General features: G+C 60.2%; 3 long non-coding RNA genes across 4 annotated transcripts in view; all 3 read left to right on the top strand.

Moving 5' to 3' along the window:
• Positions 1-2,677, top strand: part of LOC123478628 (uncharacterized) — a 5,186-nt gene extending 2,509 nt beyond the window's left edge. The window contains exons 1-3 of the long non-coding RNA XR_006653897.2: positions 1-753; positions 1,008-1,156; positions 1,269-2,677. The exon at positions 1-753 is cut by the window's left edge and continues 2,509 nt beyond it. This is a non-coding gene — a long non-coding RNA (uncharacterized lncRNA). The remainder of the gene's footprint in view (positions 754-1,007; positions 1,157-1,268) is intronic.
• A 27,224-nt stretch (positions 2,678-29,901) lies between these two features.
• On the top strand, positions 29,902-60,699 carry LOC139440810 (uncharacterized). Of its 2 annotated transcripts, XR_011651060.1 has the most exons (5): positions 29,902-31,515; positions 50,840-50,921; positions 53,092-53,167; positions 57,816-57,868; positions 58,485-60,699. It is a non-coding gene; the product is annotated as an uncharacterized lncRNA (long non-coding RNA). The 2 variants fall into 2 exon arrangements; XR_011651059.1 differs by having other exon boundaries at positions 50,840-53,167.
• LOC123478586 (uncharacterized) lies at positions 38,848-41,158 on the top strand. Its single transcript, XR_006653838.2, has 2 exons — positions 38,848-38,955; positions 39,078-41,158. It is a non-coding gene; the product is annotated as an uncharacterized lncRNA (long non-coding RNA).
• Positions 60,700-69,055: the final 8,356 nt, after the last annotated feature.

Below are 69,055 nucleotides of genomic sequence, written 5' to 3' on the forward strand. Positions count from 1 at the left end.
ATTTCTGATACAGGCAAACATGTGAGAGCGAGGCAGGAAGCTGTTCTGGGAGGGTACCAGACTTGGAGGTTGGGTTTCCTCCTACCTGTCCCTCCTCACCAGCTGTGCGGCCCCTGGCTGGTCACTTCAGCCCTTGGCCTTCCCATCTGAACAGTGGGGACCACAATGCCAACCGTCCTACGCAGGAGGAGCAAATGCAGAAGAGTGGGTCTGAACATACCCAAACACCCTGGCCCCGTGTGGCGAGGGCCTCACCGACACGGACACCCCTGACCTGGCATTTCTGCCTCTGGGGGAGCACCCTCAAGAGAGTGGCTCAGCCGCTCAGAGGCGCGTCAGCATGAAGACGGTCCAGGTGGTGTCACGCATAACAGCAAAACCTCTGAAGGGACTGTGTGTCCGCCAGCAGTGACAGGCGCTCTAACCCACTCATGGGATGGGCTGCTCCATGGCTGCTGGGGCTCCAGGCCTGAGATCACAGGCCATGCCCACTGGGTGGCCAGGCCTCAACCTGGGCCAGTGACAATGCTGGTTAAAATTATTTTAAAAATTAGCATTCACAAGCCTCTATTCATGATAGCCAAACCACCAGAAACAACCCGATTGTCTGCCAACAGAGAAGCAGGTGAAGTGAGCTAGACATAGGACGGGACATCATAAGTCAATGCCAAAGGCAGTACTGATGGACTCAGCCACGGGATGAATGTCAGCTCTTCAGGGCAGGAGTTCGCACTCGGACCCCACGTAATACAGGTAAAACTATGACAGGGATAGGGTTCGGATGGCAGGGCCCTGGGGCCTGGGCGGGGGACTGCCTGAGGGGTCATAGGGGACACGGGGATGGTGGATGCTTTCCTTCTTGATTGTGGCGGTGGTTACAGGGTGTGTACATCTGTCACAACTCACCATCACCAGGGAAAGGGACCTTACTACTTGGAAACTAGTCCTCAATACAGTTGATCTGAAAACGTAATTGGTGTTTAAATTTTATTTTTCAAATCCTGTAGAGAATAATATTTAATGACGTGAAGTGCTCACAACATACCAGAAAGATTCTGAAGTAGCCAAGGGCATGGTCACCCCCGCTCTATGTACATGATTCGGAGACTGCACCAGAAGAACTCCCAGCAAAATGTACCCAGTAATTATCTCATGGGTAAGTTTTTTCTTTTTTGTATTTTTCTGTATTTCCAGATTTTCTCCAGCAAACACTTTTCTTTTTATAAACAAATGAAATAAAGACAAACGTCTCTTTTCCTTTCTTCCAGCCAGCCAGAGACTCGCAGCTGGGCTCCAGGATGGGGTGGCCAGGACACCAGGTCCAGCAAGAGGGACCTGCCCAACAGGCGGCAGCAAGCAGTGGGGGTGGGCGGGGCACTGATATCTGGCCCTTAGGCCAGTTTCTGTGGTTTCTGTGTGGGGTCAGTCTTGGGCTGCTGTGCCCACTGGGCCAGCTTGGGGGTCCCGTTTAGAGTGACGGGACCCTGGGCTCCACGCACGCCTCCAGAGGATGCCAGCCTCCTGCCTGCCCCGGTCGAGGGATGGGGTGGGGGATCTTTCCCTGCCAGAGGAGACCCCCTTGGTGAGACTTGCAGGGACTGGGGGTCTTGGAGGATGGGGAGACCCCGTGACTTCTAAGCTACAGCACACCACGGCCCTATGAGGTTGGGGCCACTGTTACCACCACCCTCTCCAAATCTGGGGAAACAGAGAAGTGACTTTCTCAGAGCCACTCAGCTGGCAGCCACTGAAGCTCAGACTTGCCCCGGGAGCCAGGAGCGCGGAGCCCAAACAGCTCCTTAAGGCAGTGTGGGTGGGGGGCTCCTGGGCTGCGTCTTTCCTCCACCTGCCATCTGCTGCAGGTCCTGGCGCCACTCAGAACCTGCTGCACCCCCAGGGCGCCCATCCGCGGGGGGAGTGGTTACTCGGAGTGTGCTTCTCTGAGGGCAGGGCTCTGCGGGCGCCATGCACCATTCGGAGCTGCTGGGGGCCCCCCCGCATCGGACCCCTGCCTCTGGCCCCTCCCCTGCAGCCAGTAGGCTGCCGTGCAGGAGACCCGACAGGTATGGTCTCTTCCCTCCCTGACTGAGCAGATTCTACAACAGACTGTGGAAATTAAAAATAAGAGCTCCAAACTGTTAAAATACACTTTTTTAACCAAGACACAAATGGGAAAGATGAGGCGGCAGCAGGTTAAGGAGATTGGTGATGTGGGGCTTTCAGCACCAGCAGTTCCGTGATGGTGGGTGTGGTGCGTGTATGGTCCTCGCGAACAGGTGGCGCAGGCTTGGACCCGAGTGCCATGCTGCAGGCCAGGTGTGGCCACTTGGAACTGGCTTGCCACCCGAGGTGAGCCAATTGGGCGCTAGCCCCGCTCAGGTACTCGGGCGGGCCTCGCCAGCATTTCCATTTAAAGATAAGTCAGTGATGTACAAGAAGAAAACTGAAAAAATGTAACATAGTTGTGTGCCTGTTTATGTTGCTGCGCACAAACCGGGCTGCAGTGTGGACTTGCCACAGGCTTTGAAGTGAAGGGACTAAGAGGGAAATGCTCGCTTTCCCCCTCCCTCCCTCTGTACTCCCAAATTCTCTGTAACAGCGCATATTACTTGCATAATTAGAAGAGGTAAAATGCACTGATATTAAAAGTAGTCACTCTGTACCTGAGCCTTCACGTCAAATGACAACCGTGACAATCGAGAGCACTTTTGATTGAGTACCTGGTATCTGCTCAACTCTCCCACCATCCTGGCTCCTCAGAGGACCCCACAGGTGGGCGCTGTCCCCCTGCGCCCAGGAACCGAGGCCTGGACACGGCTGGCACAGGAACCCACGCGGCAGAGCTGGGGGCCGGGCATGGGTGCTTCTGACCTGGAACTGTTTTATTTCCATAACAACATCCCACCTCTTCAAAGTGCCCATTTTCCCTAAAAGCAATGATCTTTGATTAAAATATTTTTATCTTGTTTACATTGAATCTGGAATTATTTCTGTGAGCAGAATTTAGTAAACAATATATGTATAAATCATGTTTTTAAACTTTACGATCCTGTTAACCAATGGCCAAAGTAAGGTTCAGCTACGCAATTTTCAGGGCCCAGGGGAAAACGAAAAAGCAGGCCCGCTCGTTGGGGAAGGGTGATAAATTCTGAGACAGGGACAGCAGGGGCACGGGTGACGGAGGGCCAGAAGCACACGGATGCAAGCTTCCCGAAGAGGTGCGATCCCCGTGCGCCTTCTAGTCCCCAAAATAAACTGGAGGCAGCTCAGGAATGGAGGCCCAGTGAGGACGCCATGGGAGCAAGCAGGCAGGCCTCTCTTCCCAGGAAAGGGCCAGGCCTCCACAACGAGCTTCCCTCTGCAAGGAGGGACACTTATCACACTTGCTCATGGAATGTCACCCCTGGCACCCAGAGTCGTGGAGCTGCAGTGGCTTTGCTGGAGCGGGCGTGGCTGACCAGTGCCGCTCTTGGGAGAAAGGAGGTGAGCTGACGCCCGAGCTTTCTCCTGTGGAGACATAGAACCCTCGTCCCGCCCCCTCTGGGAGAGCACCCAATGGCAGGGGGACTGTCCCCCAGGCGAGGCCCACGGTGGGCACCGGGGACGCCAGCCTCGGCAGGTACGCTGAGCAGCATCCGAGGCTTCGGTCACCAGCTCCACATGCTGCTCCTGCCAGCCCTAGGCCTGGCCTGCCCGCCTCCATCTCTAGGTCCTCACGTCAGGTTCCAGGAGCTTCCAGGTGGATGAGCAGTCCCACCAGGCCCCCCCAGGGCTGCAGCCTCTTCCATGGGCCACATGTGGAAGTCCGGACCCCTGCAGGCGGGGGTCTCACCAGAGACATCACTGGAAGGGAAAATCCATTCCCACTCAGGCAGTTTCTCCAGCGCTCTGAGGCATCACCCCCCACTTCCCCCTACCCACTGCATCCCTCACCCTGGCCTCCCCAGCCCCCTTGCTCATTTTTCTTTAAAACACAAGCAGCCCCACCCTCCCAGCCTGAAACAGCCTCTGGAGTCAGGCCTGGGACCCGGTGTTTTCTCCATCAACATGTCTTGCAGGGAAGGGTAGACAGACCAACAGACACACTGACCAGTGTAGGGGCCTCCCAAGGCCAATGGGCAGCCAGATGCCCTGTGCCCCTCCACTCCTGTTCCAGAGCTGGAAGTGCCCTCACAGTCTCTGACCGGGCCTCGGCCAACACTCAGATCCCCCTGATGCTCCCAGGGGGCCCTGGGCACCAGGAGTCCCGCTGTCCCACTGTCAGGAACAGGAACCCAGGGTCTTCACTCCTCCTGTACCGAGTGGGTGAGACCAGAGGAAGCCCTGGGCCTGCCGCCCACCCTGGGGATCCACCCCGAGTGTCAGCCACCTTTCAGGGAGCATCTTGTGCCCACCTTGCCATGTGCCCCCAAAAACTGCTCAAGTGCTTTGGCATAAGCAATACCTCAGGCAGGTGCCAGAGGAGTGTGCCTCAGCAAGGGGCAGAGCCAGGGGACAGACAGGTCCCAGTGGGGTGGTGGTTTGCCCCTTAAGAAAAGACAAGCCCCAAAGCTTCTGGGTGGAATTCCCCGTCCTTGGGACGCCTGAGCGGCCGCCCTGGCTCCGCCGTCTGTCTTTCTCCGCTTCCCTCTCCCAGCCGCGCTCCCTCTTTGTTGCCAAGCTCAGACGTCGCCGCCGAAACCCAGCCCAGCGCCCGCGAAGCCCGGAAACTTCCAGCTCCGCTACTGTGCGGAAAGTTGGGGTCGCAAGGCCGGGGTGACCACGGCGCCCCGGCCCGAGCCGGGCCGGGCCTGGCGGTGCCCCGGGGCCGCGACCCCTCAAGGCCTAGCCCGGCCTGGCCGCCCCCGGACCTCGCGGGCCGGACGTGAACTTGACTATGCTGCTGCCACGAGCCGCAGGGAGCGGGACGATCTGGTAAGTGGCGCTCGCTCTCCAGCCCTCGCGCCCTCGCGCGGGGCACCGGCACGGCTGGTGGGGTCGGGCCCTGGCTGGGCTGGGGTGCGGGGCTCGGGCCAGGAGGGGGCGCCCTGGGGGTGAGCGCGCTGGCCTCCTCTGAACAAAGACTCGGGAAGTTCGGGAGGGCGTGTGCCCCACGTTCTCCCTCCCCTCGGGCTGCCGGGTCTGGGCGGCGGCCATCAGGGCTCTTAAAGGGGAACGAAGCTCGCTCTGGCTTTCTTCTTATCCCTTGTCCTGCGCGCCCCGCCCTCCCCGCCCCCCTTTGGCTGGAGGGAAGGATGGGGGCACCCGTCGGCTTTCCTGTGGTAACCATCCCAGGCCTCGGGGCATCACAAGAGGTTCAGGGCCTGCCAGGGCGAGGGGCCCCCACCTGCCCGGCCAGGTCCTCACCCACTGCCAGGGGAGTGGGTCCTGGGGGCTCCAGCAGCCTGCGTGGCTTCCCTGAAGAAGTCCTGGGTGACTCTCCTGAGTAGGACCCCTGGCGCCCACCACCCCATCACTCTGCCTGGGGCAAGTGTCCCAGGGAAGCCTCACCGCCACACCACCGCAGCTGGAGCTTGGGGACACAACATGGCGGCTGTGAGCAGCACCTGGGGCAGACAGACAGTCCAGCACCATGGGCCCTGTCCCTGGAGAGCAGTGGCAGGGACACCCTGTTGCCTCTGCCTACAGGCCCAGGCTCAGCCCACACCCCCAGCTGATTTCTTTACACCCACCTCCCTCTGCTCTGCACAGCCTGGTCCCTGGGGGATACCCGTGGGGTAGGGAAACCACCTGACCAGGGTGGGGAGAGAGCCTCGGAAGCTCCCAGAGTGCTTGCTGCCCTGGGCCTGGGCCTGGGCCTGGACCTGGGGATCTGAGTTTAACTGGATGGTCCCCAAACACAGCAGGGACTGCCTGGCTGGCAGCGGCTGGTTCCCCAACCTTCCAGAGTCCACCCCCAACCTCCTCCATGGCCCCTGCACTCAAAACCCTGCTCAGTGAGAGGCTGTAGGGTGGGGGAGGGAGTGCCACCCACAAGGTAGAGAGAGGGTGTGGGCCAGCCAGGGCCTGGGCAGGTCACCACCTCTGTACCTTGGCCACCTCAGCAAGGACCTCAAACAGGCAGTCCGCTGGGGCCAGGCGGGCCAGGCGGGCACGGTGGAGAGTTTGCTGGACGGTGGGAAGAGAGAGCCCAGTGCCTCAGGGAGCCCACGCGTCAGCTCCTACCGGGTGCTGCCGAGAGGGTGATGCCTAAGGTCTCAGAGCTTCTGACTCTGCAGGGCAAGGAAAACCAGGTTTGTGCACAAGAGGTTGAAACCGGGAAACACCACAAGGCCAAGGAAACACAAGGCCCAAGGGGGTCGAGCCCAGCCCGTGGCCCCCAGGCCACAGTGCCTCGTGCACATGAGTGGGTAGTGTTAAAAGAGAGGCAGGCTTCAGAGTGCCCCCACTCCAGCCCAAGCCTGAGAAGAAAGCGTCGTAGATGTGGGCACAGGGAGGGAGCAGAGTTTGCCCTCCTGTACCCACAATGCAGGTACGTTGGGTACATTGTTGGCTTCCGCACCCCGAGTCCTCCATGTGGCTGAGGCTGGCTTGCCTCTTTCAGGCCAGATCTGCTTACCTAAGCTGACCTGAAGTTAGAATCTCCCCAAATGAGGGGTCCCATTGCCCCGTCTGCAGAATCTCTGGGAAGCCCCCATGCCTGCTCCAGCTGTGCCCGGTGCTCGTGCGGGACAAAGGAAAGGTGGAATGCAGAAGGTGAACCTGAACTTAACCTTTCTTCGCCTCCCAGGAGGTAGAGATGCTGCAAGTCACAAAAGCTTGGGCGCTGTGCTGCAGGGCCACCGTGTAGGGAGCCAGGCCCGGGCCCCAGCCTCTTACTGTCTCCTGCCTGCAGGGTGGCCCCGGGACAGTGAGCTCCCCTCTCTGAGGTCTTGACTGCCTCACTCCAGTCCTGTGTGAACACTCAGTGTGGCATAGCACGCAGTAGGCACTCAGGAACGGCTAGCTGCTGCTCTTTCACTGCAGTCGAGGAGGGCCGTGGGCCCTGGCCTCTCTCATACATCACCTGCTTCTGGAGCGACTCAGGAATTGCTCCCTCGCATCTCACGCCAACTTGCAATGGCTTGCCTCTCCCCACTCTTGCGGTTCCTTTCTTATCCTAAAAGGAAGTCACTGAGCCTCTCCCCTTTGCCTGTAGCTCTGTGCCGAGCGCTGCAGATGGAGAGTTAAGTCTGACATAGGCCCTTCCGTGCGGAGCTGCCGGATGCCCTGTGACCTTATAACACCAGGATGAGGCTCTCCGAATTAATTTTCCATTTGGAGATGGTGTTTTCTGCACAGTGCTCCTGCTGCTGGGCATGCAGCCTCTGTTGAATGCCCCCAGAGATGAGCAGCTCACCACTGCTCTGACAGTGTTGCTGCAGAAGCTGTAGGAGGAAGCTTCCCAGAGATGCCTGAGTCTTCACTGGCAGGACCAGATGTGGGACAGGCTCACAGCAGCGGTGTCTGGTTTTATCTGCAAAAACACACACCTGACGAGAAGCTCCTGAAAACGTGACAAGGGGCCGATTTCAGACCCCAGGGAAAGGGCTGCGAGTGATCGAAGCATGTTTTTGCAAACCACCCTCGTTTCCCATTTTTGCCAATGGCGCATGTAGCAAGGAGAAGAGAGGGAATCTCCGAGTGGGAGATAAAACACGCCTGGTGCCAAAAGCTGGTGTTGCATTTAGGAAACTGGAAAGGAAGGTCCCAACATGCGGAGCCCGGGCTCTGGGCCTGGACCCGCTCCTTCATTTGCAGGGCCCAGTGCGAACTAAAAATGTGAGGCTCTTTTGATTCTAAATTAAAAGTGATCAAGAATTTCAAGACGGTTACAACAGAGCATTAAACCAAGCTCGGGTGCTTCCGAGTGCAGGGACTCGCCACAGCCAGACCCCGTGTGGCTGCCAGGTCCCAAAGCCAGCATGCTGGCCCTGTCCCTCACACGTGTCCGAGCCTTGTGCCCAGGCCCGGGAGCCCTGCAGGCAGCTCCACAGAGGAGGCATGACCATTCTTTTGCAAGGATTGTTTTGTCCCATTACTGATGTCATATGCTAATTTTAGAACATCTTCAATCCTCATAAAAGGAAGAAAAAACTGTCAGTCACCTGTGGAACCGCCCTCAGAAACAGCCAGCGGGAACCCTTCGCCCAGCCTCTATGAAAAGCATAATTTGAAACAAAAATGAGCATCTTAGCATCTGATTATATGTATCATTTTATCTTCTGCTGGTTCCACTCCATGCTTTATCACGACTTGTTCTGTACGTCAGAAGATACTGTTCTACGAGTTGCTTTTTAATGGCTACTTACTATTCCATTTAGTGGATTTCCTTAACTAGCTCCTTACTATTGGGCACAGGTTGTTTCCAGCGATTTCCTGTCCTCCCTGTCAGAAGCAACACTTTGAGGAATGTCTGTGTGCACATTTATGCTTATTTCCTGAGGGAAGGAAGGCTGTTCGGGACACCTTTAGGTTCCACAAGCTTCTTGGGTTGGTTCTGAATTCCACCTGGGCCAGGGGCTCAGCCCCCAGCCCCTCCCGCAGTGGCTGAAGGACTAGCCTGGCATCTTTTTTCTCTTGTTTTAATCCTCACCTGAGGACATGTTTCCTGATCTTAGAAAGAGGGAAGAGAAACATTGACGTGAAAGGGAAACATCAATCTGCAGCCTCTCCTTCAACGCCCTGACTGGGAATCGAACCCATAACCTTTCTGTTCAAGGGGTGTTGCTCCAACCAACTGAGCCACACTGGCCAGGGCTGCCTGACATCTTTTCAGTTTTAGAGAAAAACCCAAGCCTCCCTGGAGCTGACCTGATGGGAAATAGTGAGTCCTCACTGCACAGGCTGCTCTGGCCGGCCCTGTCCCAGAGCCCCGTGAGGGGCTGTGACCAGCCCCCTCTACGGACCAGTGGGCAGAGGCAGTGGCCCAGGACCTCCCGCCTGTCCTGCTGTGGGAAGGACACGTTCGTGATGATGAGGCAGACGATGGCCCCACGTCCCACTACACTATGGGCAGGATTTGGGGGTCAGGCTGTCTCAACCATCAGGCTGGGGATGGGTGAGATACTCCTTAGCATGGTGCCACTCACAGGGGACACCCCATAGCGGTGGTGAGGAGACCGGGGGGAGGAGAGGGAGAAGGGGTTGAGGTTAGGGTCCCCTTGGGAGAGGAGGGCTCTGCAGGGGATCTGGCCACTACCTGAAGGTTCCCGAGGGTGAGGGTGAGGGCTGCTGACCCCGCCCAGGGTCGCCCACTGCAGATGGGCAGCGTGGGTGGGGTCCAGAAGTGGAAGGCCAGGCCGAGCCCCGAGGTCTCCTTCAGAGGCCTCTGGCGTAGCGTGGGGAGGGGAGGTGGTCTGCCAGTTCCCTCCTGTCACCTCAGCACCGTTCACTGACGTGGTGGCTCCAAAGTGCAGGTTTATGATCACAGTCACAGGGGCCGGAAGTCTGACATGTCTCACGGCTAAAATCAGGGTGCTGGCTGACCCCTTCTGGAGGCTCCCGGGCGGAATCCTGTTCTGGCCCTTCCCAGCTTCCAGGGGCACCCGGGCCCCTCCCTCCATCCTCAGAGAGGCGAGGCGTGACTCCCTCTGGCCGCAGCTGGGACGCGGCTTCTAGTGGTAAGGAAGCTTTAGATTGGATGAGGAGATTAGATTAGATGAGATGAGATTAGATTAGATGGGATGAGATTAGATTAGATTGGGTGTGGTTAGATTGCATCCACCTGAGTAATCTGGGCGCCTCTCACAGCGCCAGGCCGGTAACTCCGTCCACCTGCGGAGAGAGCGAGGCCTGTTCTCAGGAACTTCCTGTCAGAGGCCCACAGCCCCACCCTCTGCTCATCTTAAGGGCAGAGGTTCTGGGAATTCAGGCAGGTTCTCTGCTCAACCAGAAGCTGCTCTTCCTCACCTTAACCCCACGGGGTAGGCACAGTGGGCACTGTTGCCCCCATTTTACATGTGGGCAAACTGAGGCCCAGAAAGGCTGGATAACTTGCTCAAAGCCACAGAAGGCAGGGCCTAGCCTTGGTGGTGGCTGGACTCTAAATCCAGGGCTCCATGGGGCAACCGCCTGCTTCTAGCAACGCCACACTTCCCGGCTCTCACTTGGCTGCAGCCCGTGACTCTTTCCAGAGGGGCGGTAGGCCTTCCGGCCCTGTTCCCAGAACAGGCCTGGTGATCCCGGGGACAGAGGGCCATGGGGCAGCCCTCGGCAGGGGCTTGCGTGAGTGTGGAGGGGTCTGGAACCCTCCCACCCCTGAGCTGGGCCTCACGGCAGCTTGCACACTGGGGCTGTGTGAAGGGGAGGGTGCAGGGCCCAGTCTGTCCCGGCTGGAGCGGGGTCCCTTCCCAGTCCCACACAGCACACTTGAGCAGCTCCGAATAAGAAAGCCAGGACAAGAGCGTTCTTGGGTTGGCCCTGGGTACACGCAGGCAGGCGAGGGTGTGCACCCCAAGGCTGGGCTCAGCAGGGGCAACGTTCGTGCTCCCTCCAAGCTATCCCCGGAGCCCCCATGCCCAGCAGGGGAGGCGTTAAGCTTCAGCGGGCACCCTGGCACGTTGCGCTGCCCAGAACATCCGGCTCTCCACCCCCGCCACTTCTCTCCCTTTTTGCCTTTTCCTCCTTAATTAATCATACGCTGCTGCCCAATTTAAATATGGAAATGTCCGGGCTGGGAGTCACAGTTCCCCGAGTGCCCATCGGCTGTCCAGGCTCCGGAGGCGGGAGCACCGTGGCACCCCCTCTCGGTGTGTGTGAAATTATGTGCACAAAGGCGGCTCCTTATCTGAGTGTGTGAACTAAATAAATAAATACGGGCCTTTGTTGGGGCTCCGGCTCCTGCACAGGACTGTTTTGACTAAACCGCCCGTGTTGTCTGTGCCTTTCTGGGACTCAGGAGACGACGGGAGGCAGGGGGAGGCCCTGTGGGCCGGCCGAGCATCTGGGCCTCTCCCTCCCCTGGCACTGCCGCACCCCTCCCCCCTGCCCGGGCTGGGCTCCCAGGCAGCCTGGCACGATGCCAGGCTCGCCGCCGCGCTTGGGCAGCAGGGTGGGGCGAGCGGCGGCAGCGCCGAGGACGTGGCCGGGCGCCCTGGGCTCATGCAGCACCCCAGCCTGGAGGCCGGGGCCCAGAAGGTGAGGGCACCCCGGCGGGTGCAGGGTGGGCGCAGGGTGGGCACTAGGCGGGCAGCAGGTGGTGGGGCGGGTCGGATAGGCCTGCAGGGGGAGAGTGGCTGCACGGAGCGGGCACAAAGCAGGGCAGTGCCAGGCCTGGCTGCTACCTCCCGGCTGGCCTCTCTCCCTCCCTCCCTCACTCCCCCCTCCCTCTGGACCAGCGGAGGGGAGGCCCAGGGAGCACGCAAGGGGCCCAGGCAGGAACGCAGGCACGGAGCTGTGGCCGTGGGCGGAGGAAGGCCCAGCGAGGCGGGGCCCAGGGCTGTCAAGGAGAAAAACATCCCAAGGCCTGCAAATTGCTGCTCTCAGCTTTTTTTTTTTTTTTAACTCCTCCTGCTTGGGAGGAAAAAAAAAGCAGTGCTTCCTCTAGAGGCGGATGCAAAAAGGATGCAGAATTTTAACCATCTCCTGCACCGAGGTTTTCCCCAGCAGTGTCTGGGCCCAGGCCTGGCACCGTGGCACTATGAGAGGGGACTGGCCGGGGCTCCTGAGGCCTATTTCTGGGACATGCCCGGCAGCCAAGCCTCCTTGGCAGCCCTGTCCAGAGGCCGGGCCTGGTGCAGGGATGTGAGGACTGGAGGTCAGGGGAGCCCAGGGCCTGCACAGAGCTGGCACGTGGTGGGCCACTGGGCACTGTAACATCACCTCTCATGTCACTGTCACGCGTGCTTGGCGCGCTTGTCTTTTGGTGTTGAATGTGGTGGCTTGGCCTCTGGTTGGGAACCCCAGCTGTGCTTGTGGGGCCCAGGTTCTCGCTGACTTGGAGCCCTCAGGCATGCTGGGATCCTGTGCCTCTCTTGTGATGGATTTCGGTCTTTAAAAAATAATACGGGAAGTTTTTTGGCATCTGGTGGAGGCTTCACACACGGCACGTTCAGGGCAGGACTTAAGGAATGCATTCTAGAGGGAGGAGGGGCGCCTGGTCAGTGGAGGAGGGGCAGGTGCGTCCCGAATGTAGAGGGGGGGCCGGACGCCCCCTGGGTCAGGATGCAGAGCAGGCAGTGGGTGCGGGTGCTGGGTGGGACCGTCCGGCGAGGCATGGGGCCCAGGGCTCGTGAATATGTTTTAATTTTAGTGTCTCTTAAAATCAGAATCAAAAACGGCTATAATCATAATGAACACAGAATGATGAATTCAGCCTGGATTGTATTCCTCTTTACACCAGCGCGGTCAGAAGCATTCCCGGCATTTCTGGTGGGAGCGGTAACAACAGAAGTTTTCGGGCCACAAAGGCTGTGATGAGGCCTCAGCTGGGCCAGTCTGTGCCACACCTGGCTCTAGGGGTCCTCTGGGGGCTACCTGGGGGCTCTGTGAATGTGGCTTCCCCAAAGGCCAGCCAGGACAGGCCGACACAGGGCTCTCGCCTGTGTGTGTTCTGTGCAAATGTGTTTTCCAAAGGGCTCCTAGACACGTGGGTGTGCAAGACTCAGTGTGTATGACGAGGCTGAGGTTATGTATGGCCGTGAGGGCCTTGTATTCCTGGCCCTCGGGTGCGGGTTGTCACCGGGGAGGGATACCTGGTCGCCTCTTCCAGCCACCTTCTCCCGCGCAGAAAGCGGGCCGAGGGGCCGTTCACAGTCTCCCCGACCCACAGTCCGACGCAGCTCCGTGCAGCAGAAGCCACACACACAGCCGCCTCTGCAGTTTTTTAGAAGATTTTATTTATTTTTAGAGAGAGGGGAAGGGAGGGAGAAAGAGCGAAACACGGATGTGGGAGAGAAACATCGATCCACTGCCTCTCATAGGCGTCCCAACCGGGGACCGAGCCCGCAACCCAGGCACGTGCCCTGACCAGGAATCGAACTGGCGACCTTTCGCTTTGCGTAGGATGCCCAACCCACCTGAGTCACACCGGCCAGAGCCGACATCTGCAATTTAACATGTGCCAGCAGCCACGGGTTTTAAAAAGTGAAAATAGGTGACATTCACTGCCATAACACCATTTATTTAATCTGATATGTATATTTCAGTATGTAATTAATACAAAATTATTGATGAGATATTTTACATTTTTTTCATGCTGCATCTTTGAAATCCAGAGTGTGTTTTAGACATACATCTCGGCCGCTCACAGACTCTGCATTTCAAAGGCTCAGTGGCCTCGTGTGGCTTGTGGAGAGACACTAGTGTGCGGGGCAGTGCGGGCTCAGCGGTCCCCATGGCCCCCCTGGTTTGGGAGACTGCTTTTTCTGCTGCTTTTTCGCTGGATGTTTCCCCCCGCCTCTCCCCCGCAGCCCTCCCCGGGGGCTGCACAGGATGGGTGTTGAGGCTGCAAGTTTCCAGGGCGAGGGCAACTGCTGCTCAGGCCTCTTCACCATGCTCCCAGACGCCAGGGGCACGGGTACAAAGGGCTGGCTTCAGGGTACAATAGCGGGGCGGTTAGTCACAGCGCCGGGCAGCGGGCAGGCAGACAGAGCTCCCTGTGTCTGCGCCTGGCCGGGCTGGGCCCTGCAGCCCGACTTCCCCTGCCGGCTTCCCATCCCTGCCCGGCTGTTCGTCTGGACCCCTCCCCACTGGCCGATTAACCCCCTGCTGCCCACTACCTACCTGGCACCCCTGCCAGGCTCTGGTTTCCATCAGCCATGCTGGCCGGAGGCAGGCTCCTTCTAGGGGATTGTGCCGGGCTTGTGCTTGTAAGATTTCTTTCACTGGCTCCTCTTGGGAACCAGGCGTTTGCCCCAGGGTCGTCACCAGGGCTGTTTGTGCGGCTTGAGGAAGGGCTTTCAGATGAGCTGAGAGCCGAGCCGAGTCTGCCGGGCTCCCGGCGCAAAGGGCTCGTCAGCGTCTGAGAGCGCTCGCGATGCGAGGGCTGTGCATTTCTGGAAACAATGAGCAGCCCAAACTGTGAAAATTAAGGAGGAGCCCTGAAGCTGGTGCCCGCACCGCCTGTTTTAAAGCGAACAGACTGATATAAATATTTTAATCCTGTGCCTAGATAGACGGAGAAGATAAAATAAATTAGTCATGTCCCAGCCCCGTCTGGGGACACTTTGAAAGCAGGCATTTGCGATCTAGCAGTCACGATTAAAATCTCCCCTTCTGGGTCGCAATCCAGAGGCGGAATTAGCTGTTTGCTGTGTTCCGACAGTTAAATTATTAACACGTGGGGAAGGTAACTGCCCCCCGAAAGGCATAAAACACAGCTAACCGACTCCTTAATTTAAGAATTATCTGCGCGGAGATTCTACGCTGCAGCGAAGTGCCGTGTGTTTTTGTTTTAGAAGGCAGGGGTGGCCTGTGTGAGGAGGGCAAGTGAAGAGAGGGTCTTTTTAAAGAGTGCCCACCGGTTTACGGCGTAAAACCTCCAAGGGCCAGACATTTTTCTCGGAGGGAATAAACGTCTCCAATTTATTTATCGTACCTGTTGATTACATTTTAGAATTATTTAGTTTATAATTGACTCCTGGTCTAAAAACTGAGGCTGTCTTGGGAATCTAAAAAGCTGAGGTCTGTTTGCTGCCTGTTCCGAATCCCCGGACGAGAGCCGGGGGCCGTCCCCCCCCCCGCTCTTGGCGGAACACGGGCTGCGTGCAGCGCCCCACAGCCGTCTGCAGACGGCGGGTGATGGGAGACATATGCTCAGTTCACATCGTTTTGTTCTGATTTATCTGAAACCAGTTAAGATGATTTCAGCACAAAAAATGGCGTACCGTGCACGCATTCTGAGAGCTCTTCGATTTTCAAGCTGGAGGACAAATTTTTTTTTCCCCCCTCAAAAACCAAATTTAGAAATTGCCTTTTACAGTAGAAAACTGCCGGCTGGCTCGCCTTTTCACTCACTTTTAAAGAAAGAGACTTCAGATCAAACGCATTTGATTTGTAGATTTGTTCCCATCTGTTGTTATCAAGGGGCTGTAAATGGCCCACTGTAAAAAAAAATAAATAAATAAGATAAGGAAAGGCATGTTCCCGCCCCCGCAGATGCCTTCTTCTGCGGGACTGGAGCCGAGAGGTGCCCCAGGCCTGTGCACGAGTCACGGTCCTCAGCGTGCTGCTTCCTTCTCAGCAAGAGTGTGGCGTTTGGCTCTAATGTCATCCTGTGGAAAAAGACAGGCCGTGCCTGGCTGCGGTGCCGTCCCCCCTTAGCCGGGCCGCTTTGCGGGGCCCCCTGAACTCAGGAGCACCCCTCTCCAGTGATATCTGGACCCTGTGCAAATAGCATTGTTTCAAAGCAAACCCAACAAAATCTTCACTCGTTGCCATTCTGCCCTGGCTGCAGGCACCCCCCTCCAGGAATGGAAAAAATGTTTTTGGAATGTCAGGAAATACGCTCGCTCCCTGGGGAAATGCCTCCCCAGCAGGAGGGTGCCGGCATGCGAGGGCCAGACACTGCTGTGGGGACAGAACCCAGGCTCGCAGATCTCACGGGGGAGGCCCAGGGTCCGTCCCAGCCCAACATCGAGGGCTGTGGCGGGGACGTGAGAGTGGCAGCCAGGACGCGCATAGCGAAACCGTCCAGTTTCATTTTCTGTTTGAAAGTGCTTTTCTGAAGGGTGAAGTGCCAGACCCACATGAACTACCATCATCATCTTTATAACATTCCCAGCAATATAGGATTATAACTGTTTATGTAAACTCATGAACAGTAATTTATTTTATTCTTATGATGAGTTAGATCGATTTGACGTGCAAGAAATACAGTTGCATCACCAATAGTATCGTTTTCTAATTATCAGAGCAATAGAAACTCATTGTAGAAAATTTGGAAAATGCATGTAAGGGAAAAATCATTCCTCTTCCTCCCAGTCAAGCTGTGGCCAAACACTCACATGTGGCCTTTCCTCTCGGCCCTGCCGATTCTCAGAGGGTCTCCTTTCGGATGACTCGGTGATGCCTGCGGCTGGGTCCCCCTGCTCCTCACTGGCTGATGCTCCTCTTTGGCCCACAGGCCGCCTCCTTCAGGCAGGAGCAGGCGCTGGTGTGTATGGGGAAGACCTCGGGCTGGGGGCATCAGACAGACGGCCAGCATGGCCCCATGGCAGAGCCTGGCCTGCAGGGCATGGGGAGAAGGGTGTGTGTGGCAGGGCCTAAGTGTGGAAACGGAGAAGCACCCGCCAGGCCTTCTCCACACAGGACGGGCAGGGGGGTGGGGGGGCAGCCCCTGCAGCCCAGTGAGAAGTGAGTCTGAGGTTGGAGATCTCAGCAAAGAGGACCGCTTGCACCAAATCAAAGGTACCACTTCTCGGCCGGGCGAAGTTTCTTTCAACTGTTGAGACAATGTTTCCAAGGTGTTCCACCTTCTGGTCCGACCTAAAGCCACCAAGTGGTCACGGCTGGTGCCAAGTGACTCAGAGGCAGAGGTCGGCCTGCAGAACCCCCAAATACTGTGTCGCAATCAGGCGTGTGCCTCAGCGGGTCCCGCAAATCTGTCAGACAGGGGTTCCCTATCCCCAGGCCTCTGGCAGGGAAGGAGCTGACTTCCATGTTGCCTTCTGGAGCACATGTGAGCCAAGGCGGATTCTAGAATTTCCGAGCTCATGTCTGGTAGGAGAAGGGGAATCTGTGGGGTCTGCCTGAACCCCCTTAGAATATGCAGTGGCTTCAACACCCTCAACGACAGACGTCCCTGCAGACAAAGTTCGCAGGCAAGACCGCTTGCTGCCGTGTTCATCACACCACAGAAATAGTTCCCAGAAAAGGAATCTGGAATAACAGGGAACCCTGCGGTAATTTTCATGTAACAAAATAATGGGATATTGTGCCGCTGTTCAAACGCTGTTGACAAAGCATTTGTAACGGCAAGGGGATACGTTTCAGAAACAGGAAATGCACATGTAAATCACGCGATTGCATGGACTGTCACGAAGGAAACACGAAGAGAATGTTTCTGGATAACGGCATATAGGTGAATTGTTCTCTGTCCGTGTACTTCATACTTGCATTACTGATTTCACACGGACCACTTAAACGGTCTCTCTCTTAAGTTTCTATCTTTACATTTTACTCCTAAATTACTTACACTTTAGACTTAGCTGTGCTTCTCTAAACACATGGCATTTTTATAAGCAGGGGGAAAAATCCTCTTTAAAGGCTTGTGAGTAGAAATACAGATAAATGGCATATGTTGCTTCAGTCGATGTGGGTAGATGGCACGTAGCAGAAATATTCGTTAGGCCAACAAATATGTATAGTGAGTAAATATTATTCGTTCTTTTATAAAAGATTTGCACATCGGTAGCTTATTAATAAACACTGCCTGGGTTTCCTAACCAAACATACGTGCTCGCACAATCCTGGCAGGAAAATCTCAAGGTTTATTGTGAACCTAAGGAGAAGTATTTTTGTCCTCTAAACAGTAGCCTCGAGAAAGGAAAAAAAGTCATTCGCCTTAGCTACTCGGGCAGATGACCACCCTCCCCTGGTTGGACCTGTGCTGGAATCCTGAGTTTGTGCTTTCTGTGTCGACTGCTTGGTTTTTAAGGGCAATTTGAAAAACGCTGCAAGTTTCTATTGGAGAAGTATATAGATCTTGAATTCACAATGCCAGGTGACAAACTGTGGTCTTTGGGTGGAAATCTTAGTGGGTTTTTTATATGCATCGTTTGCTGTCGAGAGAGAGAGAGAGAGAGAGAGAGAGAGAGAGAGAGAAAGAGAAAGAGAAAGAAAAAAAACCCAGTTTTTTCCTCAGTGGCACTTCTCAGGACTTCTGTACACAGCTTAGTATTCTGCACCCTTAACTCACCTGCTGACTCACAGCGGTGCATGGCTTGTGTCAAGTAAAAGGCGGGAGTTTTCTTTTTTCACCATAATGCTGCAGGGTTTGGGAATATGGGAAAATCTGTCTGTGTTTTCACGTAAAACATTTTAGCCTTCAAGCAAGTGGCGTTTGCTTTCCTGTAAAATGAGTTCCCAGGGCTGGCAGCGTTGGGAAGGGTACAGACTTGCGAACGGGCGGAGTCGGGAAGAGCGAGCGCGTCCCCGTTGGCTTTCACGGCCGGCGGCGGCGGCGGCGGCAGGCGCTTGGAGTAGCCGGGCTCGCCGCCACGTGGCGCAGGTGAGCCGGCCGGGGCCCTCCGCTTCCCGGCTCCCCCAAGGCGCAGGGTCCGCGCGGCAGGCTCGGCCGCCCGGGAGGCCCGGCTGGGAGGTCCCGAGGCCTCCGGGGCGCGACCCTCTAATCCGCTTTAGTCACTATATTGTGCGCTTCGCTCGGCAAAGTAAACAGTGCAGCGAACAAAGCGGCGGCCGCCGGCCCGCGACTCCCTGACCCAGGGTCGTGCCCTTTGTTCGCCCTCAATGGGGCCGCCCGCCTGCGGCTAATTGGGGCGCGTGCCGCCCGCCACCTAGGACATGGACCCAGGCGGGGACTGCAACCTGGGCTCGGACAGGGACGCGGACGCGGACGCGGACTCGGCTGCGGACTCGGACGCGGACCCGGACGCGGACGCGGACTCGGAGGCGGACTCGGACGCGGACGCGGACGCGGACGCGGACGCGGACCGGGACACGGACCGCGGCTCTACCCCGGACACGGACGCGGACGCGGACGCAGACACACTCACACTGTCGGGCTCGGACCGCCGCCGTGGACACGGACCCCACGCGTGGACCATGGCTCACTGCGGCGCGCGTAGCCGCCGCGGACCCAGGCACGGACTCTCGGCCACAGGTTGTGGCTCGAACCGCGGCTCTGCCCAGGACACGGATGCGGACTCGGAGCGGACGTGGACTGGGCTTCAGACTCAGACTCGGACACGGACACGGACGCGGGCGCCGACCCGAGCGTGGTCCGTGGCTGATCGCTGAGATGCCGCTGCCACTGCCGCGGACTTGGCGGGAGACCGGACTGGTGCTCGGGCTCGCTCCTCGCTGGACTCGGTGTCGGACCCTGTCTACGGCACGCGCCGGGCCACGGACACGAGCCCGGTCACTGGCCCTGACCCTGGTCCACGCGCTCAGCTCCGGATTTGGACACATTGTTGGACCCGAGGAGCGGGACTCGAAGCTCGGCTCGGAGCGCGGCCGATCCGGATGCGTGCCGCCGCCGCTGCCGCGCATCCGTGCGCGCACTCGGATCCCGAGCCCGGACCGTGGCCTTGGCCTTGGCCTCGGCCTCAGGCTCCGAAACGGACTGCGGCTCCGACCCGGGTTCCGTCCTGGACCAAGACCCAAATGCGGACGCATCCCAACCCCGGACCGCAGTTCCGCTCGGGGTGCGGACTCGGACGCTGGCCTCCAGCTCACACCGCCATCTCTGCCTGACGGCCCCCGGCCTCAGCCCCGAAACCACGGTTCTCTCGGGCTCCAACCAGCACCCTGCAGACAGGACCCCAGACACGGACTGGGACCCAGGCCTCCTGCCCTGGACCGCGGCTCCGCCCGAACACGGCCTCGGTCTCCGAGTTCGAAACGGCCCGCAGCTCGGACCCGGCTCTTCTCAGACTCTCGCCGGGCCTCCTACCTCGTGTCCCGGCTCTGCCCGGACTGCGGCCTCGGTCTCCGACTCTGAAACGGACCGCAGCTCGGACCCCAGTTCCACCCCAGACTCGGGCTCGATCACAGACGCATCTCGAGCCTGGACTCCGGCGCAGCTCCGGGTTCGTACTGGGACGCGCCCCCGGCTCGCACCGCCATCTCTGCCTGACGCGCCCCGAGACCACGGTTTGCTGGGGCTCCAACCAGCACCCTGCAGACGGGACCCTGGACACGGACTGGGACCCGGGCCTCCTGCCCCGGACCTTGGCTCCGCCTGAACACGGCCTCGGACTCCGAGTCCGAAATGGCCCGCAGCTCGGACCCAGCTCTTCCTCGGACTCGGACTCATACCGGGCCTCTTATCCCGAACCACGCCTGTGCCCACAAAACACTTTCGGAGACGGGCTCGGACACGGACCTGGACCCCAAGCCCAGACCGTGGCTCGGACCCTGGTCCGGATGCGGACTCAGATCCCGACCTGGACGCGGGCTCGCTCAGAACTGAGTCGATCTTGAGCCCCTGCCCGGCTCCGCTGCAGACCTGGCCCAGGCCCACGTGGGCCCGACCACGCACTAGGACTTAAGACCCCACCGCGTGCAGACCCCAGACCTGACGCCCGCCAGACCGCCTGCCAGACCACCCTGTTCCGCGCCGCGGCCTCGGCTCGGCTCGGCGGATCCGAGCCGGCCCCGCGCGGCGAGCCCGGCGCAGTCTGCAGCAGACGCGCGCAGGCCTCCCAACTCCGCCGCTACTGCAGCCGCATCGTGTCTCCGGCGCCAGCGGAGGTGCAGACAGGAGAGGCTTACTGTGCCCTGTTTTTCTTTCTCTGCTTTTCACTTCTGCTGGGAATCCCGCAAATGGGAAAGGAGAGCAGAACCCGGAGCCCCCTGTGAGGGAAACCTAGAGCGCTCCGAGGCTTCTAAGGTGGGCTCTCTTCCTCAGGCTTCTCTTTATCCAGATCACGACCTTTCCAGGATCCGGCGTAGTGCTAGGTGCCGCTGGGTGCCCAGGTGTGATGGGGGTGCTCCACCCTAAATTCAGGCCTTGACCAGTACATGCCCTCTGTTCCTTGTCTCTTCCTCCAACGCTAGACAAGGTTATAATTTTTACCCCAAGAAGCTTTGCAGACTTAGTATCTTGTAACTTATTTTATTTTAAAGGTTTTTGTCTCTTTTTTTTTTTCTTAAAAACACTTTCTCCTGTGATTATGTTCAAAAAGAAGAAGAAAAGAGCCTTGGCCTTGGAGGAAGGACAGAGTCCCATCTTGTCCTCGGCCAAGCCTGGCAATACCTCTGGTCTGCTCCTCACTTACTTTGTAGTTTTGTTCACCTGGCTTTGCCAGGGAGACTTTTAATTTTTATTTATGTTTTGATTTTTTTTATTTTAGAGAGAGAGAGACATCAATTTGTTGTTCCACTTACTCCTTGCATGTGCCCTGACCAGGGATCAAACCTGCAGCCTTGGCTATCAGGACAGCACTCTAACCAACTGAGCTACCTGGCTTGAGCCTGCCAGGGAGACTTTTTAAAATGTTAACTTTGTTTCTGAGCTTTGTGGGGTGGAACATTCCGATGTGGAATTTGGCCTGGGGAAGACTCAGTATTCTGGAGGGGTAGGGTCGGGTCTCGAGGTAGTGAGGACAACACTGGGGTCCTGTGAGTGCTGTGAGGGGAGCCAAATGCTCGGCGAGTTTCTAGGTTGCTGTGCAGACTTCTGCTGGAAAGGAGAGCCCTGCAGAGCCCAGAACTGTTTCCCAAATCACCCAGCTCCCTCTCCCTTTGTCCCCTCCTCCAGCAGCCACCTGCCCTCCCCTTCTGCGGAGGGTTCATAACTTGATCTGATGGTGCATATTTGCCCCTGCAGAATGCTGATGTCCAGGCCTGGCACCCCCTCCAGGAGAGAAGCCCCGCAGTGAGCCTCTCCCTGGGGGCCCATCATCAGGGGTCCTTGCTGATGGCGGACTAGGATTTTTGCAGGCCCTTCTGCTTACCCTGCCTGGCCTTTCCTATTGAGACCAGAGACAAGAGCCTGCCGGGTCCCCAGAGGGCTGCAAGCAGGGGGTAAGCTCAGGCGGGGCTGCTTGGCCAGGGCGCACCCAGTTGCAGGGTGCCGGCTCCCCGCAGAAATACCGAGCGGGCGGCATACCGAGCGGGCTGCATACCGAGCGGGCTGTGGCCCCTCAGCACAGGCCAGGCGGCTTTGTGAGGAGGATTCCGGCAGGCCCAGCAGGGAGCCTGGCCTGTGATTTCACACCGGAGGTCCATTCTTCTAGCCCAACGTGTGGGAGTGACCAGGATGCACCTGGCAGGGGGGTGCACGCCTCAGAGGGCTGAAGCCGGCTGTCGGGGAGGGGTGGGGGAGGGGGGTCACACAAGCCGGCCAGCTTTAGGCCCTTCTGGGACCCAGATTTCAATGAGGCTCTGTTTTTCCTGGGAACTGTTCTTACCTATAAAATAAGCCTATGTGTGTAGGAGTGTGAGGAGGGGGGATGGTGATGTTTTTCTTTTAAAAAAAGCAAAATTAAAAAAAATAACCAAGCGGCGTGTGTGCATGCCGTGGTTGGAGGCCCCTGGTCTGTGCAGTGTCAGCCAAGTCCCTGCCGCGCCCACGCGGGCCTCCGGTGCCCTGGTCCTTCGGGTGGCATGACAGTTCCTGTTCTGTCTTCCTCCCGGGTTGTGAGGGTCACGCGAGGCGGGAGAGCAGCACTAGCTGTGGACACCCAAGGTGCTGGCCTCACCACCTAGGAAGAACTTTCCGAGGTGAGGTGGGTTTATGACAAAAATGTTAGCCACTCACCTGGTACCTGGTACTTACTGAACATGTGGGGTGTTTCTGCTGAATTGAACTGTGTCGAAACCATCTGCAGTGGCCGCAGGAGGGGGTGGGCCGAGCCCAGTGCGAAATTGGGCAAGATAAAGAACGTCCCAATCCCGTCCGACCTTGGAGCTGGACAACAAGATGGCCCCCAATCGGGGAGACTGGTGTGATGGTTTGGAGAACCCTCTCCCCCTGGCACACGTGCCAGAGCACCCAGGCCCATGGCTGCCGTCTGTCTGCTGCAGGCCCAGCCTGTTCGGGCCAGGGCTCAGTCCACGCTGTTTGTTCTTCCCTCCCGAGGGGTCCGGAGCTGCCAGGCGAAGAGTCCTCAGCCCACCCCCCGCCCAACAGCCTCGCTCCCCACCACCGGCCTCACTGCTTTTGTCCTTGTGCAGTGCCCGAGGGCGACCTGGCCTGCCGCTCCACAAACACAGTCCTGTCTCGCAGCGAGAGGCCTGCACTCAGGTTGGCCCTTGTTATCTGCGGCAGGCGATGTTTTCATTGGCTTTGGGTGTTTGCATGTCACAATGAAAAAGGAGTGACCTGCCCTGGCTGCTGTGTCTCCGTTGGTTGGAACGATGTCCCGTAGACCAAAGGGTCTCGGGTTCAATTCCCGGTCAGGGCACATACCTAGGCGGTGGGTTCAATCTCTGGTTGGGGCGCATACAAGAAGGCAACCAATCAATGTTTCTCTCTCACACTGATTTTTTCTTCTTCTCTCTCTCCCCCTCCTTCCCTCTTTCTCTCTGAGAACAATGAAAAAATGTCCTCGGCTTAGGAAAAAGAAAAAAAAGGGGGTGAACCAAAGAGAGCCCAGGTAGGGCCTCCCTTTCAACCGGATTGGGGCTCCCCCAGGACCTCAAGTCAGCCTATACCCGAAGGGCAGCAAAACTTTTATTTCTACACACGCACAGGCATGCCCGCACACACACGTGTTCGAGGGCACACACATGCGCACGCACATATTCCAGGGTGTTTTCCTCGTGCTGCTAACATTTAATGTTCTAATATTAAAGTTTGAGGCTCCAACAGGCTGTCTTAAAAGGCTCATTCAGCCCGTCTGCCTTGGAGCCGTTTTATTTATGTCTTCTTGTCACACGCGTCAAAGAGCTCTGTGTTTCTGGCAGACTGTGTTCGGGCGGTTGAGTGTTTTGGTTTTTGGCTACAGCTGGTTAATTTTTCCGAATCTGTAGATCCAGGTGTGTGTTGAGAAGCTTTTTCCCAGCACGAGAAGAGTTTCCCAGTGAGGCTTGGAGTCCTGGAAATTTCCGGCGTCCTACGTGTGAGAGACCGCCAGGTTTAGCGAAGCGGGAGCGTGGGGGAGAGAGGCCGTGGCGCCTTCGTCCACGGCCCCCTCTTAGACAAGGTCGCTGGGAGGGCCCACTCTGGAAGCAGGATTTTTAGAGTACGGAGTTGAAAAGTTTTCCAGTCTTGCAGTTTTAGCAAAAGTACAAGCCTTGCTGATAGTTAAAAATCCCGGCTCGTGAACATCCTCGAAAAGCAAGCCCCGGAGTGAAAATGCCCGTCCACGGCTCTTCTTTTGAAACACATCTTTAAAATACACGTCCCTCGTGCAAAAGGGATGCAGACTTTTATTTTCAAAATTAATGTCACCCCTTGTTGGGTTGTTTACATTACCACCACTTTTTGGTTAAAACAAAACAAAACAACACAAAACTTCAAGGTCTTGTAAAATTCGGAATTATAGCCAAAGTTGCTCTATGAATAGTAAGAAACAAAACAGAACGAAAACATTGCTTTCTTTCTTTTTTTTTAGCATTTTTCTTTGTAGCCATTGACTATTATCTCGTCTTGCAGTCATAAATTTAGTTAAGACATTTCTTTACTTTTTCTAGCAAGGGCATGTATGAAAAATCTGGCCTGAACTTTGCCTTCTGCTCCCAGAGTCTCAAAGCTGAGGCATTTAGACAGAGCCAGGAAAACGGAACCGTCGTTATAGAGAAAGCAAATTACTTACCTGTGTTGTGTGGAAATGCATTAGATTTTAAAAAATAAAATGGGGGTATTTTAATAAAGAAGACCAGTGTGGTCAAATTTCAAACAACTTGTGACTGACCCCCCCTCCCCGTCCCCCATTCTGCCTGGGTCTGTTCTGCAGGCAGCGTGGGCTTTGTTGCGATCATTTTAAAGAAGCGATTTGTGAAGCCCTGATTTTTTTTTTTTAAAGTTCTTGCTGTCTCTTGCAATTTGACAATGAACTATTTGAGTTCTAAAGCTGGGTTTATTTTCTTTCCTCCATCTCCCCCCCCCGCCGCCCCCGTTATTCTCCAGGGCTTATATTTTACCCAGTTCCCTGAAGGGCTGTACGGCTAAGAAATGATACTAAAATTCTTGTTTTGTGTGTATGGGGAAGAAAAAATTTCAACAGGCTTTCACAAGCATTTCAGCATTATTTAAAAATTTCTAAAATAAACATTTGACAGTTTTTAAAGTTTAAAATTGCTTTAAGTTTTTAATAGCTAAATTCTCCTTGGATGTGATTTAAAAAGCAGATGTGATCATTAAAATGATGACTATTCCAGGCCCCTATAAAGGGTTAATACGATCTAAAAATACTTCAAATACACGGAGCTTTGCGACTGTGGAGGGGAGATGTTGCTGGGACGTTCGGGGAGTGAGAGTCTTCTCGGCGTCCTGCTGTCCTTGCGCTTTGGTAGGAACCCGTGCGTCCCTTCACCAGAACCTCTTACGCTCTACTCTCTAATACATCTTTAATTGCTCATAAAAGTTTACTGTAAGTGGCACAATAAAGTCTTCAGAAAAATGTTCATTTGCCCAATTTATGTGACTCCATTTTAGAAACTGCAGAATGGAGAGACTAAACTAAATTCAGCACCCACCTCTCTCTGAAAGGTCATGGAGTTTTAAGAAACCTAGCTGACAGTGTGCTTTCTCTCTCGCCTCACACAAAGTCAAAGATCCGCCTCTGGCATTGTGAGGTACGTGTGCGTGTGTACCTGGGGTACTAGCCCTTCCCCCTTGGTTCACATTTTCTGACTTGTGTCGTTACTACTTCGGAATGCAAATATCAGTCGCGATTCCTCTTCGGCAAGGGACATTTTTCACACTGACATGCATGCATCCGATACAGTATGTTCACACACTTATATATGTATATGAAGAATGCACATTTATTGAGACTCCTGGTTTTATGTTGTTTTATTTGAAAAATAATAATTAACTTCTTAGGAATGCTTTGAGGGTTGTCAGACGTTTTCATATACCTATGCAGCTGACACCTCACGGGAAGGCAGCGTGTGGATTTCCCAGGTGTGTGAAATACGACAAAGCAGCTGCCGTCAGAAGACTTCTAACCAGATGGGGGTGGGGGTTGCGTGGGTGTGGGGCAGCCACGGTCCATCAGGAGCGCAGAGAAGGTGCCACTGATCGCTGTCAGCTGCAGGCGCCCAGAGTCTGTTCTTTATATTTTTTAAAAAGGAAAGGAGACCCAGAAGTGGTCTGCCAGCGTGCTCGGTTTTATGGGGGGGGGGGGGGTGGAGGCTGCTGGTGCGGGGTCCTGCCCCGTGCTTTATCCCTCAGACACGCTCATCCCACGGCTGGAGTTTCCTTTCTGTTGCTAGTTGTCACGCCACGATGGACATAAAAACGAGTGAACTATAAAGTGCAAGATTTTGGAAATTGCTTCATTATGCTTGGAAGGGAAGAGCCTTTCCGCAGACACACGCTCACATCTGCGTACTCAGCCCGGGACCTTGTGAACGGCTTTACTCTGTCCGCTGTTTTACTTCTAAACCAGCAGGCTTCCCTCTCCACTTCCTCAACTATCTCCACGAGGAAAAAAAAAAATGCTTACCCAAGGTAAATCGGCGCTGACATGCGTAAATAATTGAGAGTAAAAACGAAGCCTTCATAAAGTAGGACAAGTTATTACAAAATCGGCCTATCAGAATGGAACCGCAGGCCTGCGAAGCACTCGGAGACAAAGGCGAAAGAGCGAAATTCCTGAGCCTGGTTTGCCTTTACACACAGGACCAGAGGCTTCTTAGCCGCTGGCTGCTCAAAAAAACACTTGGGGTCACTGAAGAAGTGGCCGCAGCAAACGCTCAGTCTCGAGTTTCTCGGGCCAGCTTTAAACTCAGCATTGTTCTGGGGGTGTGCAGGTTACGTGTCCAAACCCAAGTGAAAAATGTAAGTTTCACTCACACTCATCCTCCTGCTCGAATTAGATTAAATGCATCTGTTTACCAAATCCACGAATGCCGCAGACAGAACATTTTAAACTGTTTGGCGTCCCTGCGTTGGGAGAAGGGAAGCCAAACTGCAGTGCCCCAGCCTTCTCAGCCGGGACGCTCGGCCGGCGGCAGAGCAGGAAGTCGCCGGCTGCATTCCCTCCCATTAGGCAGATCTTGGGAGAAATCAGGAAAAAATAACTGTATGAGGCCGATACTATAAACATCCTGGTACAGCAAGAGCCTTCGTGTGACTGATTTTTCAGCTCTCTGACCTCGGGCTCCATGTGGCCCCCAGGCAGATCCCTTCTCCGGGACATGCGTCCATCAGAACACACGGCAACAAGGCAAATATTCTAGTTCTCCTTTCTGATCTTCTGAACGCGCCGTTTTATATCATTTCCTTTGAATAACAGAACACGCGAGCGAGTTAGGAAAAGACTTTTAAAAAACCAATCTGAATAACACCCAATGGCATTCCCTGAATGCTGTTATTTTCCATGAACAAAGCAGAATTTGATTTTTGAATTTGCAACCAAATTATATCTAAATCCCTGCCAAGTAAGAGGGGATTTTTACAAAGAGTGTGTTCTCAAATATTGCTCTGACTCACCCAATTTCTTGTTTTACCAAATAAAAATTGGGAAGGAAAAAGGCATTAAATTAACTTATGCCTGTTTAAGAGCAAAAAAAAAAAAATCAGCTATTAGGAAGGTTAGGAAGCAGTGTGCTTATACAATGATTTCAGGTGAAAATTACAACGCTAATATCCTGGTATCGAGTCTTTGCCTTCAGTAATGATACAGTTGTCAGATGTGCGCACCAATAGAACAAAAGTTGTAAGTGGCATAATGGAGGATAATCTCTCTCCCTTTTTTTTGTGGCTTTTTAAATTCAATGTTTTAATCCACCCGTTTAATCACAAAACATATATCATATTAGTTATAATATTTCTAGCGTTCAGGGGAGTGATTATAAACAGATTAGTGTGGCTGTCGGATGCGGTGTGTGTGTGTACGTATCTCAAAGGTATTCGGCATTTCCAGGCTCTGCATTGGGGAGCAGTTTTACGTGAAAATAGTAACCATATATTTATTTGCAAAATACCCACTCGGTCCTAACCCAGCTTGCTCATTATTTTGGAAAAACAAGATTTGGTACTGAGAGGGCCGGTACCTACGATGTTTACATCTCTGCCCTCAGCCCAGCCTTTCGAGCACTTTGTTGCTTTGCAGCCCCCGAAGTTGCTAAACCACAAAATGCCTTTCCTCTGTTCTTTAAAGTAGTTGAACCATACAGTAGAAAGATAGGGGAGAGGGGGTATTTCTAATGGCAGTTAGTGGTTGGGCTCTTCCTTGGTGTGGCCAGAGCAGGAGGGGTGACAGAGGGACATGTGGCTTTGGGACTGCCGCAACATACTTGTCTCATGGGAACGTGTTTTCTTGCTCCATGCGTCCTCATCGAGCGGGAGACTGTGATAGTGCAGACAATTCTACAGGACTGGGCCAGACAAGAGATCGTTTGTCCTGGCCGTGCTGCTAAGACCTGAGTACTGCGCTCCCTGAGTTTCAGGCTGCCGAGAGCTGTCCTCTTCTGAGGAAGGGGCATGGAATGCCTGGACTCCTAGCTCCAGACCCCTGGACCCTGAAGCCCAGAGGACCAGCCTGGACCTTCATCAAGAGGAGGGAAACCCAGCCCACTGTGAAATCACCCCGTCTCTGCTGCTCGTCAGCAGCCGTGGAAAGTGAAAGTTGATCAGGATTTCGATGAAAAGATTAACCAGAAAAATTTCTACTCCATTTTCTAAAGCTGAATTTTCTCATAGGGGGAAAAAAAGCCATCCCTAGAAAGAAGAAGCCACAGTGAGACTCTATCTAACACCCAGGAAAGCAATTTTAGACGATTTCTTAATATAGCCTGCTTTCCTCCTTCCTCCCCTCCCCCCAACATGTGTATGTCTCGGCGTGGGGGCAGTGATGGGGGGGATCCAGCACAATTCAAGGCCAAGGTCATGGGGGTCTGGGGAGCCTCAAAGGCAGTCAGTGGGCAGCAGAGGCCCCGGCAGAGCTGCTCCAGCTGCCCCAGCCCAGCCTGGCCCCTGTGGCCTCTCCCCCCTCCCCGGGCGGTCCAATCCACTGTGGAATGGAGTTTCCTGGGAAGCAGAGCACACGAGGAACTTTTGAATTTACCAATAGCATAAAAAGTATATATATTTTTATGACAACGGGCAAGTTTCAATTGGTTCACAGAAGTGGCGAGATGTGACGTCAAGGGACACTGGTTAGAATGCCAAGGCCTGCTGGGGGGGTGGGGGGAGAAAGGCACAGACAGACATTGGGACAGGGCCCAGGAGGCCTCGTTTCTCTCCAGCACCCGTCGCGGCCGTCCGAGGACAGCCAGGCCCATCTGGCTCTCAGCTAGGGCATGCCCTGGCAGGGGGCAGGGGCCGGGCATAGTGACCCGGTGTCGATGTCTCCTAGCACCAGAAGCCTAGCCCGGCCCCTCTGCGGGGAAACCACTCAGGCGTCCCTGCAGAGCAGGCAGGAAAAGATCCTGCGGCTTCCCCGGCGTTCTAACCGGTGTCCTGACTCTGGAGCCTGGCCAGTCGCGACCCCCAGAAGGAGCGCGGGAAGGAGCCGCTCGACCCCGGTCAGCCGTGTAGTCGGCTGGCTCCGAAAGAGCAAAGCTGCGGCCTATAACTTCTCCCCGCAGCTCCTGCGCCCTGGGCCTGGGGAGCAGGAAGTTGTTTCTGCGGGGAAGGAAGAGATCGAGTTCGGAGCTGGGCAGTGGCTCCGGATACGGTGCCCTCGCCCACCCCACACCTCCTCGGGCACCGTGAGGACCCCCCCTCGGAAGGCACCTTGCGTACCCTCTCCATCTCTGGGCACAGGACGCTGCTCTCCTCCACTTCATCAGATCCCGTGCACCCCGTCCCCTACCACACTGGGCGTCTCGCCCCTCGATCGGCCCGGCCCGCGGTGTCCGGGAAGCCGCCACAGGGTCGCTGTGGCACGCGCCCAGCCCCGGGGGAAACCCGCTGCCACCGACGACCCCGAGTTCGGTGCCGGAGCCTCGTCTCGAGCTCCATGGCGCACACTAGCACCAGCAAGGACAAGCCTGGCGACCTCGGCTGCTGTCCGCGGCGCTCACGGGGCTGCGGTCAGGCCAGGGGCAGTCTGTCGGCCCCGGGTCCCCAAGCTCGACTCGGGAGTGCGCGCGCGCGCCCCTCTGCCCGCAATCATGGCAGCCGGGGCCTCGGAGCGCAGTCGCCGAGCGCGCTCCGGCAGCCGCCTGGGTGCCAGGGCAGCGGAGGCGGGCCGGGCTGGGGCTCGCGCTTGCCTCCCGCTTTGGGTGCACGGGCTACCGGGCGCGAAACAAAATGCGGCTGGATCCCCGCAACGCGGTACCCCCTGCCTCGCGCGTGCAGGCGGGCGGGGTCGCGGGCCAGGGGCGCGCGGGCGGGGAGCTCCCAGGGCGGCGTGCTCGCGGGGGCGCGCACGCGGGGCTGCGGGGCGAGGCGCGGGGCCCGGGTGGCGAATCCGCTGCTCGCGCCTCCCGCCCCGCCTGCGCGCGCGGGCCTCGGGAGGAGGGTGCGCGGCGGAGGGGGGAGTTGGGGAGGGGCCGCGCCCTGTCCTCGCCTGCAGTGGGCATGGCCGGGGCCCCGGGAGGCCTCGTTGGTATTCCAGGCACAGCCGAATCTCTGACCTCCCCGAGAAACAGGGGAGCCCGGGCTCGCGGGCACGGCCGTTGCCTCTAGGCGGTCTCCCGGGGTTGCGGGGCCCGTAGGCGCCTTGCTTCCCCCACCCACCGTCCCCTCCTCTCCGGGCCCCCCGTACCCCCTCCCCCGCCCCGATCCGGCGGCGAAGGGGTGGGCAGGGAAACGCGCTCTCTGGGACAGGTGCCAACTCCGAGACAAAAGACATAAAATAGGCGGCAACGGGGGAAGCGCGGCTGGCGCGCTCGGGCGGGGACGGAGACGCCGCGGGGGCCGCATCCTCGGTGCTGACCGGGGAAAGTTTGGGAAGTCGCCGCGGCGGCTTCGCAGCGGCGGGGGACGCGCGGGCCGGGCCGCCCTCCGCGCCGCGCTCGCTCTCTCCGCGCCGCTGCTGAATAATTCATGGCGCGGCCGCCGGCCATTAGCATGCACCGGGCGCGAGGCGCGTCTGTGCCAAGCCTCCACCGCCGCATTCGGCGCCCGGGCCGCGCCAGATGAGCGGCCGCGCGGAGGCCGGGCCCGCGCTGTCCCCACGCCCGCCCGCCCGCCAGTCCTGCGGCGCCCATTGTGCCTCGGGCCCGCGCCGCCAGATCGCCCCCATCCCGCCCGAAAGCTTCAGCGCGCCCGATGGCCAGGCGCTGCAAGTTCGGGCCCACGGCGTCCGCCCGCCCGGGGATGCACGTGAACTTGGAGAAAGTCGCGGGGCGTGTTGGCCCGGACCTCCGCGGCAGGGCGTGGGCGCCCCCGGCCCGGCGCGCTTTCGTTTTCGTCCAGGACAAAGGTCCCTCGCGGCGCTAGTCGCCGACGCGGAGACTGGGTCCGGTGGACCACTCTTCGGCGAGGTCTGGTGGTTCAATATAGGGAAGACGGAGCCGGGAGAAGAGGAGCAGTGCAGTCCGCGGCTCGGTGCGGGACTGGGGGAGCGGGGCCTGGCTGTGCGCTTCGCCCGCACCGTGCGGGAGCCGACCTGCCCTGCGAAGAGTTTCAGGAGACGGCACCGCTTTGCTTTCTGCCGTTTGGGCGCCTGAGGAAGGGAAGCGTTTGGAGCCCAGGACTCAGACCGAGGGCCAAGGGCCTGTGCAAGGTCTGTGGGCTCCATAGCGCAGCGCGGGCTGCGTCCGGGCGCGTTCTCCCCGCAAGGGCACGACTGCCGACCTGCGCGCCACGGGTCACCGTCGGGTTCAAGGCGACTCCTGAGAATGGTAAGTGCATTTCTCACTTTCGCTACTTAGTGGGTATTTAAATATTAATGAAGAGATTTCTAAGAAGAGCCCTTGTGTGGGACAGGCCTTCCGCAGATGAGGGGCACGCGGAGGAGGCTTGCTCTTGAACCTGAAGCCTCAGCAGCTTTCCCGAACTCCTCCGCCCGCGTTAACATTCTGGAACTTGGAATTTGTGAAATACGGCTTCTGAGCTCAGGTGTGCGAGCCATTGGCCAGAGAGAATTTTGCTGAATACATAAAGTAGCGTTAGCAGGCGTCTTAAACAGAATGGAAGGAAAAGAGGAAGCTCTCTATAAAGGTTACATGTGTTTGGAAGGGTTATTTGGAAGCTACAGTCCCTTCTTGAAAAATTTTTCATTCACTTCCTAAACCAGCTCTGCCTCTTGATTTTTCTGCTGGTCCCGCATTTATGGGGAGTTGACTTAGGGGTCCCCTGGTTGAACACTGGCAGCAGCCAGGCCAGCGGTGTGAAAGGCCCTTGTGTGCAAGCTGTTGTTTATGGTGGCATAAAACGAAAACAACTCATAACTTTGCGTAATAAATCCCTCTTTATAGGTGGCTCACACACAGGCCTGGCCCCTGCTCCGGCCAGTTTGTGGGGAGCGAGAAGGGGGTGAAGGAATGCACGTTGGCTGTCGGTCCAGGGGTTTCAGGTAACGCTGACGTGAATTTCCTCAAAGTTGGGTTTCCGAAGCCCAGGCCGGCTCCACAGGCCGGCTCCGCCTCATTTTGTTTTTGTTCATCGGTTCTAGCTGTTTGGGATTTGAAAATGCGTGTTCGTACTTGCGTTGGCGTTCCCTGTTAAAATGAAACCCACCCCTGTGGGGGATGAAGCCCACTTTTTAACACGGTCACGTCACAGGTGCGATTTCCCTTCCACTCTCCCCTGGCTCATGGTGTGGCTCGGACAAGCTTGCTGGGCGCTTCGACCACAGTGGACTGGGGAGGGACGGCCTATTTCCATAACACTCCGGAGTTGTGAGCTGGCACTGGAGGCCACGTTTCCGGGAACGTGGACAGAGGCCTGAGGAGCCCAGGCCTGCCTCGCGCCGCCCTCTTCCGGGCTGCCTGGCTCCCTGGATCCCAGGAAGAAGCCCAAGCAAGGAGAGCATTTCAGTAAGGTCGGGCCCTCCCTGGCCCGGAGGCTGTAAGTTTGCCTCGGTACCTCAGGCTCACCTGGCCCAGCTATTTTGCTAGGCCATTACCCCCCTCCCATAACCCATCCCCCGTTTTGAATTTTATTTCTGACTGTGTCCGAGGCAATTGGCAGACACGAAACCTGGGGTGGGACCTTCGGGAGTGATCTCAGAAACGGGGTGCAGCTGCTGAAGGCGTGCACTCCAGCTGGGAGCTGTGCTTGGCGTGGTGTTGGCGGTGACGAGGTGGGTAATTATGCGAAGCTCCGGTGCTCTCGGGGCCTCGCCTGCAAAATGTGGGAGACCTTCTCTCTGGGTGCACAGATGACCTGTAACACACTGCCTGCTGGGTGGGAATGGCGCGGTTTTCTGCCGAGGCTGTTTGGGCATCCCCCAGGATTAAAACAGATTGCAAAACAAGGGGCGCCCGTCACCCCTCCATGGGCCAGACACGGGGACGGGGACAGGCCTGAGTGCCCAAGGATGTGCCCATCGGGCCGCTTCAAAGGGGTTGCTGTTTGTCACAGCCCCCGAGGCCCGTCTCCTACCCTGAAGTGTGCCCCTGGCCTTTGGAATGTGACAAAGTTGAGTCTCCAGGAAACAGAGGGGCTGCCTCACGGGCCCAGGCCCTGCCTTTGTCCTTGTTCTTTAGGGCCAACCCTGTCCCAGGGGCGACTGCGGGCCCCCCGGGAGCCTCTTATGTGTTGGGACACCCCCTCCAGGCCAAATTTGGTTTTTGATGACACGCGCACAAAAGATGGGGTTCCGAAAATGAAACTGGCGCCTGGCTTATCGTCTTCTTTCATCACTTCTGGGTGCCGATCGGGGGGCCAGGCTCTCGTGGGCTGGGGTGGGCTGGTGGGGGGATGGCCCTGGCATTCTCGTTTTTGCCTTAAACCAGGGCGGCCCCTTCCTGCACTGGGGCTTCGCCATGCCCAGCCCCTGGCCACCTGTGGCCCCAGATCTGGTTGAGGGGTCTCTGGGGTGCTGGGGGGGGTGGCTGTTCACATGGGCAGCGTATGAGGACACGGGGAGCCTCCACCATGTCCCCGTCTCGAGCACACCACGTGAACAGGAGCAGACCGAGATCGCTTCGCTCAGTCGGAATGGGGGGAGCTTTGTGGCAGGGCTCCCTTCTGTTTGTGAGGTTCACGCCTGACCACGGCTGACTCTGGGAACCCTCCGTATTTGTTCCTGTCCCTCAAGGGCTCTGGGGCCTGTTCCATCCTGGCCTGGACCACGTCCGACTCGAAGACAGCCCCTGGGGCCAAGGGAGGGCCCGGAGGGCTTGGCCCACCCTGGTGGGCACCCACCAGTGACCGGGAAGCCTCTTGTAAGGCACCAGTATGTGCCCCCCCCGCCCCCCCCCCCCCCGCACCCACCGAGGGACAGTGCCCTGGAAGGTAGGGAAGGCCTCCAAGGCCAGGCAGGAGAACATCTGGAAACCTCCACGCTTGTCTGTTATCAGGCTTGGCCGGCCGATTTTGCGTGTCTGGGGGAAAGCGGGAATTCTCCCGCAGACATCCCGTTTTGTGGGGTGTCCTGGCTCACATCAGGGCGGCTCCAGCCTGGCCCCTGGCTCAGCCCGTGAGCCTAGACCAGTCAGATCCCCTCCCTGGGCCTGTGCCCCGAGCTTGAGAGCAGGAATAATAACCCGGACCTCAGAGGGTCGTTTGGGGGGTGGGATGAGATTATTTCCGCAAAGCACAGGCCCGGGCATGTGCCAGGGCCGCCGTAACGGCTGCTGCCGTCGTAATCGTCATTGTTGTCCGTGGTAATCACGGCTTTTATTGCTAGTAATCATTATATTTTTGAGTCGGTGAGAAGCAGAGGCCCGTTTGGGTGTCACTAGAAAGGGCACCTAGAAGTGCACCCCCGCCCCACAGACGGCGGCGACAGTGAGCCTCCATGATATTTTCAAGGGAGACCAAGCAGCCTGCAGAGCCCGGCCTTTCTTGGTCACGGGACTTGGCCTGGAGGCGCTGGGCACACGAGATGGGACCGAGTCCCCTGGGGGGGGTTCCCCAGGATGTGCTCATGGAAGAGGTGCCTCTTCTTTGAGGAGCCCCCTGGGTGCTTGCTGGCCAGGCGGGTGGCGATTTGCTGGGAGGGCTCACCTCCCGGATGAGCTCTGAGCTCGTTGCTCTCTGGCCTGATCTGCACAAATGCTTATCAAAACGCCTGTTTGGGGAAGGTTTTCTCTCTTAGCCAATCGTTCGGGAAGGCCCAGCGAGATTGCCTCCCTCCAAACGTCTTGTTGGAACAAGAAAGGGCTCTGAAAGGCACCAGCCGTGCTTTCTGATGTTCTGGGGCCAAAGAGGAAGAAAAAGCAACAGTTGTCTCTGAGCAAAGACAATGGACCTTTTATATGAAATATTTATTTTCGGGGCCGACCCGTTGGCCGGGACCACGGAGCTCAAGTGTCTGGCCATCACAGGCCCCGAGAGCTCAGTCCGGGGCGGAGGTTTACAGAAAGGGAAGAAAGAAGGTCCCCCGGCCTGCAGTCCTTGGGAACTTTCAGTGGGAATGCCTGACTTTCTTTGTTGAGTGGAGTTAAAACTTTCACAAGTTTATTTTGCTTTCTTCTGTAGTTTCTTTTCTTCGGAAAGTCTGCAGGGACATGTTTGCAAGCACCAGAAAGGTAGCCAGGGTCCCAGTCACGGCCCGGATGGGGCCTCCTCCCTCTGGCCAGGCCCTGCCGGCCTTTGTCTGCTGGAGGGGGGTGGGGGGTGGGGTGGGGGGCGGTGCAAGGGTCTGCAGAATGGAAGTGAGAAAAACAGGGACTGGAGGGAAAGGGCCTGTCCCCCCGGGGCTGGAGAGTTAGAGAACGTCATTAGACAATATCTGTGATTCTCCGGTATTCCTCACTCCTCCCCCGATCCTGGGGAGCGGCCTGCAGGTTTACGGCAGTCCAGCCTGACTCGGCAAAGGCACACACAGGCCCCCCAACTCGCTGCCTGGCTGGAGAGGCTGTGTTTGTAGCCCTGGGCAGACCTGGCCCAGAGTCCGCGCCAGGCGGAAGCCGTCTGCGTTAGTAGAATGAACAGAATCTTCCTCTGAGGCCTGCCCGCCACCACCTCCCCCGTCCCTTCCCGGCTCGGCTGCTGGGGATGGCGCCGAAGCAGCCCCACCAGGTTCCTGCTAACTTCACAGCCTCAGCGCAGCCAGGCGGACGCCCTGGGAAGGGCGGCTGGGGTCCCAGGCTCACGGCAGGGCCTTGGTCAGGAACTGACCCAGATGGGGCTTGCAATAGGAAAACCCTGAAACCTTGTGGCACGGGGCGGAAGAACCCCAGAACATAAGCTTTTATTCACCTTTGTTTATTTATTTATTTTGGGGCAGGGGAGGGAAGTTCACAAGTGAAATTCTGTACAGTCATCTCGTGAAATTTTGGATGGAGACCTGTGGTTTGAGTCGGGACCCAGGAGCCGTTCCTTTTGGGACAGCTCAGACCGGCGTGGGTGGCTAGCCCGAGCAGCAGGTGGTGGGCCCACCATTTAATCGGTGGCTGCGGGGCTTTCTGAACGGTGAGGTGAGCACGCCGCCCGCGCCTCTCCCCATCAGCCGAGACTGGTAGCTGTGGTCAGAACATGTGTGCCTGGGAACGGACCAAGTAAAAAGGCTGGATTTTTTTTTGTTGTTGTTGTTTTTTTAAGGAGTAATAGATTTTTTTTTCCCCTTACGATTAATAGAAGAAGGTTGTTCTTGCTGCTGTTGGCTGCTGGGGACCCTCCGTGGTCACTCTGGAATTTTGGATGGCAGGAAGAGCTTTTATGGGGAATATTTGCCAGCCGATCTGGGGCTCTTAAAACTAGATTCGCCTTTCGTATGTTTAAGGGCGATTTTACATTCAAATCAGCCTTGCATAATTATATTTTAAATCAGAACAAAATGAGGTTGCCCGGGCCGCAGTCGGCACACGTTTTAACAGCGAGAGAAGCTGCCGAGAGCCGCCCGTGGGCTGCACATCCCAGCACCCAGACTTGCCTCGGCCCCCAGCTGGCACCGGGTGTGCAGGTTCTGGCCTGCAGGGACACACATGTCCTGAGTGTGTCGGGGTCCGTGCATGTCCCTGTGGAGCCCTCCCTGCCCTGCAGAGAGGAGAGGGCTTGCTGACAGGGCTTCTGGCCCCAGCACCAGGGAGAGGCGGCCACAGCTGCCAGCATGCAGCCCCGTCTGAGAAGGGCCTGACTCTGGCCTGGCTGTGGTATCATGTCCTGGGCCCCATGCCGGCCTGCAAGCCTTCAGATAGAGGCTGTTATCTCCTGGGTGGTCGGCTGGGCACAGCAGGGGCCACTCCTGGCCGTAGCAACGTGCGTGTCTCAGCATGCAGGTGCCCACCTCCTCCTGCTGCTGAAACCCAGGCTCTGCCTTCTCTCCCATCAGGGCTGGCCCCAAAATGGCCACCCGGATTTCAGGGGCTTCCCCCGTGGGGCCTGGGGACCCTCTCCTCCTGGGGCCGGGCTGTTGGCAGGCATGCCCAGCCGTTGCTGGAATGGAATTCCCAGCGTTCCCAGCCAGGCGCGTGGCATCGGAATCCTACCTGCTTTGTCTCTGGCATCAGCTGGCGAGCTGGTCACGTGGCCACGTGCGTGAGGCCAGAACGAGGAGGACCCGAGGGCTCCTCTGGGCGCGTCCTGCTTGCTCGCTCCCTACCACTGTCACTCTGGGCACGACCGGCCCTGAGCGGGCACCAAGCAGTATTAAAACATGGTTCTGGCAGCCTGGGCTGAGGTGTTCGGGCTGCTCCTCCCTCTGTCCAGTTGTCATGGATGGGAAGGTCCGTGGGCCAGGGAGGCAGGCATAGCCACGGTCACCACGCTGTCCCCCCGCTCCCTCGCCGGCACAGGCTGGCCCTGCCTGCCCAGGGACCCGAATGAGCAGCCTGTGGCCCCCCTGCATAGAGCCAGCCCGGCGGTCATTGCCACAGCTCCTGGCCACATAAAGGGCCGAAGGAGAGACACGGGCAAAGGGTCGGCCGTGCAGACACAATCAGGTGCCTGTAACAAAGGGCAGTGAAGTATGATAACTCTCCATATAAGAGCGCCCACGTTAAAACTCAAGTTCACTGCCCGGGTCCGAGGGCTAGAGCACAACATGGTCGCCTTTTCTCCCCCCACTTCCCCGTGGTGGTCGGTTTCGGTTTCAGTGAAATTGAAGGGTTTGCGGCTGGGATAGGCTGTGGCGCCGTGCCTGCACCCCGGAGGGCCCCCTCGCGGCCCCCCCCCCCACTGTGGCGACCATCTACTGACCACCAGTGGGGTGCCTGGCACCCAGCTCGGCCCTCTGTGTGTACTTGTCATGCTGTGGTCACGGCATCCCTGGTGGTTGGAGCCGTTCTTTCTGGTCTTCACACAGATGGGGAAACTGAGGCTAGGAGAGGCGGGGTTGGCTTGCTCGGGGTCCGTCCCAGGCTCTCGGTGGACAGGGCACAGCCTCCCGGGGCAACGGTTAGGATGGGCTGCTTTGGAGGGCTGGGGCTTTTGGGGTGGGGCTGGGGAGCTCAGCCTGGGGAGCACGCTGGGGAGCACCCCGGCCGCCTGCCCCTCTGCGGGGCCCAGCGTGGGAACAATGCGGCCTCTATGCCCCGAGCGGCCGGGCTGCCTGCAGTCCCGGAGCAGCCCTGCCAGACTAGCCACCCCAACATGGCGCCGGGGCCGCTCAGCTTGGCCACGGGGAGGGCTGGCACTGGGCCGAACCTGGCCAGGCCGGGCTCCCGGCGTCCTCCTCGGCTGGCCGCTGAGTGGCCAGACGCTTCTGCTTCCTCCTCCCGCTCCCCCTGGGCCAGCCCCCACCGCTCGCCTCGTGGTGGGTTTGGGGGTCTGGCCCACCCGCCTCTGCCACGTCTGCCATCCTGTCGGCACCCATGAGCATCTTTCAAAAATTCCCGGTGGGCGGGGCCGAGCCGCAGCGGCCGCCTCTGGCCCCCCCTCCCCGGGCAGCCAGTGCCAGATGAGAGCAGGAGACAAAAGTAGCATTTTCCTCGTCCTCCTGGGCTGGCAGCCGGGCTGCCCCCAACGCCACTTGGCTCCTGGCAGCCCTGCCTCCGGGTGCCGGGGTGGCCAAGGCCCAGGCCATGCCGGCCAGGACTGAGGGACGGACAGACGACGGTGGCCAGAGACCGGGATGCCGAGGCCCTGTCGGATGGGTCTGGCACCTGGGGACGGCCTGCTGGCCGGCGGGCCCTGCGCTCCGCCGCCTTCCGCTATGACCGGCAGGCAAGAAGGGAGCACCGTTTCACTTCCTTGCTGTTGAGAAGGCTCCTCGTCGTCCAGCACTTTGGGTAAGTCACCTCTTCCCTTCTCTTTCGCTGGAGACAAGCCGAGGGCTCTGCCATCTTGTGTTCGGGGCCTGTTACGTTGCCTTCCTCTAATTGGTTATCCGAAATTCAAAATTCTATTTCAGAGCCAGCCCCCCCACCCCCAGCCTCCGTGCAGTCAGTCCTCCCAAGAGCTGCAGGGAAAACGCCGAAGCCGAGCCGTTTATTTTGAAGGCCCACAGCTCTAGGCTGCAGAAAGCACGATTAAAATGAATGTTATTTCACCGTAGCTGTTTGCTCGGTTATTTGAACGAATGTTTCAGGAGCATTAATAGGCACAGCCTTCCTTCCCACGTCCGTCTGTGCCATTATTATTATTATTGTTGTTGTTATTATTTTAAATTTTGGCAGTGCCAGGAGTGGCGAAGGGAGAACCCCCAGAACTGCCCGTGCCCCTCCCAGCAAACTCCCGGCAGGCAGGGCCCGGCTGGCACACGGAGGGGGACTCGGCTTGAGAGGCAGAGCCGCTTTTATTTCGTCCGGCGTCCTTAAAGCTGCCGTGTTCACAGTGCAAGGGTCCAGTGCTTTTTCCCTTTCGTTTTATTTTATTTTTTGAAAAAAGAAAGAAAGAAAGCTGTTTTTGACTCTGAGCTCTTTGTGGGAAAAATCTGTTTGGGGTTTTATATTTAAGGTGCTCATTTGCGTGCTGCCGGGGCTCTGCCTGGCTCGGAACCACTGTGCCCACCGATGGTGCGTGGGCTGCACATGAGCTCGTCCGCCGGACAGACCCCTGGGGGGCCGGCGCGGTCCCGATCCCACCCCAGCTCCCACCAGCAGAGCAGTGGCCGAGTCACCTGGCTGTCCAGGGCCTGAACTGTGGCCAGCGGGGGAGGGAGTCCCTTAGAAACCTGAGTGTTCGAGCGGCCACACGGCCGCCCCCATCGGAGAGCAGGACCCCGGGGCTGCCTGAGTTCCTCTGTCAGTCCCTGACCCTTCAGAGTGGCTGAAGCTTTTCCCTTAAAAGGTGGGCTTTGCAAAGTTCAGCTCTGAGTTCACCTCCGCCCTCGGGCAGGCTGACAAAAGCGTGGCCCACAGACTCGGCCTGGCTTCCCCCCGTTTCCGGGTAGCCAGGATCTTGATTTATGGAAAATGGAAAATCAGCCCCAGAAAGTTCTAGACTGCAACTAAGAAGAAAATCCCCACGTACACACATCTTTGTCTCTCTAATTCAGAGGCATGCGGGCTCTGTGTGCTCGGCCTGAGCAGCTGGCGGGAGCAGACCCCACCAAATATTGAGACTGAGCTCAGCCCACACGAGGAACACCGGCAGCCGCTTTTGTTCTGAGATCAGACGGCAGCGGATCCTGGCGGACTCGGGGCTGCAGAGACTGGCGTTCACAGCAGAGATAATTAAAACATTTCTGCGATACGACAGCCACATTCTGTCGCTGCAGTCCTTCCCCCCAAATATTTAACAAGCACCAAAGAAAACACTGGGGACAAAAGAAAAGGAGTAGGAAAAAAACAGGGTGTAATAAATGTTAAAGACGGAAGAGCCAAGAGTATAGAGGGAGAGGGGCTTGGGGGGGGCATGGGGGAGGTAATCATTTTTAAAATAATTTACGCTTTTAATAGCTGCCCACCTCATCTTTTTTTGTTTTTGTTTTGGTTTTGGGTTTTTTGGTATAATTAACATGGGTGAAACAGACTTTTCATGCTGCATTCTGGAATGATAGGTAGTCAAATTTCCTGAGCATTAACTTGTCTTCTTTTTGGACAAGGTGAGGCAAGTAGCATAAAATCAATTAATTTCCATAAATTAGCATTTTCTTTCTAAATGAGTATTTTCCACCAAGATTATCTCCATTTAATGGTTTTAATGTGTGTGGAAACACCTTTTCCGGCGTGAGCTTTGTGTAGCTGGATGGTTTATGTGTGATCAATTACTGTCTCAGTTTAACTTGGGTAAAATCAGTAAAATGTACTTCTTTCCCAAATCAGTAAAATTCCATAGAATCTTTATTTTTTTAATCGGGCAAACTATCAGTATTCTCCATGGCACACGGTAATTCTCAGCAGGACTTTTTTAAAGAAAGTACCACGCACAGCAGTTTCCCCATCACAGCTTCTGTGTAAATTCCACTATAGGCTGAAATTATACATTCTCGCAGACAGATGGGCTGGTCTGTCATTACGGCTGCCGGCCCTTGTTGGAACACACAGCGTATTTCAATGGCGGAGTCGACAATTTCGAAGAACTGAGGTCACCGTAAACAAGCTGCATCTGCGTGTAGAAACAGCCTTATTGAATGATCTCCTCGCTCCCGAAAAATTCCACAGAGGAACGCGGCCGCCTCAGTTAGATTGTACTGCAACTTTTGTTCTTTGTCTTTGCCTTTGGAGACTCCCAGTGACCTCAGTCAAAGGACCTGAAAGGTTTTAGTTAATCACCAATTTTTATCTTGTTTTGCAGCAGGAACACCGTAACCCTAGATTTAAATTCAAAATTGGGGGGTGTTTGGACATTGGATTTTAGTATCTTCATACTCTCTGTAGGACCGGCATTAAATCTGTAGGAATTTTATATACAGACTTACATGAAATTATTACAAGACTTCTATGAAAAAGCAGTTGATTAATATTTTGCATGATCTAAAGCTACTTTTAAATCCAAACTAAAAAAAGAAAAAATTTCAACAGGTAAACTACAGAGTAGCCATAAACTTTAAAAAAAATTATCTCGCCAAGATAACAAAGCACACCATTTATCGGTCCTCACAGCCACTGGGGCGGCAGAGCGGTTTTACGGGCACGAAAGCCTGCCAGTGATGGAGCACTGTTTATTTTGCGAATTTGCTCGCAGAACGGTGTCATCGGCTCCGAGGGTCCTTCTCCCTCCTCCTCCTCCTCCTCCTCCTCCTCCTCCTCTTTAAGTGTTTGCTTGCATTTCTGAAACCTGGATTCCTTTCCTCGTTCCCAGCCGTGGAGGCTGCGTCTGCCAGGCGAGGGGGACACTTCCCTCTGCTGCGTCCTGCAAGCCGCAGCCGCTGCCCCTGCCCCCGCTAGAGTCACGCAAGTGTTGGGCTGCGGCTTGTTCTCAGGAACGTACCTGTTGGTGGAGACCCTGGGGAATGAAAGAAAAAGTGAAAAGCTGATGACATTTGCCAGCACTGTTGGGGGGCTGATTTCCCGGGTTTTTCAACCATTTCCAGTGGTCTGGTTGCCTGTCGGCTCCTGTCTTGGCATCTGGACTGGATTTACCAGCGGCGCCGTCCAGGACGCTGGCCCTGGTCTGGGGACGCTCAAAGGTGAGGCCCGGTGAAGCAGCCCAGCCTAGCAGGGTCTGTCTCCGAGGGTCGGGGGTCACTGGAAGGGCGGTGGCCACGGCAGTGATAAGAGGCTCTCCCCGGGAGCCGTCCCAGCGCCAGCACCTCCTGCCTGTGGAAGCGCAGAGCGCGGCGGGGCTCGGAGGCCGCATTCCGGTGGGGCCCGTCTCTTCCCAAGCTGTGCTGCTCCAGGCAGAGTTTCGCCTCTCTCTGCCTCGGTTTCCTCAGCCACGCGGTGGGGCAGTAGGGGTCCCTACTTCACAGAAACACGTACATAAAGCGCTTAAAGGGGAGCACTCGAGTGCTTGGTTAGCACAGACCCCTCAGAAACGCCTGGAAGCGGGGACTCAGTGAGTTGCCCAGAATCAACCAGCTGCCAAGGGATGGGACGGGATTCGAACCTGAGCCTGCCGTCCTCCAGAGCCCGAGTTCCTTCTGTGTTCGCCGGGTGCACACACGAGTGTGCAGGCGGCGGCCAGATGTGGACAGTGTGCTCCACACCGTGGCATGTGCATGGAACACGTGTGGGTAGACACACGCAGGTGTCCTGCGCACGTCAGTGGTTTCCAGAGGCGGATGGATTTGGAAGCATCCTGCCTGCTTGGGGCTGGCCATCTCATTTCCTAGCGGGCCCTGCCGTCCCTGGGCCACCCTGGGGCTGCCAAAGCAGGCAGCGGGTGGACGGGCCGCCCGGGGGCCGGGCTCCTGGTAGGGAAGGAGGTCCTTGCCCGGCCGGCTGCGCCCTGGGTCCGGGCCAGGCTCGGCCCTGGCTCCTCTGGGACAGGCGGTTCCGGGCGCCGGCCATTTGCAGACTGGAAGTGAGCCTCCAGGCCCAGGAGAGGAAATGGCGGCTGGGGCAGGCCCAGGGCAGGCTCCCGGCAAGCGGGCCGCGGGAGGAGCGGCCAGAGGCCCTGGGGTGGGCTGGCCAGCAGGGCGGGTGAGTGCGTGCGTGCGCGCCTGCGTGCGGGGCTGGGGCCTCTGGGGAGGGCCAGCAGGCACGTGGTGGGGGCCGGAGGGCTGAGGAGGCGGCGAGCGCCTGGCACACCTTTACACGGAAGGCCCCGGGAAGAGTGGCTCCCACTCCAAGGCCTCAGCCCCTCAAGTTAGAGCGGGGTGGCCTTGTTGGCCTTGGGGGGCGGTCAGACGCACCCAGGCAGAGCCTGTCCGGGAGGCCATGGGTGGTTTTCCCCTCTGTGCCCCTTGGGAAGAGGATGGGGCCTGGGCTCTCAGGAGCTCCCCGCCCATCCCAGCCTCAGTTCCCCACCTGTGAGGGGAGCAAGACGTCCTGCCCACAGGTTTCCCGTGGGGTTAAACACGACGCTGTTGGCTGGCGCTCCCCCAGAGGCCTGGGCAGCCCTTGATGGGACCATGGTGGGTGGGGCCTGGTCTCGAGGGCTCTGGTCTCTGAGTGTGGTGTCTGGATGGGTGGGGGCAGGGTGCAGCCTGGGCTCAGGAACCTCTGGCCCAGTTTCCTGGGAGCCCAGCCTGGCCCGAGATTCCTACAGTGGGTGTGCCGGAACTTCCGGCCCAGGCGTGGGTGCAGGGCTGTGGGAGGCCCCAGCAGAGTTCCCGCCCTTCCCACCCGCCAGAGCCGCCTGGCTGTGCGGCCACTTTCAACTTGACGAAGCGAAGAGCTCCACCTGTGCTCCGCCCGAGCCCCGCGTTCCAGGTCCAGGTGAGTGGCCCCTGCCCACGGGCTGGGCCCGGGTGCGCCAGCGTGTGGCGAAGGACTTGGCGGAGTGGATGGGCATCCTCCGGCTTCAGCCTTTGTTGTGCACAACTAGCAAACCGTCCGACGCCAACACCTGTGGGGCCTCTCAGGCGGCAAAGGCCATTGGCCTCAGCCCTGGGCGCGCCAGCACCAGAGGCAAGCTCTGCAGCCGGGGCCACGTTCCGAAGGCCAGGCCGCGTGGCGGGCCGCCACAGCCCGCACCGTGGGGAAAGGTGTGGCCACCGCGGTCAGTGTCCAGCTGCTGGGAGAGAGGTGAGGGAGACTGGCCAGGGCAGGGCCAGTTGGGGCACCCGTTTGGCGCAGGGGAAAGAATCGGGGTCACGCCCGTCTTCCCCAAGGGAGGACCAGCGCACCTCAAGTCTTGTAAACAGGATTCCGCTCCTTCGGGGTGGGGGTGCGGACTCGGTCGACTCCCCACTAAGTGCCGGGGCCGGGCCCTGTAATCTGCTTCTTTAAACACCCATTTTAAAATGGAATCTGCCCCAGTTCCACCTGGTCAGGGCCCGGGGCGCGTGCCGAGGATGTTCCAGCGCTGGAATGGGGTTCGAAGGGGATAGCCGCAAGGCGGGGGCCGCGTGGCAGGGGGGATGGGCGGTCTTCTGTGCGAGAAAACCGAGGCTCAGAGAGGCCGAGGAACGTCCCCCGAGTCACACAGCTAGTGGGTGACCAAGCCTGCACCCACACCCAGGGCCCTGCCTGCAGGACCCGCGCTCTCCCCGGGCTGGGTGGGACAGACCCCCAGCCTCTCGTGGGTGCTGACCTCAGCGGGTTCTCCCCAGACACCCAGCAGGAACAGGAACCTGTCTTTTGGCCTGCAGTTGCTCTGCCGCAGGGGAGAGCTGGGGTTTCCCTCCATCCTTCCCCTCCCAGGGGTCATGTTGTGCAGGTTTGGGGGGTCCCCGGACCAGGGCCAGCGGGCTGGCTGGTGAAGCCCCCAGGTGCCTTGTGGGGGTGAGGGCTCCAGGCCTTTGTGGCTGTGAATGCTGGTTGGCCCATGGGCAGCGCACAGTGTGGCAGCAGGTGGCGGGAAGGACAGAGCCATGGAGTTGACCGATCTCGGAAGCTCTCTGGAGAGTTTGTCATTCACACACTGAGAATAAAAATCTTTGGGAGATGCAGAAAACCCCCAAACAGGCAAGGCCATTTGGCGCCCTCTAGTGCTCGCAAAGGGGCTCAGGGGCCGGAGGGCCGGAGCCAGCCCTGTAGACCACAGCGGGGGCCTTTCTCAGGTTCTTCCTGAGGGGACTTGTTGCAGACGCCTCTCAGCATCTGAGGGGCGCCGACCCCTCCCCGAGGAGATGCTTGCCTCCGCGGCCCATGGACGGGCCGGGAGCTGGCTTGTCGGCACCCACAGACATCTGGTCTGAGACTAGGGTTCATTGCAAGGGGCTCCCTCAGATCAGGGCAGAACAGGGGTGCCCTGGTGTCGTTTCCATGGCAGGACAGGCCCATGTGAAACCAGCTGACTCTGGCAGTCGGGCCCACGTTGGTCACCTGTGAGACTCCACTGTGGTGCTCACGTCCCCGACCCCACGAGGTCCCTTAAGTCTCAAAATTGCTCGACGCTCACAGGACTCCCCCGGGCACCTCTGGGAGAGGCTGGGAGCCCACTCTGGGTCGGCCTGGCTGGGGAACGGAGGAGACCGCAGGGACTAGACCGAGCAGATCTCGAAGAGGCCAGGTCTGTCCTGTGCTCACAGGCAGGGGGGCCTCCCTCTGCAAACGGGGGCACCCTTGAGGGGGCTCAAGCCAAGATGGTGGCAGGTGGGGGCTGGGCTCAGCCTGCGGGGAGCAGAAACGGCACCTCTCCCAGCAACGAGGCCTGGGGACCTGGGAACCTTCCTGACGGTGGTGGACCCGCAGCCCCAGGCTCGCTCCCACGTGCGGCCCCCCGGCCTGCCACGTCCCAGGCAGGGCCTGGCTACGAGGCGCAGCGCCGCCCCTCCCGCCATCCCGCGCCAGCCCTGCCCTGGCCACATCTGCTGTGGCAGCCTTGCCAGAGCTCTGCCTCCCAGCTCCGTCCCCATGGAAACCCTGGGGGGGCCTCCCGCTGCATTTGGCTGCTGACTGGTTTCCACTAGAGCCAGCCTGCTTTCCCGAAGCCCTACCCCTGAAGTTCAAGGGCCCCCTGCCCCCCAGGATTTCTCCCCACAACCACCAAGCAGCAGCCTTCTGTGCAAGGGGACCCAGCAGTCTGGGCTTGCCCACCCTGGCTGCCATCCCTCGGTGCCCAGGTCCCCCAGGGCCGCGCCCGCTCTGGGTCTTGCGGCTCAGACCTTGTCCTTTCTTGCTCAGGCCCCTCAGTGCCGAGGGTTGAGCGCTGGACAGGGGCGGGAGCTTCTGGCTTCTCTGTACCGGGCAGGCCATCGAGTCTCGGGAGGAACTGACGAAGCTTCATCCTCTCTCCGGGCCTCAGTTTACCTATCTGTGAAATGAGAGGCTCAGGCTGCCTCTCCAGCACCTTGCAATGATGCCCAGAAAAGACGAGAAAGGCGGAGAGAATGAGGCAGCAACGCCCGTGCGTCTGGATGCTCAGTTCTGGGGTTTTTGTTTGTTTTCAAGGAGAAATTGTTTTTTCCTGTCTGGGAAGGAGTCACTGGATTTGACCAGAGAGGGCTGTTGGTGAGGCCAAGAGCCAGTCGGAGGCCGCAGACCGAGGCTTGGCCATGGCCGTTGTGCCGGCCAGGCTCTGCGTGGCACGTGTTTGGGCACCCACTGACCGGGCTGCGAGCGCCTGCCACACACCTGTGACAGAGGCCACAGAGCTCCAGAAAACGGCCAGAGTTGGCTCGTGGAAGCAGGCAGCCGTGGTGGCCGGGGTGCACTGCCACATGCAGGGAGAGGGGGACAGTGTAGGAAAGGAAGAACGTTTCCCTCGGGGGGGGGGGGGGAAGCAGAGCCTAAGTGCCCGCCGATTATACCGCCTGGCGTGCTGATCTGTGGCGGCTGGCAGGCTCCTCTGGCCAGTGCACCCCCACCCCCACCTTGTCTTAGTCCCCTGCATCCCTGAGACCCTCTGGTAGGGGAGGCAGTCCACACCCACACCAGCCCACGTTCTGCTGTCTTTTAGCAAGTCCCTAACATCTGTCCCCTCCCCGTCCCCCCCAGGGATCTGGACTCCCTGTCTCTCATCCTCCAGGGCTCCCTTCCAGTCTCCCCTTCCTGGGATTCCTGAGGGCACATCCCGTCCCTGGTAGCCTGCCCTGCCCTCTCCTGGGTCTCCCCTGCCGATGGCCCCGCCTGCCCGTGGCCCCAAGCTGGGTGGTCAGCTCTCATGGGCGTCTGCCCTGGGAGAGTGGGCACTGCAGGCAAGACCAGCCCAAGTCACCAGCCTGGCAGAGAGCAGGCTCTTGGGAACATTTCATGAATGAACGGAATGGAATCCAGCAACGGACATGGGTGAGGAGAAGCGCCTCCCGGTGCTCAGTGCTGCAGCCACACCCGAGCCAGGGCGCGCCCAGCAGGCAGCCGAGGGTGCGCTCACCTCCCCCACACGCAGTCCCTGTTAGGACGAATGTGAGGGGCTGCTGAGACCTCGTCCCAGGCTATGGGATGGCGCCCAGTGGACAGGTCGAGCTCTGCCTGCCTGCTGTGGAGGGAGGGTGTCCACCGTCATCTGCGGCAGGGGCGCGGGAGGGCCGAGCTGCCTCTCTGGGGGTTTCCATCCGGAAGACCCAGCTGCGAGGTTCAACCATCAAAGACTGTGGGACCTTTCGTCTCAGGTCCCTGGGTGTGAAAGGCGAGGGTCTGCTGGCCCATCAGATGTCATTGGTGGGTAGTGGCCCAGTCTGTTAATTCAGGTCAGATATTTCCAATGCACAAATGTCCTGCGTGGTCTCGCCACCACGTCACAGCTCACGGGGGTCCCCGCAGACCATGGGGCTGTCTCGCCTCCCCTCCCTGGCAGTGACCCTTGGCCTGTCCAGCCCCGTGGGGCCCCCCCACCCCTTGTCTGTGATGAGCAAGGGCATCGGTGCCCGCCACCCTCCCAAGGGCCTGGCTCTGTCATTGGTGCCCTCGGGAGTCCCCGCCCGCTCTGAGCCTCAGTTTCCCCACCTGTCCCAGAGTCTCTTTGACCTCCACCTCTGACAGTTGGTAGGTCTCTGGAAGGTTCCGAGGGGAAACCTTGGAGCAGCTGCTTTGGGCCGTGAACGCACTCCTGAACTCTGAGCCGGGACCCTGCTTCTGGGAGCGTCTCCCCGGGGGAAGGGGGAAGATTTGTACATAAAGGTGGAGGTGCTCATCCAAACGCCTCACAGACGCGAGGGACTGGGAGCAGCCAGCCCTTCTGCTGGGGTGAAGCGGTTGTGACAGTCGCCGATGGGGTGACTCAGCAGGTCCGCACTGTGGCAGGGGCCCCAGGACAGGCAGTTCCTGGGATGGGCGAGCCTTCCCGGACGTTTGCGAGCATCCACCGCTTCTCGCCCCTTTTCTCGGGATCCATTTCTTCTGCAGTGGGGGGAGAATCACTTACATCACAAAATCAACCGCACGGCCAGGGTGAAACTGACCCCCCAAATGACGGCTGTTTACGAAAGGTGCAGAAGGTCACGGTGGGGGGTGACAGGAGCGTTGCGGCCATTTTAAAGGCGCGTGGGTGACCTGCGGACGCTGTGAGGCTGGGTTGCAGAGGGTTCACACGGCCACGACGGCAAGGCAGAGCCCACCCTTGTCCCCGTGACTGTTCCCAGTGTGGTGTCTGGACGTGACATCTGTAAAGGAAACAACGTCGTCATCGAGCTAGATCGGGGCCCCGGGCTCTGCTGTTACAGATAACCCTGACTCAGCAGAGCCCAGGGGGGCATGCAAGAGGCACGTTGGGAGGCGGCTCACTCTTCCGGGGTGACCTCGGTGTCCGCACGGTGCGGGGGGCTGCCTCGGGTGAGGGCCGGCAGCGTGTGCTGGTCACGCCGCTGGGGGTGCCCACCGGCCCGTTTTCTGCAGTGTCAGCTCTGCGGTGGGTATGAAGGGCTCCTTTTTAAGATGCCGCACAGCCTGGAAGACTCTGTGACCTATTTGGCTCTAGAGTGCGGGCTCCTCCCCAGGACAGGCCGCTCTGCCCCAAGATGCCAAGTCCTTGGGGACTTGAGCTCACCTGCACCCCATCCTCACTGGCTGCCATGGTGACCATCAGTGCCCCCGAGTCCTTACGGCCTTACGGGAGCCATTTTGGCCCAGGTGAAGTGGCAAGGTGGGGACTCGGGCCTGGTGTGTGTATCTGGCAAGCTCAGGCCAGAGGACGTGGCTGCCCCCAAACTCTCCAGCCGCCTCTGGGGTCCTCCCGTGCTTGGTCCCTCAGCGGCCTTGGGTGTCTGGCCTGACCCAGGGCCAGGCCAGGCTTCAGTCCCTCGGCCCCAGGCTGTGCGGGAAGGGCGTTTCCCCTGTGCATCATACCTTGGAGAGGGGCCACCTCGAATGCCAGAGACAAGTGTGGACAAGTCAGGGCTGAGCCCTCAGGGGTGGCAGCTCCTGCTGGGCCTCAGAGCCTCTGGCCCCCAACCTGCCCTCTGCTGTATCCACCCTGGCCCCCGGCCAGGTGGGGCGGGGGGGGGGGGGGGCGGCGGGTTGGTCAGGGAAGGAATGGCCCCAGGGCCCGAACACGTCCTCACACGTCCTCGGAGCCCCGCCCGGCACGGAGCACGCCTCGTGTCTTAGCGTTGCACGTAGCCCCGAGGAGGTGGGCTCTGCACCCCCTGTGTTACAGGCGAGGAGACTGAGGCCCGGAGAGGTGAAGGGGCTTGTCCAGGGCCACAGGGGCAGCACTGAGGCGGGAGCCCTGCAGCCATGGGTCACCCGGCAGACGGACCCAGGAATGTCCTCGATTGCAGGGGTACTCGTGGGCAGGGGCAGGCAGGTCTGGCAGACCCCAAACCTGCTTCTGGAACTTGGGGTACTATGCCCCTGAGAGACCCCAGTTTGGAGTTCACTAGTCAGGGGCCCTGGCCACCCCTTCCCCCGGCACCCCGTGTGGCCAACCCAGGGCTTGAGGAGGGTGTGGAAGGGACGTGGCACCTGGTCCCTGCCCTCCCCCTTGTCGCCTTGCTCACGCTCGGCCTGAGCAGAGGTTCGAGAGAGGACCGGCCTGCATTCCTCACCCCGCCTGAGATTCCAGCCAAGGCCAAGGCAGACGCTGGACTGGCTTTGCCGCACGTGGTCACCGCGAGCCATCCCTGCTTGGGGAGAGCCCGCAGGCTGGATCTGAGCCTGAGCCCGCAGCATGGTGTCCTTGTTCAGCCGGTGCCAGGGTGTCCCCTCACTGGCTTGTTCAGGAAAAACCCAGAGTCACATCCGCACCTCCTAAGTCCCAGGCTGTGGGCGTTGTTCCAAAATTGGGGTGGGGGGACTTGCTGTCGTCCTGGTCGCTGGGCACCCTGCTAGGCCAAGGGACACACACCTGCGTGAGAGACAGTCCCTGCCACAGAGCCGCCAGCCTTGGGCGAGACAGGCGGCAGGCTGATTTTGAGGGGCCCCTGCAGGAGGTGTGGGCTCTGTGGGGGGCAGGCGCCCTGAGCCCTGTCAGCCCTCCCACCTTGGACACGGGTGTGTACTTGGCTGGGCCGCCAGGAGCCAGCGGCCGGGGTTGATCTGGGGGCACGAGTCGGGAGCAGGGCTGCAGGTGGGCATCAGACAAGGCCTTTCTCGTGGTCTCTGCCTCCAAGTAAAGTTCCTGACCCCTGGGCACTGCGGTGCCTGCTGCCGAGGGCAGGCTGGCTGGCTCCTGGACGTTGTGGGGGGCAAAGGAGAGGCTGGGGTGGTGGTGGGGGTGCTGCACCAAACCCCTGCCCCATCCCCGGGTCCCTGTGCCGCCAGGCCTGCCGGGCTGACTCCTTGGTTGTCTTGTGTCTTGCAGGATGTGGCTCGTCCCAGAGCACCTCCGAGAAAGTGGGGCCCATCACGGCCTTAGAAAGATGCTCCCGGACCGCACAGCCCAGGTAACCCAGTTCTGTGCCCTGGGCCTGGACAGGGAGGTACCCCAGGAGGTGGGTGGCCTGGCCTGGCGAGGACTGTGGGCCCCTCTATCATGAGACCCCAACACCAGCTCCATGCTTGCAAGCCCCAGCCTGCAGCCAGGTCCGGAGTGTCAAAGGGACCCCTGGTCTGGCCTGCGGCAGGTGGGAGAGACCCCACTCCAGGACTGGGAGCGGGAGCATCCGTGAGCCGGCTCCCCCACTGGGGCCACCCCTGCCCTGTGGGCTGACCTCCTGTGTCCTGGAAGCAGATGGGCTCGGGAGGTTCAGGGGGCCGAGATGCTGGCTGGTAGACTCTCCTGGACTCTCCTGAGCAAGCTCCCAGCTATCGCCACCTGCCGTCAGGCTGAGCACCGGCCCGCAGCCCCGCCCCTATCAGCTGTCCTACTGGATGGGCACCTTTGGTGCCATGAGCCTCAGTTTACCCTCCATAAGACGAGGGGAGGGGTTCCTCCTGGTGGAGTTTTGGGGGTACACAGTGTGTTCCGGGACGCCCGAGGTTTCAGTGAGAGTCCCAGGGGGCCCGGGGCCACAGTCCGCACACAGGAGGCACCAGGAAGGGGCTGGGGCTTGTAGCTCCCTGGAACACAGAGCCTGCCCAGGCATGCGTCCCACCAGGCACTCTCCCGGCTTCCTGTCCCTTCAGCGCTCAGTAGGTCCCGTCCCGCCTGCCCACTGTTGCGGGTTGATGGTGCTGGGTCTGAGGGGCACGAGACAGAGGGTGAGGCAGAGCCTGTCCTGCCCGTGCGGCTGGGACGGGTAGGCAGCCTCTGCGCTGAGCCGGGAGGGCCTTCATCGCTGGCATCGTCTCTGAGGCAGCCAGGCAGACTCGGTGCCCCCAGTACCCAGGCCTGCTGCGGCCCCGCGGCTTCGGGGGACATGGGGGAGGTAGCCTGGCTGGTGCAGGCAGTAGCTGAGTAGGAGAGGTTACGCTCTGAGACCCCCCAGGCACGAGCAGCTCGGGTCCTGGGTCTGGTTCTACGTCAGCAGACACCTGCCTGCCCGCAGCAGGTACAGAGCGCGCCAGAAGCCCGGCTGGTGTGCTCCCGACCCCCGACGCTCTCTGTCAGTGCTTTCCGTGCTGTGCCCGGGGCAGCACCTCGATCGATGCTCAGCCCCGAGGGCCTGCACCCCGTGGTCTGGGGGCAGCCATGGCCCCGCTCTGGGATTCTGCTCTCTCACTTGCAAAGAGAGCGGGGCCTCCTGCCTTCTCCCTCCCAGGCACCTATGGGAGTGGGAAAGGGGGCCCAGAGCGGCTGGGAAGTGAGGCTCTGGCCTGGGGTCAGTCAGAACCCATCACTTGGCTGGGTGGAGCCCACACGCATAGCCTTCGAGGGTCCCACAGGCAGAAAGGGAGCTGGGGCGCTGTGTGTTCACTGCGTGTCTGTGTCCCGCCACGCTAACACACACTGCGCCTCAGCTTAGAGTAGTGTCCACGGTGCAGAAGGACAGAAGTAAACGGTGGGGGAAACTGGGGCAGAGGGAAAGCCCGGAGCAGGCCTGGGGGGCGTGGCATCACGTAGAAGCCTCGCAGCTGCTGGTGGCGACTTGTGAACTCAGCTCTGAGCTTCCTAACAGCCAAGGCAGAGAAGGAAAGACTATCGCTGGCAGCAAGTGATGTCCAGGGAGTACTGTGTTCAGCAGTGATGCTGAGAGACCTGCCTCGTGCTGACACCCCTTCATGTCCTGTGTCCCCAGTGAGGCCCGGGCAGCAGGAGAAGGGGGGCTCTGTTGAGCTCAGCACAGCTGCGTGCCTCTCTCCACCCGCATAGGCACAGCCCATGCTCCCCAACCCTGAAAACCGAGGCTGAGAGGGGGCAGCGAGGACCCCCAGCCACACCATCGGGCCTTGCTGAGCCCGACTTTGAAACTGCACCACATCCGCACGGCCAAAGCTGCTGCCAACCACTGCCCCGTGGAGGGGGTGACTCCAGACAGTAGGGGTGTTCTAGCCCCAGGGTTTTGAGTACAAAGTCACGTAGGCCCTGCAGCTTCCTGGCTGCAGGGTTCCCTGAGAGGCACTGGTACCCCCTGAGCTGTGCCAGCCTTGTGGGGTCCTCAAGCAGGACATGTGCACCCCACCCTCTGGGGGGCGCCTTCCCAAGACCTAGCCAGCATCCCCCTGTCCTTCCAGGTGTCAGCCCTTCTGTCCGGCCACCTCATTCCCCAGCTGACTGATGCCTGAAGCTTGGATGACTCTGCCACCTCAGGTCAGTGCCGGTTTGGAATGTTGAAAATCAGGGCTCCTGACTCTGCCTCTGGGTGCCGGGTGTGCCTGACACGGGGGACACACACCCCACAGGCTGGCGGAGCAGCGGGCGCTTCGTGCGCATTTGCACAAGCTCGGCCCGGTCCGCTCTGCCCCCCCACCTGCCTCTTTCTGCAGCCAGGGGCCCAGGATCTGCAAACAGTTGGGTCTGGCCCAGGTCTCCACTCCGGCCACCAGAAATGGAGGCCGGGGGTTGGGAAAAGTCCTGCTGTGGCCTGGGAGGGTGGGTGGGGTGAATAGAGACTTTTCGGGAGGTCGGCCTGGACTGGGAGGCATCGCAAGTCAAGTGGGGACAGTGACTCCCTCTGCAGGGTTGGTTTCGACCCCCTTCACATTGCTCTCCTTGTGGTCTGCCCGGACTCGGCCCAGGACGGGGAGCAGTCTCAGCTCCGGAGGCTCCCTGCCCTCAGCGGAGCCCCTGGGGCTTCAGCTGCGCTCAGTGTGGGCGGCAGCCCCACTCCGGCCAGTCTCTGCAGGGGATCATCCCTGGCCTCCCCGTCGCCCTGGGTTCTCGGCCGTGTCCAGGGCTGTCCAGGAGCCTGGCCTCCCTGCTCCCACAAGCTCGGGCCTGAGCTGCCTGCCCTCCTGGCCAGCCTCGCAGAACCGGGGGGCCAGAGGGCTGTTGTCACACATGCCTCAAGGAGGGGAAAGCAAATGTCTCAGAAGCGGGGCTCCCTGGGGTCTCCCCATACATGGGGGTCTGCCCGTGGCTGCGAGACCTCACAGGTAAGCGGAGACATCCCTGGGTCTCCGTTCCCTTGCCCCTAAAATGCTGGGGAGCACAGCCTGTCCTGGCTGCCCGACTGTGGGGAAGTGTCAGCCTCTCGGTGCCCATTCCAGTGTCCACCCTGCGTGGCCTGGATGGGTGGGGGTGATCACAGCCCAGAGCCGTGCTGCCCGCCTTGGCCTCACGTCTGGGTCTGAGTGGGACTCGGCGGCGACAGGTACGGGCTGCAGGCCGGGCGGGGTCGGGGAGGACAGCGGGCGGCGTGGGCCTGCCGTCTGCCAGGCAGGGCTCTGAGGGGCGTCGGGTCCAGTGGGCGCTGGCCGAGCCAGAGGGGCAGGCGTGAGGGGTGGCTGGTTCCCAGCCAGGTGGGAGCCACAGGTTTTGAGAAATGGCCAGGCGGCGGGGCTGGAGCCCGTCTGGGTTGGGAGGGGTGCGGCCGAGGGTCCCTCAGCGGTCCTCCCGGTGTCCCCTCAGTGGCAGGTCAGGGGCTGTTGAGGAACCCTTCCTGGGTCTGGGGCAGGGGAGGACTTTCATCCGCGGGAGCCCAGGCCCAGGACGCCGCGTGTCTGTTCACTCCACTTGCCCCCCACCTGTGGGCCGGAGGACCTGGGTCCGGACCTTATCCCTCCGCCACCCAGAGTCCCTTGGAGGGGGTGATGCCTCCCATGACACCCTGAGGCCAGTGGGAGCTTGGGGGAGGAAGGTTCCAGAAAGGGCCCCGCCTGCCCGCCTCTCTCTCTGACCAGGCCCTCCCAGGCCTCGGGGCGGGCGGCCAGCGTCAGCGTCCAGAGTGGACACTCCCCCCCCCCGCCGGCCGCCTTTGTCTCCCGAGGGCTCCACAAAATGGCCGCCCGGCCGCGCCATCTTGAGTCCTGGACGCTGCCCAGCGCGGGCCCCGCGCCCGGAGACGCTGCGACCCAGAGCCCAGCAGGGCTGGGAAGGAAGCTGTGCTGCCGGGGGAGTCCTTGGCAGCCTCGGGCCGGCGCGGACCATTCTGGAGAGGACGCTTGCCCGGCCCGGGCGGGAGCGGGCTCCCTGGTCATTGTGAGCAGGGGCAGGGCTGGCTCGGGCGCCCGCTCCCTCCCCCACCCGCCCTCAGGCCTGCAGCGGCCGAGGAGCCTCGGGCTTCTGGGCTGGACGCATCCTCTGGGGGCAGGCAGGGGGCTCCCCGGGGGGTGCCGTGTGGACGGCGGGGCGTCGCTGAGCCAGCCGAGGTCCCGCTCGCTGCAGGACTCGGGCAGCTCACACCTCTGACAGCACCTGGCGGCGACAGAGCTCCTGCTGGGCGGCGACGGGCACGCTGTGTCCGGGACGTCGGGGCAGCGGGCACTGGGAGCAGGAGAGGAGACGCCACCGAGCCGTTCACGGTGGGCCGGTGTCCTCTGCCGGCCTCGGGGTGTGCCTGCCTGCAGCCCCGGCCGTGAGGTCCTGGGAGCTCTCTGCGAACTCTTTGACACACGTGTGCCTATTTGAAGGGACTGACACCATGGCCCTGGCAGCGTGGGGTGGCGCCCGGCAGACGGGCAGCCACACCTTGTTCTCTGTGTGCCCGAGGGAGGCCGAGGTAGAGCGCGTGTGGGTGGCAGGGTGCACAGTAGGGCCTCAGGAGCCGGGCGGCCTTCCCAGACGGGGCGGTCACTGGCCCCAGCCCTAGGCCCCTCCCAGACGCCCTCTCCTTGCGTTCCCAGAGAGAACATTCTGTGGCCCTAAGGAGAAGTTTGTTCAGGGGGACAGTGGAACAGAGCGACCAGGGCTATGTGTCCCACACGCCCAGCCAAGACCACACAGCCTCCTGGCGGCAAGAAAGGCTGCCGTCCCCAGAGGGGGCTGTGCCCCAGTGGGGCTGCCTGGTTTAGGGCCTCGGGCCGGCATTTTTAATGATCCGCCCCAGGCTCTTGCTTTGTGACCCAGACTTCAGCTTGAACAGAGAATGTTTTCAGGTGAAATACACACTTTGAGGTTAAAACTATTGCCTAACCGTTAAATGCCAGCTGGAGACACCCACAGGCTCGGGGAGCGGGTGCTGTGTCCTTGCTTTTCCCTCTGGATTCCGAGCACTGTGAACCTAGCCCTGGGGCGCAGAGGGCGGCTTCTCCCCTCGCACGGCCTCCTCCTGACGGCTTCGGGCTGCTGAGGCTGAGGGGCTGGATGACTAGCCCGAAGCCTGTGGCCAGTTGGCCAGAGCAGGGGCCAGCACCGCACCCTGGCCGTCTCCAGGGCCAGCCCTCCCCTGCGCCCGGTGCCCGCGTTCCCACCGGTGCAGGTGGGTGTGTCTGCAGAGTGGGACCCCCCACTCCTCAGATGCTGCTCGCGTGGGCGCCCACACTTGCACACCCGAGGGCATGGCGTTGGCACCCACCCAGTGCCTGGCCCTGCTCTGGCGAAGGACCATATGGCCACAGCAAGACAGGCCTGGACCCTGCCCTGGGGAGTCGATTCCCCTGGTAGCTTGGAAGTCTCTGGAGATGGGAAAATGGAGCCAGGGTGGGCAGAGTCCCGCCGATGGGAGACCCTGACCTAGAGCACATGACATCCGCTCTAGTGGAGCAGCAAGGGCGGGCCATCAGTGGCAGGGGGTGCCCCGAGAAGGAAGGAGGGCCGGGGTCGTCTCTGACGCATGGAGCTGGGCCCTGGCTCCTGCCTGGAGACACTACTTCCCCCCAGGGTCAGGGCCTGTACCGCCCACAGGGGCGCAGGTCCAGGTGAAGAGCCTGAGGTCAAAGACTCCAGGTTCTGGCTTTGCCCCATGTCCCTGGGTGTGGCCTTGGGCGCAATGAGAACTGGGCCCCACACTGGCCCAGCTGTTGGAGCCCGAGGCCAAAGGGGAAGCCAGTAACCAGGACCCATCCGTCTTCAAGTTTGATGTTTTTCCACCGCAGACCTTTCACACTAGTTAATTTTTTACACCTCACGTTCGTTTTGGTACTGACTCTTGGTGCCCCGTAAACCGAGGGGCTGGCGGGCCTCCCCAGTCCCCACCCCTTGGGTGCACGCTGCCCGACATGGGACGCACATCTCACTAACATCGTGGCCTGTTTGTGGGGGAGCCCACGCCCCTTGATGCCACCCCCGCGTCTTTTTCCCAGACTTCCCTCTTGGCCCCACGAGCAGAAACACTGGCTGCTTTATGGGGAGAAACCTAATCGGGGCAGCAACGGGGGGGCGGCCGCGGGGGGCCCAGCTCCCAGTGGCCCCAAGCCAAGCCCGAGGTGAGTGCAGGGTGACGCCGTCTGTCTGCCTCGCTCGCTCCAGACATCCGCCTGGCTCTGAAAGGGCCACCTGCCCACTGTGGCCTCCCACACACCTGTCCCCAGCCAGGATGGCTCCTCCTACCCCGGGCCTCCCCACACCCCAACCGCAGCAGTCTTGGCGGGCGGGCAGGGCCGGCGGTGGCAGCTGGCGGACGGCAGGGTGATTGGTGACCGCTTGGTCTCCGGCAGCCCTGCTCAGAACCAGCCCCCTGCCCGGTGTTGCCAGCCCCTGCCATCGGCCCTCGTCCAGGCTGGCTGGGCAGGGTCCTTTTGGTCTGTCTCGGGACCCTCGTCATGCCCCAGAGAAGGGGAGGTCTCTGCTGTGCCTCCCAGGGCCTGAGGCCTGTGGTCACTCCCAGGGCCACAGGGCAGGTGGGCCCCCCCAACTCAGAAATGCCTCCTTGAACTAGTCACACACCCAGCAATGTCAATCCTAGCCAGGCCCCTCTACCGTCCCCCAGAAACCAGGTTGTCAGCTTAAGAAAGAGACCAGTTCCATGCAAGCCCTTTCTTGGTGGGGCAGAGCCGGAGCCGGCGGCTCGGCTGCCAGCCCAGGCGTGGTTGTGTTGGCTCCAGGCCTGACGCTCGTTGCTTTTTCCTGCACCCAACAGGTTGGAAAGCGGCGCCGAGACGGGTCTCCTGTCCGAGGCTGGCCTTCGACACGGTGAGCTGCAGGGTCCCTCATACCTGCCAGGCCCACGCCCCCAGGAGTGCCCAGCTTTGGTCACTCTGCAGGAGACAGGCCAGCGAGTCCTCTCCCCTGGCCACTCAGCTGGATTCCTAGGTGCCATTACTCTGGGAAGTAGGGAGCCGTGGGACGCTGGTGACAGAGGGATGTGGTCAGAGCTGGGTCCCACCATTCAGCTCTGGGCACCACCATCAGGCACAGATGTCCTGAGAAGGGGACCTTATGGTCCCGCTGCCACACCTCTGCCCAGCTGTGCCTTCTGCCTGAAGCCATGTCCCTCCCTGTCCTGCTGGTCTCCCACCAACTCCCCAATTGACCCACCTCTTCCGCTCATCATGGGCTTGCGACGTCGTAACCTTTGACCTGCTCGTCTTTGAAGTTCTCTCTGGCCAGCCCCCACCCCGTCTGAGTGGACATGGCCTGGAGGAGCCCTGGGCCCTTGCAGAGCGTCTGGGTGGGTGAGGGGCACTCAGTCCGTCTCCCTCTCTCCCCGGGGTTCACAGTCAGGTGCTGCTGGGCACCCCCTTCTCCTCCTGCCCGAGGGTCCCCTGGGGCCAGCAGGGCCTGAGGAAGCCCCCTTCCCTCCACACAGCGGTGAACCAGCCCTCCAGTGTGACTCTACTGCACCCAGGCCACCTGCCATCAACCCCAGACGCCACACGAGTGCGGTCTGCCAGGAGCACAAAGAAAGGCCGAACGAGAGAACAGTCACGCCCGCCTTCCCCAGACCAGTGGGCTCGGGGCAGGAGCCTGTGAGGACGGCCAGGGTGGACCAGGGGCGTGTCTGTTTCCATCCCCCTCTCTCCCACCCCTCCTTGCCTACGGAGCCTGGGTGGCAGCCTGTTGGGTTATCCATGGTGCCTGGCTGGGGCCAGCAGGGCGAGCCCTGGAGCTGAGGCAGGGCCTGGTGGGGCGGGGCGGGGCGGGGCGGCAGTGCAGGCGTGAGGTGGGATGGTGGAGGTCGCATGGGGGTGTACATGTGGATTCCGGCTCTGGTGACTGGGGGCGGCCAGGCTGCTGTTCACATGACCCTGCGTCTCAGTGAGGAGACCGAGGCCAGAGGACATGGGCTGGGCCCCGAGCAGCACAGTCAGGAAGTGGCCTGTCCCTGCTACCCACCCTCAGCCTGCTGGGGCCCAAGGTCGGGGCCAGGTGGGTCCTGTGGCCTGAGGGCCCCAGGGCCTCAGGAGCTGAGTCAGGAGGCCAGAGCTTGCTCTCGGGCTGCCTCCTGGAGCATCACTGGGCGGGAGCCAGTCCTTAGCCTCACTTTCTGCCCCACCGTGAAGCTAACGGCAGCCAGTCATGCCCGGGGGAGCTGGGTGGTGCCAGAGGCCCTTTGCTGGACAAGCCAGGGCATTCCTGCCCGGGGCCATTGCAAGGGGCCCAGGAAGACCCACCATCACTCTGCCCTCAGGCCCCACCCCGGAGGCAGGCTGGCTCTGCCTGTTGGGACTGGGCTTTAGGCCTCCCTGGGAGGCAGCGGGCAAGAAGGCCAAGCCTGGGGGAGTGAGGCCCCGCCCCCATCCTGACCTGGCACCTGCGTCCGCGCCTGTCTGAGCCTCGGTTTTCTCACTGCAGAATGGGATCTGTGCTCTCAGCTTTCCTAGGCCTGAGGATTGAATGGCACAGTATGGCCCGGTGCCTGCCTGGAGGAGGTGACCTGCTAGGAAAGGGGTATGGACAAGGTTTGGGGTGCTGGACAGCTCAGAGCTCTCACACCATTTCACTAGGCAGAAAGTGCTATGTTCTAACCTCCACTCAGCCACCTGTCAGCTGTGTGCACCACCCCCGCACCCCCTACCTCCAGGACGAATTGCGGAAGCCTCGAAGTCCGTCCCGGCGCCTAGATTGACGGCCCTTTGGGGTGAGGTAGTAGGTTGTATAGTTTGGGGCTCTGCCCTGCTATGGGATAACTATACAATCTACTGTCTTTCCTGAAGTGGCTGTAATATCGACGGTGGACAGCATCCTGGGCCCTGGTGGGGGAGGGGGGGAGCGCAGGGGCAGCCTTGGCGGGCTGGGGCGGGGGGTGGCTGCTACGTGGGAATCCTGAAAGGCCTGGGTTGTGCTTGCTGTGTGACCTCGGCAGGTCCCTGGGCCTCTCTGGGCTTCAGGTTCCTCCTCTGACCCGGGGGTAGCTGAGGGTTGAAGGAGACTGGGTGACAGACATGTCCTTAGCAGGTTGGGGCTCAGAGCGGACCCTGCCCTCCCCCCATGCCGTGCTGAGAGCCGGAGGACCCACGGGGCTGTCTGTGCAGCCTGTCTCCCCTCCCTGCCCCTGCGACAGGCCCCAAGTCTGGCCCAGGCCCTCAGCAGCTAAGACGGGGCAGCTGAGACTCGGCTGGAGTTGCAGGGTGTCACCCCAGGGAGACCCATGGGGCTGGCCTTGGTCAGCACGTCCCCCGGCCCAGTGCCAGGCTGCTGGTCCCGGTGGCACCTGCACCCTGAGATGGAGGGAGGCCAGGGCGCATTCCTGTCTGCTGGCCTTGTCCCAGCAGGAGGTGGCAAGGGCACCCTCCGAGCTCCCCTCCCTGCCCCAGGCCACGGCATGGGCCGCCTTGCGAGTGGGGAAACCGAGACGCCGTCTGCACGGACCTCCTGCCCTGCGCCTGCCCAGCCCTCCAGCTCAGCTCCGGTGGCCACGGTCCGCTGGGCAGGGGCGGGGGCCGGCGTGGGGCAGCGGCGGGGATGGCGGGCCCTCCCGCGCCCAGGGTGCCGGCGGGGTGAGGTAGTAGGTTGTGTGGTTTCAGGGCAGGGATGTTGCCCCTCAGAAGATAACTATACAACCTACTGCCTTCCCTGAGGAGCCCAGTGGCACGAGCCTGCGGGGGGGCCGCCCCCCACCTGCCAGCTGCAGCCGGGGGGGGGGAGGGGGGGGAGGCTGCGGCATGTACACCTGTCCAATAAAGGCGTTCTGACGAGAGTCTGTAATTGGCCCCGTTCATTCCGGAAGCCCAGGGGTGGGGCGGTGGGGGGCATGCCTGCTTGTGGGAGCCTGCGCGTGGCCATGTACCGGCCACTGAGGGTCACCAGGCTTGCCTGTCTGTGCCCCTGGCCCATCCAGCAGCCTTCAGGCCCGTCAGGTGGGTCGATTCTTAGACACTGGACCCCAGCCCATCCCACTCTGAGTACAGGGCGGGGACCCAGGCCACAGAGGCATCCCCCAGCCCGAGCCTGGGCAGGAGGCCGGGTCCCAGCCAGCAGCTCCCAGGCCGGGCTCCAAGGCTGCCTCAGCACCTGCCACTTGACCACAGTCTGTCCTCACTGCCCTGCCAAAGCTACACTAGACAGCTCCAGGCTGGCTCTTGCCAACCTCGTGGGCACACAGAGCCCAGCCCCCGACAGAACAGCCAGGACACAGACAGTCCCCGGACAGTGGTCCAGGACAGGGACCCTAGGACAGGGACCAGAGGAAGCCCTACCCAGCCGGAGGTCCAGGGGGCCCCAGGAGGAAAGGACCAGCTGAGCCAGGCACCTCGTGGCCACGCGCACAGGAGCCCAAGGCGTTGGCCAGGCCCTCCTCCAGTGCCCTGGCCCCTCCCCCACCGTGATGACTGTCCCTGAGCCCCCACGTGGCCTCGGCCTCCATCTTGAGCCTCCTGGCTGGGTTCCGGTCATCTCCCCTGGGCCTGCTGGCCCTGGAGGAGCTGCTGCGGGGCAGGCTTCCCAGTGGGGCCCTCTGGGCTTCGTGGGGCACCTGTGCAGGAGACAGAGGAGAGGCCTTCCTGGCGGGCACCCATCATCCCCGCACTCATCCTCTGCAGTGGGACTGGGGTTGGGAGGAACTTGGGCACTGTGCCCCTCCCGTTCCTCACACTGTGGTCAGTGGCAGCCACTTCTGTCCCCTGGACGTCATTTCTGTCCCTCCTCTGCTCCCACCCTGGCTCCCACCAGCAGCCTCGGAGCCTCTCAGAGTGGCCCCTCTGCCCTCTGGGTGCTCACCGCTGCCCCCATGTGCAGCCCTGCCCTCACACCTGTGCGCCCTCCCCACTCATCATGGCTCGGCTCTGGAATGCCCCCAGCTCAGGCATGGCCCGTGACTGAGGTGGCTCTTGTCTGTCTGAGTGGACTAGGCCAGTGAACTCCCTGGGGAGTCTGTCTGGCCTCTCCTCCTGACCCCCCCCATGTGCCGGGCCATGTGAACAAAGCCAGGCTCTGCCCTGCAAAGCTCATGGCCTGGTGTGCGGGGGGAGGCCTGCTGTGTGTCCCTGGCTGTCCCGTATCCAGGGACACACAGCAGCCACCCATTTGTTGTCAGGACAATGGTGGGGACAGCCCAGGGACTTGGAGATCCCTGAGGAGCCCTGTAGTCAGGGGTGGATTCCTGGAGGGGGCTACACTTGGCTCACTTGTGTCCCTCCCTACCTTCCAGCCAACCAGCTTCCAGGCTCTCCTCTGCCCACTGGTGGACCCTAGAGATGGGGTGTTGGAACCCTCCCAAATGGTGGGCTTGGGGGGTGTGGGGGCCCGGGGCACCCACCATCTGATCATCGCAATGTGTGGATGCAGTTAAGTCTCGGAGCGAACTGGCTGAAGGTGTCAGTGGGGCCAGAGCAGGTAGTTTGCCTTTGTCCCCTCACCCAGCATTGGGAGGCCCTGGGGGTGCAGGGCTGGCTTCAGGGGCAAAGGCCAAGGGCAGTCGCTCTGCTCACCAAGCCTCATTTTCCCTGTCACTTCATGGGGTGCTGTGAGGATGTCAGGAGATGTGGTGGTCAGAGCTGGGCTCTGGGTGGGGTGTCAGGTGGGGGAGCGAGGCAGCAGCTGGTGCCCCTGAGCCCTGAGCCACAGCTGGGCGCCTGGCGCCACCTGCTGCCACATTCAGGGAGTGGCTTGTGGTGGGTCTCAGGTGAGGCCGTAGGTCCCCTCAGCTTTTGGGGTGTCCAGGGTGGCTCTTTGAGAGGCCTGTGGGCCCCAAGGTCCACAGGAGCCACCTCTGACCTTGACCCCCTCAGGAGCTAGTCTAGCAGTTAATTAGAACCTGCCGCCCACAGCTGAGCCAGGGCCACGTGGCACCAGTGGACAAGGCCATCACCCAGAGCCAGGGTGAGGGGGCAAAGGCCAGGGTCTCAGAGTTCCCTCACTCTCGGGGACACGTGGCCAGGCTGGCCTGTCCATCAGCTTGGAGGGCACAGAGCCAAGGCCCAATACAGTCGGCCCATGAAGCGCTTTCCTTTCGGTTCTTTTTGAGATCCAAAGGAATGATGAGCACCGCAATATGGAACACACGGAGTGTGTGTAGGTAATACACTGTACGCCGTGAATGCCGTAACACATAGTGTGGGGGCTGTGTGACATCAGTAGTAATGACTGCAGCCTGGGTTCTACTCATCCTATCCCACCCAGTCGTAAAATCCGCTGTGTAGGCACACAGAGGGAGGGCCCACTGCCCCCACAACCCGAGGTGCGTGGCCCAGCTGGGCTGTGCCGTCACCCCACATAGGTTCCCTCTCGCCAGCCACAGGGAGGCCCGGCAGGCACCCTGCTAACTGACTGTGCACTCCCCGATGGCGACACCGTGTGGCAGCAGGAGGTAGTGCTGGCCATGAGCCGTGAGCCATCAAGCCCTGCCCACACCTCCCCTGGGTGACTCCCAAGGCCACACCGCACTGGGTCTGTCCACCCCAGGGTCTGTAGCTGTCCTGCCCCGCCATGCTGCCTGGGGGCTGGTGGAGGGAGTGGTTGGTGCTGCAGAACAGGAACGGGTGGAGTGCTGGGTCCCTTCCCTGTGGCTAAGGAAGCGGGCCAGGCCCAAGGCCTTCCCGTGTGCCCAGGCTACCTGCTTTGCCCCTGAGGGTCCACCTTAGCCAGAGGAAAGGGGCAGCCTGCACAGCCCATGTCTGGGCCCCTGCTCCCCCAGAAGGAAGTGACCTGACTTGGGCTCCAAGGTGGCAGGGCCCATCCCTGGTGGCCCTGAGCCCCAGCCTTGTGTCCTCCCAGACCCGGGGCCTTGGCGCCGGCATGCACTCAGAGCAGCGGGTGGCAGAGCAGGTGGGCGGCCAGTTCTAGGAGGAGGTGCACGTCCAGAGTTCACTGGCGGGCCCAGGAGCCCAGCTGCTGAGGGGCCCAGCTGGAGGGTCCACCACCCATCTGGCCCGCGGGAGCTGAGGCTTCGGGCAGCACCCAGCAGGCCCCTGATGGGGCTGGGGGTTGGGGAGGCATGCTGCAGGCAGCGTGTGGTCACCACACCCCCGGCCATAGCGGCATCCCCAGGGGTCCGTGTGGTGCCAGGAGGGCCCCTGGCCCACGGGTGCTCACCCCAGCAGCCCATGAAAGGCCACAGAGAGGCCTGGGGTGGGGCAGAAGGGCACAGGGGCGAGAGATCCCCACAGGAAGGGTCTGGCTCAGCCTCCCACCAGCTGAGTGACTGAGGGCAATCCTCCGCCCCCTCCGAGCCTACTTTGTTTCACCTGAGGATGAGAAGGCTGGCTGTCTCTGGGTACGGTGAGTCCAGGGACACAGGCGAGAGCTCGGCAAAGGCCAGCAGAGCGGGCGGGGAGATCAGGCCCCGGCTGCTCTTCAGGACAAAGCCCGAGAACGGGAGCTGTCACAGCAGCCCGCAACCCGGCCTGGCCCAGCAGCTCTGCCTTTGCTGAAGGCCTCTCTGGCCACCAAGAGGGGAGACAGCCCCATGGAGTCAGAGAGCCTGAGAGGGGGCAGCTGCTGGGCTCAGGCCAAGGCGGGCGGTGGGCAGTGAAGGGGGCAGTTTGAGAAATATGGGGAGGTGACACCAAAGGGACCTGAGGGGTGCAGTGGGGGGGGGGGGCCTGAGGGAGCCCCTGGGGCCTACCGTGCAGGGAGCCAGGTGTTCTGAGGAACATCTGAGAGGCCCTGGGCTGCCTGCCTGCTCTTCCTGGGCCCTCAGGGTGGCGGGGCGCCCCTCCTGCCTCGACCCTAGGACCCGGCCTGGGAGGAGCAGCGGGGCAGCAGCACCTGTGTCCACAGGCCCCAGGCTGGTTGGGTGCCACGCCGACAGGTGGTGGGGGGTGGGGTGGGGGGGCGTGAGCTGCATGTTCTGAGAAGACCCCGAGGCAGGCCCAGCGGCCACTTTCCTCTTGCTAAGGGGAACCCTTGGGTGCAAGGCAGGAGTCTGAGCAAGCGGGGCCTTGGGACAGGGCAGAGCCTGGTACCTTTGACTCGAGGTCAGAAGCGAGGGGCTGCTTCTTGCTGAGATCCCAGCAGGCTCTGAGGTGGGTTCGGGGCTGCAGGGCAGGGCCTCGCCGGGCCAGGGCAGACAGCCCCTCTGGCAGAGGGCTGCACAGGCCCGGCTGCACCCTGAGTCCCTGTGGGGCTGGGCTGGGTCCCCATCTGCCCTAAGCCTCCTGGCCAGGGTCCCGAACACAATCACAGAGAAAGCGGGCCTTGGCTCAGCCTCAGGGTACCCTGGCCTCTGTCCCTGGCCCAGGCTCTGCCTCCCTGGGGGACTCCGGGAGTGTCTTACTCCTCTGGTGCCTCCGCTCCCTTATGTGTGTAATAAGGGGGGGTCCAAACTTGAGGGACTGCTTGCTCAGGATCCCCCGGCTCTGATCTAGCCTCTGTGGTGAGGCGCAGGGCGACCACCAGATGGCGCGTGGTGCTCGATAAACCGAGCGGCCGCAGGCTGTCACCACCACCGGAGGCGGGGCCCCCTTTCCCTCTCAAGCCACCCTCCTGGTGGGTGCAGTGCCTTCGTGGCTGTGGGGGAGGGGTGTGGGGCCTGTGGGACATCCCACCTTCCGGCCAACCAGGAGGAGTGCCGCCCTCGCCCCTCCCATGCCCTGGACAGGGGTCCGACTATTGGGCTGGTTTCACCCCATCTGTCTGCACTCACCCTCACGGTAGCGTTGGCCCACATCACGCCTTCCCCTCTGAGCCTCAGTTGCTCCATCTGTAAAACAGAAAAGGACCCCACCCCGTCTTGGCTGGGTGAGGCTGGCCACTTTCTCCATGCAGTCCCCTCCCCTGGCCCCCCAGCCACCCCCCAACACACACTGCATGCCAGCCCCTGCAGATGGGGTGTTCCCAGTAGGACCACCGCCCTGCACAGTGAGGAATTCAGTCCACGTCAGGCTGGCTGCGGGGCTGCGGCCCCGGCTACAGGGGCTGGGACGGCAGGAGAGGGCCCAGGGGGAAAGCCCCGGAGTCCACCACTTGCCAAGGGCCGGCATTCTGGGTGGGACCCCAGTGGTCTCCAATCCACAGCAGCTTTCCTGTCCCTGTTTCCCAGACAGGGACACACCCAGACACCGTGTCCAGGGTCACACAGTGGTGTCCCTCCCGGACAGCCTCCCTTACCCCTCCCAGTCTCCCATGGGGTGGTGGGCAGGGAACACTGCCGTTACCAGCCTGGTCACCGCTTGGCAGCCCTGGGTGGTCACCACGCTCCTAGAGTCCCAGGGAGCCTCACCCCCAGGGGAGTCCTGGGGTGCCGCTCAGCTGCAAGGAGACCCCCCAAAGCTCTGGGTTCACAACCACAGACTAGTTGCAGGGTGGGCCGGGAGCACAGAACTGGCCAGGGGCAGCTGGGCACATGCTATCCCTGGACAGGTGGGCCGGTGCCACCCCTGACAGCTGATGGGAACCAGGCACACGTAGGCGGGGGAGCCATAGGTTCCTGCCCAACTGGCCTCTGCCCCATTGGGGGGGCAGGCGGCCCTGCAGGTGAGATTGCCCCACTGGCAGTGGGTGGGAGTGGCTGCCAGCCCAGCCCCGAGGGAGCCAGTGGGCACTGGGGGAGCAAGCTGGGAGCCTGGCCAGGCCCGGTGGGCTTGGCTGCTCCAACAGACCCCAAGCCAGGCGTGCTCAGCTGGGCAGCCCTGCCTGGGAGGCCCCGGGCTGTGCAGCCTCACCGGGCCTGAGCAGAGCCACTGTCCTGCCCAGCACAGTGCCTGGCCGAGGATGTGTCCGCCTCATCCCAGACAGAGCAAACTGGGCCAGTCGTCAGCTCGTCCTCTGCCACCTGGTTCACAGCCTCGGCCTCATCTCCCCCAGCTGCGGGGGGCTCACTTGAAGCAGGGGTGACCCTCTCTCTCCCTCCAGCATCCCTGCAGCCACTGGAGGTCACTGCCACCCAGGCTGGGCTGGGCCCTCCCTGCCCCTCCTCCCAGCCCTCCCTGCCCCTCCTCCCTGGCTGCCTCCACCTGGGCCTGGCACCTCAGCTTCCTCTACCCACTGGGGGCCAGCAATATCACGTCATGTGACCCTCCTGTGGGTGCCGTTTTTTTCTCCCCAGCTTAACGGTAAGAAACTTGCCCAAGGTCCCACAGCCTGGAAGACGCCCCTGGGCCCCAGGCATACGAACACGAACACAGGCGTGCGGCCTCACCTCCACCCCCCCCCAAGGCAGGAGCCCAGCCTCTCAGCTCTGGGGAGCCCCCCCAGTACCTTTCCTCTCTGCCCCCATGTGTACCCACACCTTCCCAAGTCCTGACACCGGGCGCTTGTGGGAAGCTGGGGACGGCGGGGTGGGACAGCCTTGGGTCCAGGGCAGCCTCAGCCCCAGAGCAGCCAGAACAGAACATTCATCCCTGAGGGACGCAGCACTCAAAACGATTCATCCTTCCATATGTTTCCGCTGGGAGGTGGACCCAGAGGGGGCAGGGACTGCGCAGTAGGATTGGGGAGGGCTGCCTGGGGCCGTGGAGGCAGAGAGAGGACAGGAGAGAGAGAGCCCACCCAGCAGGGGCTATGTAGGGAACAGTCCACGGGGAGCTTCACAGGACAGCTAAGTCCTGACTCGGGTTTTGTAGGGTGAGTAGGAGTTTGCCAGCTACGGAATCAGAAAAGGAATGAGAGGCTCCCCCACTCGCAGTCTGTGGGTACGCGTGTGTGTTGGGGGGGTCTGTGGGGGATTGTTGGGGTTGCTACACGGTACACTGATGGGGTGGGGGACCCTGTGTGGACACCAGGGGCCGCACGTGCTTAAAAAGGCAGGTCAGTTCTAGAGTCAGTCTCAGAATGAACGGGGAAGCTTTAGTTGCAGGTGCCAGAAATCCAAGCCGGACCAGCTGAGGCCCAGAGGAGGATGTATGGGCTCACATAGCAAAAACGTCCGGAGTTGGGCCGCATCAGGCAAGGCTGGAGCGAAGGCTGTCCTCAGGGCTCTGCCTCCCCCATTTCTGCTGCCTGCTTTCTTCCCTGTGATGCCCCAGCGCCCCCGCTGATGCACTCCAGGGCCTCCATCTCACCCCATGACCCCTTGGAAAGCTCCTTGCCCTCCCCCAGTAGTCCTAACAGAGTTGTGGAGTTACTGCTGATCAACTGTCCTTGGAGCAAATGACAAATGCTCAGCCCTGACCCACTGGCTGTGGGTGCTCACTGGCCAGGCTGGGGCCTGGGGTGAGTCAGCCCCAGGGATGGCTGTAGGGAGACAGGGGCAGCGGATTCCCTGTGGCTGCCCCTCCTGAGGCCAGCACTGAGAGCAGTGGGAATGGGCCCTGTGAGGGCAGGCTCTTGGCAGCCACCTTGAGCTGTGGAGGACGGGCAACCCCATCGCTGAGTTAGCTGGGACTTCCTCCTGTCTGTCCCCCTGAGCCAGTCTGAGTGCTCAGCTCTGTGTGGGCCTGTGTCCAACCTGGACAGGTGGTGGGAAGGGGAGCGGCACACATCCAGGCCACTGTGGACCTGGCAGTGACCTATGGGTGGGCAGGGAGAGGACCCCAGGAGAGCCCCCAGCAGCCTCTGGGGAGGATGCTTAGCCTCTGCCCACTCTACAGACCAGAAACCAAAGCACAGAGGGTTCTGTGACCCTGCCGAAGGGAGCCTGGGGTGGTGAGTTGGGACAGGCCAGCAGGACTGAGCCATCCAGGGGTGGCCTGGATCCGGGGCCCTGCTCCGGTTCCCGCCCTGCCCCCCACCTTAGCCCCGTCCTGGGCAGGGCCAGCAGCCCACTGGGGGTGGACACCTTCACCAAGCACGCACCCCCGGGACCGAAGGGCAGAAGGACACCACCTCCCTGCCCATGCTCTCGGTGTCAGGAACTAGGCCCCTCGCCCTTCCCCACCCAGGCCGAGGGCTGGGGCCAGAGGCCACTGGCAAGTCTGGGAGGAGCCGGCAGAACGTTCAAGCTCGCCCCTCACACCAGCCAGGTGGGGGGCCCTCGGCCTCAGCCCGCACACCTCCCAGCAAGGTTCTCACTCTGCCCCAGCATCTGTTCTCCTGAGGGGCCACTCTCCTGAGTGAGCTCAG

Source organism: Desmodus rotundus, chromosome 3 (assembly GCF_022682495.2).
Source record: "Desmodus rotundus isolate HL8 chromosome 3, HLdesRot8A.1, whole genome shotgun sequence".
Taxonomy (NCBI): Eukaryota; Metazoa; Chordata; class Mammalia; order Chiroptera; family Phyllostomidae; genus Desmodus; species Desmodus rotundus.